This window comes from Bombina bombina, chromosome 1 (genome assembly GCF_027579735.1).
Source record: "Bombina bombina isolate aBomBom1 chromosome 1, aBomBom1.pri, whole genome shotgun sequence".
Taxonomy (NCBI): Eukaryota; Metazoa; Chordata; class Amphibia; order Anura; family Bombinatoridae; genus Bombina; species Bombina bombina.
In genome coordinates this window covers 701247511-701319599 of record NC_069499.1, presented here as the reverse complement: position 1 = coordinate 701319599, position 72089 = coordinate 701247511, and positions in this window count along the sequence as shown.

Genomic DNA, 72089 nt, shown 5'->3' with positions numbered 1-72089 from the left:
CCTTGCAATGCACAGGCCCTTAAAGGGACATGACACCCACATTTTTTCTTTCATGATTTAGAAAGAGAATGCAGTTTTTAACATCTTTCTAATTTACTTATATTATCTAATTTGTTTTATGCTCCTGATATTCTTTGCTGAAAAGCATGTCTAGATATGCTCAGCAGCTGCTGATTGGTTGCTGCACATAGAAGCCTCGTGTCATTGGCTCACCATGTGCATTGCTTTTTCTTCAACTAAGGATATCTAAAAAATGAAGCAAAATAAATAATAGAAGTAAATTGTAATGTTGTTTACATTTCTATTCTCTCTTTGAATCATGAAAGAAAGATTTTGGGTTTAGAAGCCCTTTAACTCTAATTGTATATAAAGATAGATGGCATGTTGTGAAAGACTGTACAGAATGATTTTATGTGCAACAATTTATTGGGGTTTTTATTATTATTTTTTAATCAACACTGAGGGGGTTTGGGCTGGGCAAGGAGTTTGTATTAATTACTCTTCAGCAAAGGATAACAAGTGAACAAAGCAAATATGACAAATAAGTAAATTGGAATCATACACTTTACTGACCCTTTAAAAGGTCAACTCTTGTTTTCATTTTTTCAATGTTTTGTTTTTTTCTTGGTAGATACATAGCTTGTTTATTTCATTTCCTTCTTTCTGTTTTTAATGCATATTATCAGCTAATCATTTCCTTTATTGTTATTTTTCTGTTTCTGTATATCTAATAATAGACATAATGGCCTATAAGTTCTAAACTGATTGCACTATAATTTTGAAAAACTATAATAACGATTTTAAAGTATATTAATGGAGTCATAATATTTCTTAAAATGGTGTTTGAAGTCATCTTGCACAAACATTTGAAGAATATGTAATATTATAATCACTTGATAGTTACGTCTTTCCATTATGTTTGTGCAATTTTAATTTCCTATTTTTAAAATCTAAAACAGGTAGCTTTATTTACTTACAATTACACATTTATATCTGGTATCAATGCTGCATAAAAATTAAATTTATTATTACTGAATAAGGGCTAGATTAGGAGTGTAGTGCTATCAGGGCCGTTTCTATAGAATCTGGCTCCCAGGGCAAAATTCCAAAATGCGCCCCCTCACATATTCTAAAGCCCCCCTCCTAGACCTTGCATGTCACTCTGTCATTTAGAGGTCAGCTCTAAAGCAGCAGTGCACTACTGGGATTTAGCTGTACACTTCTGGTGAGCAAATGACAAGAGACAAATGTGTATTGTGGCCAACCACCAGCTAGCTCCTAGTAGTGCATTGCTGCTGCTAAGGATATGTACATATGCTTTTCAACAACGGACAACAAGAGAACAAAAATAATAGAATTGTCTTAAAATTATATGGTGTATCCTGAATCACTGGGTGTATTTGTAACATTTTTAGGGGTCTTTTACAATTATTTAGATGTTATAATTTTTTTTTTACAAAATTCACTATTAAAGTCTATGGGATTTTTGCACATAAATAATTTGATAAAGAACTGCTATAGCTGTTTATGTTTCAAATATACTATATACATAGGCATTAATAGACAGTGACATGCACTCACAGACAGTAATAGACAGAGACATTCACACACAGGCAGTAATAGACAGAGACGTGCACATACAGGCAGTAATAGACAGAGACATGTCCTCACAGACAGTAATAGACAGAGACATTAAAACACAGGCAGTAATAGACAGAGACGTGCACACACAGGCAGAAACAGACAGAAACATGCACTCACAGGCAGTAATAGACAGAGACATGAACTCACAGGCAGTACCAGACAGAGACATGAACTCACAGGCAATAATAGGCAGATAAATGCACACACAGGTAGTAATAGACAGAGACATGCACTCACAGGCAATAATAGGCAAATACATGCACACACAGGTAGTAATAGACAGATACATGCACTCACAGGCAGTAATAGACAGAGACATTCACACACAGGCAGTAATAGGCAGATACATGGACACACAGGCAGGGATAGATAGGCATACACACACACAGGCAGTAATAGGCAGATACATGCACACACAGGCAGTAATAGGCAGATACATGCACACACAGGCAGGGATAGATAGGCATACACACACACACACACACACACACACACACACACACAGGCAGTAATAGGCAGATACATGCACACACAAGCAGTAATAGGCAGATACATGCACACACAGGCAGGGGTTGATAGGCATACACACACAGGCAGTAATAGGCAGATACATGCACACTAGGGATGGGCGAATGTGCAAATTTTCGAATTTCGAATGTAGAACAAATGTTATTACCGAAATTCGAATTCTAAATTCGAATGTCGATAAGAACGAATATTCTTAAAAATTCGAAAATCGAATAGTATTTACAGTTTTCGAATGTCACTTTCGAATTCGAATGTTTATAATTATATCGAATGTCTACATTCGAAATTCGAATTTTTCGAATTCGAATATAAATTTGAATTTTTCGAATTCGAATATAAATTTGAATTTTTCGAATTCGAATTTAAATTCAAATTTTTCGAATTCGATATTGCATAATTCGAATATTACATTTAAAAGCATTAGAAATACTATTACAATCTAAATTCGAATTTTTCGAATTCGAATACACGTATTGCATAATTCGAATATTACATTTAAAGAAAAAGCATTAGAAATACTATTACAATCTAAATTCGAATTTTTCGAATTCGAATATTGCATAATTCGAATATTACATTTAAAGAAAAAGCATTAGAAATACTATTACAATCTAAATTCGAATTTTTCGAATTCGAATACACGTATTGCATAATTCGAATATTACATTTAAAGAAAAAGCATTAGAAATACTATTACAATCTAAATTCGAATTTTTCGAATTCGAATATTGCATAATTCGAATATTACATTTAAAGAAAAAGCATTAGAAATACTATTACAATCTAAATTCGAATTTTTCGAATTCGAATACACGTATTGCATAATTCGAATATTACATTTAAAGAAAAAGCATTAGAAATACTATTACAATCTAAATTCGAATTTTTTTAATTCGAATATTGCATAATTCGAATATTACATTTAAAGAAAAAGCATTAGAAATACTATTACAATCTAAATTCGAATTTGAATATTGCATAATTTGAATATTACATTTAAAGAAAAAGCATTAGAAATACTATTACAATCTAAATTCGAATTTTTCGAATTCGAATATTGCATAATTCGAATATTACATTTAAAAGCATTAGAAATACTATTACAATCTAAATTCAAATTTTTCGAATTCGAATACACGTATTGCATAATTCGAATATTACATTTAAAGAAAAAGCATTAGAAATACTATTACAATCTAAATTCGAATTTTTCGAATTCGAATACACGTATTGCATAATTCGAATATTACATTTAAAGAAAAAGCATTAGAAATACTATTACAATCTAAATTCGAATTTTTCGAATTCGAATATTGCATAATTCGAATATTACATTTAAAGAAAAAGCATTAGAAATACTATTACAATCTAAATTCGAATTTTTCGAATTCGAATACACGTATTGCATAATTCGAATATTACATTTAAAGAAAAAGCATTAGAAATACTATTACAATCTAAATTCGAATTTTTCGAATTCGAATATTGCATTATTCGAATATTACATTTAAAGAAAAAGCATTAGAAATACTATTACAATCTAAATTCGAATTTTTCGAATTCGAATACACGTATTGCATAATTCGAATATTACATTTAAAGAAAAAGCATTAGAAATACTATTACAATCTAAATTCGAATTTTTCGAATTCGAATATTGCATAATTCGAATATTACATTTAAAGAAAAAGCATTAGAAATACTATTACAATCTAAATTCGAATTTGAATATTGCATAATTTGAATATTACATTTAAAGAAAAAGCATTAGAAATACTATTACAATCTAAATTCGAATTTTTCGAATTCGAATATTGCATAATTCGAATATTACATTTAAAAGCATTAGAAATACTATTACAATCTAAATTCAAATTTTTCGAATTCGAATACATATTGCATAATTCGAATATTACATTTAAAGAAAAAGCATTAGAAATACTATTACAATCTAAATTCGAATTTTTCGAATTCGAATACACGTATTGCATAATTCGAATATTACATTTAAAGAAAAAGCATTAGAAATACTATTACAATCTAAATTCGAATTTTTCGAATTCGAATATTGCATAATTCGAATATTACATTTAAAGAAAAAGCATTAGAAATACTATTACAATCTAAATTCGAATTTTTCGAATTCGAATATTTTCGAATGTAATCGTAAAATTCGAAACCGAATATTCGAAAATCGAATGTTAGAATGTTATGTAAATATTCGAAATTCCATTCGAATGAACGAATGTGTTAAAATTCGTGCCGTTTTTCGAATGTTGCGAAACATTCGCCCATCCCTAATGCACACACAGGCAGGGATAGATATGCATACTCACACAGAGGCAGTAATAGGCAGATACATGCACACACAGGCAGTAATAGGCAGATACATGCACATACAGGCAGGGATAGATAGGCATACACACACAGGCAGTAATAGGCAGATACATGCACACACAGGCAGTAATAGGCAGATACATGCACACACAGGCAGTAATAGGCAGATGCATGCACAAACAGTCAGTAATAGGCAGATACAGGCACACACAGGCAGTAATAGTCAGATACATGCACACAGGCAGTAATAGGCAGATACAGGCACACACAGGCAGTAATAGGCAGATACATGCACACACAGGCAGTAATAGGCAGATACGGGCACACACAGGCAGTAATAGGCAGATACATGCACACACATACAAGGATAGATAGGTATACACACACACAGGTAGTAATAGGAAGATACATGCACACACAGGCAGTAATAGGCAGATACAGGCACACACAGGCAGTAATAGGCAGATACATGCACACACAGGCAGTAATAGGCAGATACAGGCACACACAGGCAGTAATAGGCAGATACAGGCACACACAGGCAGTAATAGGAAGATACATGCACACACAGGCAGTAATAGGCAGATACAGGCACACACAGGCAGTAATAGGCAGATACATGCACACACAGGCAGTAATAGGCAGATACATGCACACACATACAAGGATAGATAGGTATACACACACACAGGTAGTAATAGGAAGATACATGCACACAGGCAGTAATAGGCAGATGCATGCACAAACAGTCAGTAATAGGCAGATACAGGCACACACAGGCAGTAATAGGCAGATACATGCACACACAGGCAGTAATAGGCAGATACAGGCACACACAGGCAGTAATAGGCAGATACAGGCACACACAGGCAGTAATAGGCAGATACAGGCACACACAGGCAGTAATAGGCAGATACATGCACACACAGGCAGTAATAGGCAGATACATGCACACACATACAAGGATAGATAGGTATACACACACACAGGTAGTAATAGGAAGATACAGGCACACACATACAAGGATAGATAGGCATACACACACACAGGTAGTAATAGGAAGATACATGCACACACATACAAGGATAGATAGGCATACACACACACAGGCAGTAATAGAAAGATACATGCACACACATACAAGGATAGATAGGCATACACACACACAGGTAGTAATAGGAAGATACATGCACACACATACAAGGATAGATAGGCATACACACACACAGGTAGTAATAGGAAGATACATGCACACACATACAAGGATAGATAGGCATACACACACACAGGTAGTAATAGGAAGATACATGCACACACATACAAGGATAGATAGGCATACACACACACAGGTAGTAATAGGAAGATACATGCACACACATACAAGGATAGATAGGTATACACACACACAGGTAGTAATAGGAAGATACATGCACACACATACAAGGATAGATAGGCATACACACACACAGGCAGTAATAGGCAGATACATGCACACACAGGCAGTAATAGGCAGATACATGCACACACATACAAGGATAGATAGGTATACACACACACAGGCAGTAATAGGAAGATACATGCACAAGCAGGCAGTAATTGGCAGATATATGCACACACACGGCTAGATTACAAGTTGTGCGTTAGGGTAAAAAAGCAGCGTTAAGAGGTCCTAACGCTGCTTTTTTACGCCCGCTACTATTACGAGTGTTGCAGGTTTAGGGTCACAGCATACTTCTTTGGCCTTACCGCAAAACGACTTACGTAAACTTCATAAAGTCTTTTTTCTATGAGACTTCCATAGCGCTGGTATTACGAGTCTGTCCTGGGAGGCCAAAAAGTGAGCGGTACACCCTACACCGTCAAGAGTCCTACCGCATTTAAAAGTCATTAGTTAAGAGTTTTACACTACAACGCCGTAACATAAAACTCATAACTAAAGTGCTACAAAGTACACTAACACCCATAAACTACCTATTAACCCCTAAACAGAAGCCATCCTGCATCGCAAACTCTATAATAAAATTATTAACCCCTAATCTGCTGCTCTGGACACTGCCGACACCTACATTATATTTATTAACCCCTAATCTGCCTCCCCCAATGTTGCCGCAACCTACCTACACTTATTAACCCCTAATATGCTGCCCCCAACGTCGCCGCCACTATAATAAAAAATATTAACCCCTAAACCGCCGCAATCCCGCCTCGCAAACATTAGTTAAATATTATTAACTCCTAATCTGCCGTCCCTAACATCGCCGCCACCTACCTACACTTATTAACCCCTAATCTGCCTCCCCCAATGTTGCCGCAACCTACCTACACTTATTAACCCCTAATATGCTGCCCCAACGTTGCCACCACTATAATAAAAACTATTAACCCCTAAACCGCCGCAATCCCGCCTCGCAAACATTAGTTAAATATTATTAACTCCTAATCTGCCGTCCCTAACATCGCCGCCATCTACCTACACTTATTAACCCCTAATATGCTGCCCCCAACGTCGCCGCCACTATAATATAAAATATTAACCCCTAAACCGCCGCAATCCCGCCTCGCAAACATTAGTTAAATATTATTAACTCCTAATCTGCCGTCCCTAACGTTGCCGCCACCTACCTACACTTATTAACCCCTAATCTGCCGCCCCCAACGTCACCGCCACAATACTAAATTTATTAACCCCTAAACCTAAGTCTAACCCTAACCCTAACACCCCCTAACAAATATAATTACAATAAATCTAAATAAGTTTGTATTTATTTTAACTAGGTACAATAGTTATTAAATAGTTATTAACTATTTAATAACTACCTAGCTAAAATAAATACAAAAGTACCTGTAAATAAAAACCTAACCTAAGTTACAACACCTAACACTACACTATAATTAAATAAATGAACTACATTAAATACAGTTAAATAAATTAAATTAAATTAGCTAAAGTACAAAACCCCCCCACTAAATTACAGAAAATAATAAACAAATTACAGATATTTAAACTAATTACACCTAATCTAATAACCCTATCAAAATAAAAAAGCCCCCCCAAAATAAAAAAAACCCTAGCCTAAACTACCTAAACTAGTCCTTAAAAGTGCCTTTTGTGGAGCATTGTCCCAAAGTAATCAGCTCTTTTTCCTGTAAAAAAATAAAATACATAAAAAAACCTAAGCTCCTCAATGCCCTGAAAAGGTCATTTGGATGGGCTTTGCCCTTAAAAGGGCAGTTAGCTCTTTTGCAGGCCCAAATCCTAACCTAAAATAAAACCCACCCAATACACCCTTAAAAAAACCTAACACTAGCCCCCTGAAGATCGAATTACTGTTCTGAAGACCGGACATCCATCCTCAAGGAAGCGGCAGAAGTCTTCATCCAACCGGGCCGAAGTCCTCAACGAAGCCGGGAGAAGTCTTCATCCAAGCCGGGCGAAGTAGTCATCCAGACAGGCAGAAGTCTTCATCCAGACGGCATCTTCTATCTTCATCCATCTGACGCAGAGCGGCTCCATCTTCAAGACACCCGACGCGGAGCATCCTCTGCATCCGACGACTACCCGACGGATGAAGGTTCCTTTAAATTACGTCATCCAAGATGATCTCCCTTAGATTCTGATTGATTGATAGAATTTTATCAGCCAATCAGAATTAAGGTAGAAAAAATCCTATTGGCTGATGCAATCAGCCAATAGGATTGAAGTTCAACCCTATTGGCTGATCCAATCAGCCAATAGGATTGAGCTCGCATTCTATTGGCTGTTCCAATCAGCCAATAAAATGCAAGCTCAATAGTGATGTCGTGAAAAGTTCGCCGGTGAATAGTTCCCGGCGAACATAGCATGTTCGCGTTCACCGTGACGGGCGAACATATGCAATGTTCGATCCGCCCCCTATTCGTCATCATTGAGTAAACTTTGACCCTGTACCTCACAGTCAGCAGACACATTCCAGCCAATCAGCAGCAGACCCTCCCTCCCAGACCCTCCTACCTACCTCCTGGACAGCATCCATTTTAGATTCATTCTGAAGCTGCATTCTTAGCGAGAGGAGGGACAGTGTAGCTGCTGCTGATTTAATAGGGAAATCGATAGCTAGGCTAGTGTATTCAGTGTCCACTACAGTCCTGAAGGACTCATCTGATCTCTGCTGTAAGGACAGCACCCCAAAAAGCCCTTTTTAGGGCTAGAACATCAGTCTGCTTTTTTTTTTTCCTGTGTAATCTAATTGCAGTTGCCTGCCAGCCTGCCAGCGTGTGTGTCAGGCTCACAGCGTATACTGTGCCCACTTGCCCAGTGCCACCACTCATATCTGGTGTAACAGTAGTGTACATTTAAAAAAAACAACACTTTTTTGACTGTGTTAAATAATAGCAGTCAGTTTCCTTCACACGTGTGCGTTTCAGTGCCTGCCTGCCAGGGCACAGTGTCACCCCAGTGCAACTCATATCTGGTGTAACAGAAGTGTAGATAAAAAAAACAAAACTTTTTTGACTGTGTTAAATAATAGCAGTCAGTTTCCTTCACACGTGTGCGTCTCAGTGCCTGCCTGCCAGGGCACAGTGTCACCCCAGTGCAACTCATATCTGGTGTAACAGTAGTGTAGATTTAAAAAAAAAACAACACTTTTTTGATTGTGTTAAATAATAGCAGTCAGTTTCCTTCACACGTGTGCGTTTCAGTGCCTGCCTGCCTGCCTGCCTGCCAGGGCACAGTGTCACCCCAGTGCAACTCATATCTGGTGTAACAGTAGTGTACATTTAAAAAAAACAACATTTTTTGACTGTGTTAAATAATAGCAGTCAGTTTCCTTCACACATGTGCGTTTCAGTGCCTGCCTGCCAGGGCACAGTGTCAACCCAGTGCAACTCATATCTGGTGTAACAGTAGTGTACATTTAAAAAAAACAAAACACTTTTTTGACTGTGAAATAATAGCAGTCAGTTTCCTTCACATGTGTGCGTTTCAGTGCCTGCCTGCCAGGGCACAGTGTCACCCCAGTGCAACTCAAATCTGGTGTAAAAGTAGTGTAGATTTAAAAAAAAAAAACACTTTTTTGACTGTGTTAAATAATAGCAGTCAGTTTCCTTCACACGTGTGCGTTTCAGTGCCTGCCTGCCAAGGCACAGTGTCACCCCAGTGCAACTCATATCTGGTGTAACAGTAGTGTAGATTTAAAAAAAAACAAACACTTTTTTGATTGTGTTAAATAATAGCAGTCAGTTTCCTTCACACGTGTGTGTTTCAGTGCCTGCCTGCCAGGGCACAGTGTCACCCCAGTGCAACTCATATCTGGTGTAACAGTAGTGTACATTTAAAAAAAAAAAACACTTTTTTGACTGTGTTAAATAATAGCAGTCAGTTTCCTTCACACATGTGCGTTTCAGTGCCTGCCTGCCAGGGCACAGTGTCACCCCAGTGCAACTCATATCTGGTGTAACAGTAGTGTACATTTAAAAAAAAAAACACTTTTTTGACTGTAAAATAATAGCAGTCAGTTTCCTTCACACGTGTGCGTTTCAGTGCCTGCCTGCCAGGGCACAGTGTCACCCCAGTGCAACTCATATCTGGTGTAACAGTAGTGTACATTTAAAAAAACAACACTTTTTTGACTGTGTTAAATAATAGCAGTCAGTTTCCTTCACACGTGTGCGTTTCAGTGCCTGCCTGCCAGGGCACAGTGTCACCCCAATGCAACTCATATCTGGTGTAACAGTAGTGTACATTTAAAAAACAACAACACTTTTTTGACTGTGAAATAATAGCAGTCAGTTTCCTTCACACGTGTGCGTTTCAGTGCCTGCCTGCCAGGGCACAGTGTCACCCCAGTGCAACTCATATCTTGTGTAACAGTAGTGTACATTTAAAAAAAAAACAACACTTTTTTGACTGTGAAATAATAGCAGTCAGTTTCCTTAACACGTGTGCGTTTCAGTGCCTGCCTGCCAGGGCACAGTGTCACCCCAGTGCAACTCATATCTGGTGTAACAGTAGTGTACATTTAAAAAAACAACACTTTTTTGACTGTGTTAAATAATAGCAGTCAGTTTCCTTCACACGTGTGCGTTTCAGTGCCTGCCTGCAAGGGCACAGTGTCACCCCAGTGCAACTCAAATCTGGTGTAAAAGTAGTGTAGATTTAAAAAAAAAAAACACTTTTTTGACTGTGTTAAATAATAGCAGTCAGTTTCCTTCACACGTGTGTGTTTCAGTGCCTGCCTGCCAGGGCACAGTGTCACCCCAGTGCAACTCATATCTGGTGTAACAGTAGTGTACATTTAAAAAAAAAAAAACACTTTTTTGACTGTGTTAAATAATAGCAGTCAGTTTCCTTCACACATGTGCGTTTCAGTGCCTGCTTGCCAGGGCACAGTGTCACCCCAGTGCAACTCATATCTGGTGTAACAGTAGTGTACATTTAAAAAAAAAAACACTTTTTTGACTGTAAAATAATAGCAGTCAGTTTCCTTCACACGTGTGCGTTTCAGTGCCTGCCTGCCAGGGCACAGTGTCACCCCAGTGCAACTCATATCTGGTGTAACAGTAGTGTACATTTAAAAAAACAACACTTTTTTGACTGTGTTAAATAATAGCAGTCAGTTTCCTTCACACGTGTGCGTTTCAGTGCCTGCCTGCCAGGGCACAGTGTCACCCCAATGCAACTCATATCTGGTGTAACAGTAGTGTACATTTAAAAAACAACAACACTTTTTTGACTGTGAAATAATAGCAGTCAGTTTCCTTCACACGTGTGCGTTTCAGTGCCTGCCTGCCAGGGCACAGTGTCACCCCAGTGCAACTCATATCTTGTGTAACAGTAGTGTACATTTAAAAAAAAAACAACACTTTTTTGACTGTGAAATAATAGCAGTCAGTTTCCTTAACACGTGTGCGTTTCAGTGCCTGCCTGCCAGGGCACAGTGTCACCCCAGTGCAACTCATATCTGGTGTAACAGTAGTGTACATTTAAAAAAAACAACACTTTTTTGACTGTGAAATAATAGCAGTCAGTTTCCTTCACACGTGTGCGTTTCAGTGCCTGCCTGCCAGGGCACAGTGTCACCCCAGTGCAACTCATATCTGGTGTAACAGTAGTGTACATTTAAAAAAAACAACACTTTTTTGACTGTGAAATAATAGCAGTCAGTTTCCTTCACACGTGTGCGTTTCAGTGCCTGCCTGCCAGGGGATAGTGTCACCCCAGTGCAACTCATATCAGGTGTAACAGTAGTGTACATTTAAAAAAACAACACTTTTTTGACTGTGAAATAATAGCAGTCAGTTTCCTTCACACGTGTGCGTTTCAGTGCCTGCCTGCCAGGGCACAGTGTCACCCTAGTGCAACTCATATCAGGTGTAACAGTAGTGTACATTTAAAAAAAAACAACACTTTTTTGACTGTGAAATAATAGCAGTCAGTTTCCATCACAGGTGTGCGTTTCAGTGCCTGCCTGCCAGGGCTCAGTGTCACCCCAGTGCAACTCATATCTGGTGTAACAGTAGTGTAGATTTAAAAAAAACAACACTTTTTTGACTGTGAAATAATAGCAGTCAGTTTCCTTCATACGTGTGCGTTTCAGTGCCTGCCTGCCAGGGCACAGTGTCACCCCAGTGCAACTCATATCTGGTGTAACAGTAGTGTACATTTAAAAAAAAATACAATTTTGACTGTAATAGATTGAATAGCAGTTAGTTGTCTGCAAGCGTGTGTGTCAGGCCTACAGCGTCTACTCTGCCAAGTTCTGCCAGTGCACAGTACCACTCATATCTGTACCTGATAGGGGACGTAACAGGGATTAAACTGATAAGAATAGTACTACTTAACACACCACTCCTATCTGGTGGCACATTAGATTGCACGCGCAGTGCCCCAAATTTGAAGTAGGAGGACCGACCAAGCATCTTTTTCCATCTCCCGTTTCCTAAAATCGATGCCATATGCATGTCCCCTGATAGGGAACGTAACAGGGATTAAACTGATAAGAATAGTACTACTTAACACACCACTCCTATCTGGTGGCACATTAGATTGCACGCGCAGTGCCCCAAATTTGAAGTAGGAGGACCGACCAAGCATCTTTTTCCATCTCCCGGTTCCTAAAATCGATGCCATATACACGTCCCCTGATAGTGGACGTAACAGGGAGTAAACTGATAGGAATAGTACTACTTAACACACCACTCCTATCTGGTGGCACATTAGATTGCATGCACAGTGCCCCAAATTTGAAGTAGGAGGACCGACCAAACATCTTTTTCCATCTCCCGGTTCCTAAAATTGATGCCATATACACGTCCCCTGATAGGGGACGTAACAGGGATTAAACTGATAGGAATAGTACTACTTAACACACCACTCCTATCTGGTGGCACATTAGATTGCACGCGCAGTGCCCCAAATTTGAAGTAGGAGGACCGACCAAGCATATTTATCCATCTCCCGGTTCCTAAAATCGATGCCATATACACGTCCCCTGATAGGGGACGTAACAGGGATTAAACTGATAGGAATAGTACTACTTAACACACCTTATAATAACGCAGAGAGAGGCAATGCAGAGAGAGGAGTCTGAAGAAGAGGAGTCAGAGGAGGAAGGTGGCTTTGAGGAGGTGGAAGACCAAACCAGCAGGCGTCCCAGGGGGCTTGTTGTCACCTTTCGGGGACCCTTGGTGTTGTACGTGGCTGGGTGGAGGAAGAGACCTTCAATGACATCAGTGAGGACAAGGAATGGGACATGGCTAGCTTGGTATCCAACCTTGTGCAAATGGGGAGTTTGCGGTTGTGCAAATGGACTGTTTGCGGTTGTTTGCGGTGCATTAAACTGGGAGTTTGGTCTGTCATTGGGAAGCGGGCGTAACCCTTACACTACCTGATCGATACAACATCATACCTGATGTTTTAAAGCACGTTATTCCAAACAATTTAGGAATGTTAGGTGATTTATGCCCTTTATGGATTAAAACCAGACTCTGCATCAACTATGTAATTTTCCATGGGAGTTTTGCCATGGATCCCCCTCCGGCATGCCACAGTCCAGGTGTTAGTCCCCTTGAAACAACTTTTCCATTACTATTGTGGCCAGAAAGAGTCCCTTTGGGTTTTAAAATTGCCTGCCTATTGAAGTCTATGGCGGTTCGCCCGGTTCGCCCGTTCGCGAACTTTTGCGGAAGTTCGCGTTCGCTGTTCGCGAACCCAAATTTTTATGTTTGCGACATCAATTAGCTCAATCCTATTTATTTAATTATAGTGTAGTGTTAGGTGTTATTGTAACTTAGGTTAGTTTTAATTTACAGGTACTTTTGTATTTATTTTAGCTAGGTAGTTATTAAAAAATTAGTAACTATTTAATAACTATAGTACCTAGTTAAAATAAATACAAAGTTGCCTGTAAAATAAAAATAAACCCTAAGCTAGATACAATGTAACTATTAGTTATATTGTAGCTAGCTTAGGGTTTATTTTATAAGTATTTAGTTTTAAATAGGAATAATGTAGTTAATTATAGTAATTTAAGAGATTAAATGCTCTGCATCTCCTGAGTGTCTGCACGTAACCTAAATAAGTGATAACTTAACACTTAACAGTTGACCTTTAATAACTTGTCAATAAAACTCGACACATTAGGTGGATGAAAGACCCGTGGGTCATATCTATTAATACCAGCAATGGGAACTGGCAACGACAGGTAATAACAACACGGGTGGCGGCAATCGGGGCCTACATAACTAACTATATATAACCCCTTCTAGAAAATGGCCAAGGGACACTGCTGCAGACCACAAGGTGGAGATACTCAACACAGCTTTGAAATGTAGGGGGTTCTCGGCCTGTTAATAATCAGCCAGAGCACGCCCACGCATACCGAGCCTGTGGCGTCACCCTGACTGCAATGGCCATCATTCAAACCTTCTTCCAGCCTGCAGCCGTGATCCTGACCACCCGCCAGAGTAGGGTGCCAATGTTAGAAACTCCAAACCAGTAGGTCCAGCCTTGACTTGATGAACAGCATGTCAATAACTGGGGAGCTCAAGCTACCATCCTTGGACTTAAGGAAGTAGTTCGAGTAACCCTCTTTCAGCCTCAGACACCTAGTCTCATATAGAGACACTAACAGAAAACGATTGCTGCCTTTTTAACAATAACATTTGCAAATCATAACAATGCATAACAGGGATGGGAGGGTGGGGAAAGATCGTCCAGGGATCCACAGGAACAAAAAGGAAGTGGACTCCCTGCACATCCCATATATAAGGTTGGTAAACCCCTCCCAACACAATGCAACATTGTAAAAAATACACACACAGCAGCAGCACTCACTCAACCAGGCCTTAACCCTTAGCTAAGCTCCAGGCTAATCACCCTGCACTTTCTTAAGGGATTAAATGCCCTACATCTCCTGAGTGTCTGCTCGTAACCTAAATAAGTGTTAACTTAACACTTAACTTAACAGTTGACCTTTAATAACTTGTCAATAAAACTCGACACATTAGGTGGGTGAAAGATCCGTGGGTTGTATGTATTAATACCAGCAATGGGAACTGGCAATGACAGGTAATAACAACACGGGTGGCAGCAATCGAGGCCTACATAACTAACTATATATAACCCCTTCTAGAAAATGGCCAAGGGACACTGCTTCAGATCACAAGGCGGAGATACTCAACGCAGCTTTGAAATGTAGGGGGTTCTCGGCCCGTTAATAATCACCCAGAGCATGCCCATGCATACCGAGCCTGTGGCGTCACCCTGACTGCAATGGCCATCATTCAAACCTCCTTCCAGCCTGCAGCTGTGATCCTGACCACCCGCCACAAGAGACAGACCTGCAAATTAAATGGTCCAGACTGTTGCTGCCACCACTACACCCTTAGGAGTAAAGCCTGCCTGATGTTCTGAAGGAACATATCTACTCCTGCCGGTTCTAAATGAACCCCATCCTGCCTATATAAACCCTTATGTGCTGCTGAGATGTTCCCATGCTCGATAACAAAACCCTCGGGGTCCCCTACTTGCTTCCTCAGGTCCCTATTTGTCTTTTTTCTGACTTGGAAAGCCGCTTTATGGCACACCTTGTGCTTCCACCTCAATCCAGGGATCACATTCGACCAGATGATTCGCACACCTGGAAACCAGAGTCGGAACTGCCACAGATCCACCTGCATTGCCCGGATTAAATCTAATGTAGGGATGGCCCCCACGTCATTGCCGCCAGCATGTAAAATTAAAATGTGGGGTTTTTCCCACCTCCTTGCGGCATCCTGTAACAATGCAGGCAGATCTGCCCAGGACAAACCACTGCGCCCTAGCCAATGCAACACAGCCTTGGACAATGGAAATCCCAGCTGCTGTCCTCCTGGCGTGGTCACAGCTCAAATTAGCTTGCACACTTACTGAACCTGAATGCGATCCGAGGACCAACCCAGCTCTGCCGCCGTCGTCACTGCCCCCACTCTGAATGAATGGGAGGCAATACATAACCCATCAAGACCCGCCCGCTGCGCTACAAGACCTAACACCTTCCTGAACTGGTATCTGGTCAGTGGGTCTCCATTCATATGTCTAAGGAACCTGGAGAAGTCTCCTGGCCACACCTCCAGGTATGAAGAAACCAGTCGTAATGGGCAACAGGTGACCCCTGGCTGCCCCGGCAGGGAAACTCAGGCTCCCCATCCCTCCTGGTTGGGACCTGGGGATAAACAGAAGCACTGAATCATCCACCACCCTAACGTGATTGTGCATAACTCCCCCCGATACCGCTGTCTTGGTGTGTGGGACTAGCTCCCCCACTCTCAGTGCCCCATGAAACGCCAGCCAAAAGGCCTCCCTGAAGTGCTGCGCTCTCAAAAGGTGAAGAACAGATTTTTGGCAGCACCGCCAGCAACTTAACCAGCCGTTCCGCTGTAATGGGTTCCCTAGTATCACACCTTGGAACCTCCATTCAGCTCCACCCCTGAATTAACTGTTTCACCAGGAAGGAGCGCAGCGCATCTTGAAATGCGCACAACCTGCGAAAGAAGGCTACGGCTGAAAGCCTAGATACCACTGCCCCCTTTTTCATTTGCTTACCTTTTAGGTCAGCCAACCATTGTAGAAGGAATCTCTGCTCACCTTCGCAAGAAGGAAACTCGCGGAGGTCGCATAAACGTACCCACTCTCTCCAATACCTCACGTAGGCTGCCCAGGTGTTGGGTGCCAAGGAAGCCCGCAGTAGGGGGATCAGCCACTGCAGTCCTTCGCCATCTGCCACATAAAAGGAGGGCAAGAAAGACCATTAGGAGCTGCAGTTAGCGCTGCCCCCCTGAACGCCTCCATCTGGAAGCGAGACAATGCGTCCGCCACTATGTTCTGCACCCCGGGAACGTGACGAGAACTGAAATCAATGTTCAACTACAAACATCTCAACACTAGGTGTTGCAGGTAATGCACCACCACAGACGATGAAGCTGATAGCCTGTTGATGGCAAAGACCATGCTGAGATTATCCGTCCAGAAGATCACAGCCCTGTTGCTGAAAAGGTGCCCCCAAAGCTCAACTGCCACTACGATGGGAAACAGTTCCAAGATGCAAAGGTTGCGTGTAAGCACTAGGCCCGCCCACTCAGCCGGCCAAGGCTCCGCACTCCATGCCCGATTAAAGTATGCACCGTATCTGGATGCCCCAGCCACATCTGTGAACAGATGCAGGGACTGATTGGATACTGGGTCACCCCTCCACATGCAAACGCCATTAAACTCCTGTAGGAACCATTCCCAGACCTTTAGATCTGCCACGAGATCTGCTCTGATGCGGATGCATGACAATGCTGTCTTGCCGCCTCCTAATCTCCGTTCTAGCCTTTTGCTAAAAATCCTGCCCCACAGGATGACTCTGCCAGCAAAGTTTAGGAGATCCAGGAAGACTGCAACTCCCTCAGGGAACAAGATCATGCTGTAGCCATGGCGCGAACTGCCAGCAAGATTCTAGCCACCTTCTCTTTAGGCAGCCTGCATTCCATAGCCATGGAATCTATCTCTATGCCCAGGAATATCAGGCATGTGCAAGGTCCCTCTGTTTTATCCTCGGCGAGAGGAACCCCGAACCTAGCCATCATGAACCTCATGACGCACACCAATGAGGCACAGTCTCCTGAATTGCCAGACCCTTCTAAAAGGAAATCATCCAAATAGTGTGCGAAATAGGCACAAGATATAGAACAGCCCATGGGCAGGCAACGGTTTACATAAAACCCATCTTCAAACCAGCACCCCATCAGTCTGAAGGATGCCGGGTGTATTGGGAGAAGCCAGAACGCAGACTCTATGTCCAATTTCGCCATCAAGGCTCCGTGGCCCCTTTTCCTCACAATAGCCAGTGCGTTGTCAAACAACTGGTAGTGGACCGAGCTCAAAACCTCTGGAATGGCGTCGTTCACCGACTGCCCCTTCGGGTAGGATAAATGTTGTATGAGCCAAAACTTACCCGTCTCCTTTTTGGGGACCACTCCTAGAGGAGAAATTACCAAATCCTGAATTGGCCGGTCCTCAAAAGGGCCTATGACCCTGCCTAGGGCTACTTCCTTACCCAGCTTTTCCCTGACCGCCTCTGGGAACTGAGAGGCCGACTTCAAGTTCCTCTTAACCTTAGACCCTAATACCTGGCCCACTACCGGAATAGTGAAACCAAAGCGCAGACCGGCGTCCAGCAGGCTAGCCGCCGCCCTGTTTGGGTACCTGGCCAACCACTTACCGATAATAGGGACTCTATGAGGCAAATCCGGCCTTTCCTGTAGTGCTTCCTTTAGCCCCAAACTGTTCAGTTTGGGAGTCCCGCTTCTTGGAGCAATTGGCCCCTGGGTGTGAACCACTGCAGAATTTGCAGGTGTGCTTAAACATGCAGGACGTGCCCCTCACACAGGACTTATCCTGGTAACGCCAGTACACTCTCCCTTGCCACCATCGGAAACGCAGGGGCTGCCTGGGCCCCTGAGTAACTACTCCTGGGCCCGCTTGCTCCCCCCGTTCCGCATCAAGATGCGCCCAGAGGTGGAGATCCATGGTCCCAAAGTCCAGCAATGGGTTACCCACCTTCTTTTTACGGTAGATCATGTCATACTCCTTCTAGGCTCCATCAGCAAATTTCTTACGTATTGCATCTATTGTGTCAACGTATTTAAACAATGCGTTACCTTGATCTGGGAACCTCTCCAGATAGCATGTGGCGTATACCCTGAAACATCGATGCCATTCCTCAAATGTGTCAGGCTGTTTTAATTTTTTAGAGCCAGTCCCGTCTTCCGCCATTTCTTTTAATTTAAACGCTTCCGCGGATAATTCAAATATATTGACGTGCTTACCGTCCTGGATATGCTTCACAATCTTTGACTTCAGGTGGGCGTGCAAGCTATGTACCTGACATGAGTATGTGTCCCCATGCACGGCTGCTTTTCTATTCATGGCCTGTGGTGCGCCCACCTGTACCCCCAGGGATTGAGATGTCTGGGTCAAACCAATAACAGGATCCTTCCCGAGTTTACCCCTACTCATTTTCCTCAACATCCTATACATCCTCCTATGGCCTTTAGTGTGTAACCCCAGGGCCCCCATCCAACTCAGACCCTGACCCAGACCCACTGGAACTAGAGGAATCACACCTTCCCCGAGAAAAACCAAAATGGGACTCACTGGATGAAGAGGCTTCGGGACCTGGACCCGCTCCGGATGTGCTGGTGTCGCCCACACGTGTCGCCACCAGGGCTCTGGCATCCTGGGTAGCCACATCTCTGCCGGACGAAGACGCCATGGGGACCTTAAACACAGAAGACAAGAGGGGAGTACCACGAGAAGAGCCAGCCGACTGCCCTAGCGGTCTCCCCTCCTTTATTGCTAGCTGTTGTCGAAGCCCTTGTGCGCACACCTTGCTGTGTGGCACCTGCCGAGCCCCCCAGTTGCACGTGGTGCCCCGGCTCCTGAGTCACATTTTCCTCTAGTCTCAAGCCTGCCGCAACACCCCCTGACCTAGAAGGAGCCCCCCCAGCCTTCTGATGGCTAACAGGCATGCTCCCCCGAGCGGGTGTCGTCCCCCCCAGTGGTACTCCCTTCTTACCACTTGAGCCTGAGAGGGACGATCCGCTCTGCCCGACGGAAACAGATTGAGTGCCGCGGGTGGAAGTGACATCACTGGAAGTGACGTCGGGCCACACAACATCACCGGAAGTCGACGAGGTGGCCATCTTGGATGGGGCTGAAGATGAGGACCGTACGGATGTCTGCATGCCACGCGGACCACCTGGGCCTGCACCCCTGCCACACCCGACGATGACCCACCCGCGAGGACCGACGCCAGGGACTGCAGGAGTGCCACCGCTGTCGCTACGGATTCCCCGGACAGGACCACCGACGCAGGTAAGGCCGCACTGCTCCCACTGCTAACACCACTGATTACCGGGCCTAACGAGAACTCCCCTGTGTAGAACCCTGAACTCTCTAGGGACCCCTGCCTAAGAGACAAAATTTGGGACCCCTGCCTAACACCCGCCTCCTGTACCTCTGGCCCAGCACCCGCTACATAAGGGCCTAGCCCCACCGGCTGATAAGCCTGAGCAGGCCTAACCTCACCATCCCGCTCCCCCCGTGCAGGGGAAGGGAACAAATTGGGGCTACCATCCCCCACTGAAGGGGAAGTTGACATAGACAACCCTGAAACATGGCCCTGACACACCGTGATAGTCCCTGATGGGGATGGTGCGACCCACTCGATGTCCTCAAGATCCATCTCTTCCCATTCCACAGGTCCGCCTTCCATTAGAAAAACTGCTGCAAGCTGTGCTGTAGAAAGATCTTCCAGGGATCCACAGGAACAAAGAGGAAGTGGACTCCCTGCACATCCTATATATAAGGTTGGTAAACCCCTCCCAACACAATGCAACATTTTAACAAATACACACACAGCAGCAGCACTCACTCAACCAGGCCTTAACCCTTAGCTACGCTCTGGGCTAATCACCCTGCACTTTCTTTATTTAGATTTATTGTAATTATATTTAAGTTAGGGGGTGTGAGGGTTAGACTTAGGTTTAGGGGTTAATACATTTAGTATAGTGGCGGCGACATTGGGGGCAGCAGATTAGGGGTTAACAAATGTAGGTAGAAGGTGGCAATGTTAGGGATGGCAGGTTAGGGGTTAATAATATGTAACTAATGTTTGCGAGGCGGGAGTTTTGGCGGTTTAGGGGTTAATATGTTTATTATAGTGGTGGCGATGTTGGGGACGGCATATTAGGGGTTAATAAGTGTAGGTAGATTGCGGCGACATTGGGGGCGGCAGATTAGGGGTTATTAAATATAATGTAGGTGGCGGCGATGTTGGGGGCAGCAGAATATGGGTTCAAAAGTATAATGTAGGTGGTGGCGGTATCCGGAGTGGCAAATTAGGGGTTAATAAATATAATGCAGGTGTCAGCGATGTCAGGGGCGGCAGATTAGGGGTTAATAAATGTAAGATTAGGGGTGTTTAAACTCGGGGTTCATGTTAGGGTGTTAGGTGTAAACATAAATTGTATTTCCCCATAGGAATCAATGGGGCTGCATTAGTGAGTTTTACGCTGCTTTTTTGCAGGTGTTAGACTTTTTTCAGCCGGCTCTCCCTGTTGATTCCTATGGGGAAATCGTGCACGAGCACATACGGCCAGATCACCGCTGACTTAAGCAGCGCTGGTATTGGAATGCGGTAATGAGCAAAATTTTGCTCAACGCTCACTTCTTGTCTTTTAGCGACGGGTTTGTAAAAACTCGTAATACCAGCGCTGCAGGTAAGTGAGCGGTGAGACAAAACTGCTCGTTAGCACCGCATAGCCTCTAACGCAAAACTTGTAATCTAGCCGACAGGCATCAATAGACAGATACATGCACAAACAGGCAGTAATAGGCAGATACAGGCACACACATGTAAGGATAGATAGGCATACACACACAAAGGCAGTAATAAGCAGATACAGGCACACAGAGGTAGGGATCAATAGGCATACACACACACACACACACAGTAATAGGCAGATACATGCACACAGAGGTAGGGATAGATAGGCAGATACATGCACACAGGCAGGGATAGATAGGCAGATACATGCGCACACAGGCAGTAATAGGCATACACACACACAGGCAGGGATAGATAGACATACACACACACACGGGCAGTAATAGGTAGATACATGTGCACAAAGGCAGTAATATGCATATACATGCACACTCATGCAGGGATAGATAGGCATAAACACACAGGCAGTAATTGGCAGATACATGCACACACAGGCAGGGATAGATAGGCACACACACACAAACACACACACAGGCAGTAAAAGGCAGATGCATGCACACACAGGCAGGGATAGATAGGCAGATACATGCACACACAGTTAATCCAAGATTGGGAAAATAAATGAGCGCTCCAAGCCCAGAAATATATAAAAAGTCAATTTTATTCCATACTTATTAAAACCATACAAAATAGAATAAAAAGTGGTAAGCACTATTGTGCAAAAAACAAGTTGAGGAACAGGTGCAAAAACAGCAAACGTTTTGTGCTCCACGCACTTCGTCACTGCTGATTGATACACCTGTTCAGTGCTCCTTTTATTACCTGGAATCCTTAAAGTGAAATCACAAATTTTATTAACCTGTATTTTGCCATTCTGTGGGGGAGCCTATGACAAGAAACATTTTTTTATTTTCAATACACAAAATATTATATATAGATAAGCAAATTGATTCATGTTAAGAATTTAATTATTATGCCCAAGGAAAATATATCCTAAGTCAAATTTGATTATGTTTTACATTTTTTATCTCCTATAATTGGAAAATGTATACATATCATTCTATGAAACATTATTTCAAAACCTGTATATAATCAAGGTCAATTCTCATATTCAGTTTAAACTAATAAATTATAGCATACACCTTGAACAGGTTGGTACTGTGATTTGCAGAGAATGAACCTATGACAAGACACTGTAATTTACATAAATTTCTTTTAGATAGATACATAGTAATTTTGTGTTAGCCTTATGTGGGAAACTAAAATTAAGATAGATGGGGAGATATTTTTATATCAAATACTGTTTTTTACTGTGAAGATGACACAAGCATTACAACTATGAATAATAGCACATGACAAGAGCAATACCCTAAAATTAGAGATTATTGTTATTTAGTGAATAGATCTAAATCCCTTCTCATATTAAGCCCCTCAGGATGTGTAGTCTGTAAATTGAACATCCACATAACTTCCCTTTTATCAAGGGTTTTCTCTCTGTCACCTCCTCTTCTCCATTGTGGGACAAAATCTATCCCTTGTAAGATGAGAGCAGATGTATCTGCGTTATGTAATGCCTTAAAATGCCTTGATACTGGTGTGTCTGAGTCCTTATCCTCTATGGAGCACAAATGCTCCAAGAACCTTTCTTTTAACGGTCTTTTACTTTTGCCTGTGTATTGTTTATGACAAATTTTACACGTTAAAAGATAAACCACATGAGTAGTTGAGCAATTGATATAATGATATATCTTATACACTTTATTGGTAGTGGTTGAACTAAATTCAACCCCTTCCTTGACAAAATCACAGGTAGTACATATTGGACGCCTACACTTATAAAAACCCTTTCTCTGTTTTAGCCAGCAAGTTGTTTTATTAGTTCTTACATCTGATGGAGAAATGGAATTTGCAATCGTTTTACCTCTTCTAGATACAAAATCACAGCCTTCTTTAAGGATCTCTTTAAGGATAGGGTCTGAGTACAAAATAGGTATAGAATCTTTAATAATACTGCATACCTTAGTGTATTCCATACTGTAGGTTGTAATGAATTTAATCTTACTACTTTCTGATGTTCTTTTCTGTTTTGTTCTGTATTTGAGCAATTCTTGTCTTGGAGTTAAATCTACACTGGTTTTTGCCTCTTTTAACAACTTCTCACTATAACCCCTATCCAAGAACCTTTTTGTTGCTTCTTGTGACTTCACCTGATATTCTGCCTCACTGGTGCAGTTTCTTTTAATTCTGGTGTATTCCCCCTTAGGGATACCCTTCACAACATGTCTTGGATGGCACGAATTATACTTCAGAATGGTGTTCCCAGCCGTAGACTTCCTATATATAGTGGTCTCAACAGTATGTTTGTCAGTGCTCATTAATGTAATATCAAGAAAATGTATTTCCTTTTCACTATGCTCACTAGTGAATTTTAAGTTGTAGTTGTTATCGTTAAGATATTTACAAAAATCTTCTGCCTCTTGCTGATCCCCCTCAAATACAAACAACAGATCATCAATATACCTGTAAAACTGGATAATCCTATCCTTAAATGGATTTTTATCTCCAAAGACGTGGGACAGCTCCCACCACCCCATAAAGAGGTTGGCATAGGAGGGGGCAAATTTCGCCCCCATAGCTGTCCCACGTCTCTGGAGATAAAAGCTGTTCTGAAACAGAAAAAAATTATGACTCAAAAGGTATTCAATTGCCCTTATTATGAAAATTTTGGTTGGAGATGTAAAATTAGTGTTTTGTTCCAAAAAATGTTCTATTGCTTCAATTCCCTTATCATGTTGTATAGTTGTGTATAGTGAAGAGACATCAGCTGTAATGAATCTATATGTTGGTTTCCATTTTAGATTTTGAATTTTATTTAGAAGAGCCGTGGTGTCCTGTATATAGCTGGGCAAATCCTTAACCAGGGGTTGTAAAAATGAATCAATTAATTCTGACATGGGTTCATTCAAAGAGTCAATGCCCGCTATAATGGGCCTGCCCTGTGGACTCAAAAGATTTTTATGTGTTTTAGGAAGGTAATGAAAAACAGGAATGACTGGTAATTGCGGGATAATCCTTTACTGAACTGATTTATTTATGATGTTATTATATCTTGCATACAAAACAAGATTGGTCAGTTCATTCCTGTACTTCACTGTAGGATTATCTTTTAATTTAGCATACACTTCCTTATCATTTAGTTGTCTCAAGGACTCTGCAACGTAGTCATCCTTATTAAGGACGACCACATTGCCTCCCTTGTCAGATTGCCTTATGACAAGTGAATCATCAGATGCCAACCTTTTCATTGTTTCCCTCTCCTTTAGAGTAAAATTGGATTGAGGTTTGTTCCTCTTTTGAGTAGATTGTAATCCCCTCAATTTTTCCTCCACTGTTTTCTGAAATATATCCAGAATTTTAGGTCTAGTATGTATAGGATAAAAGTGACTTTTATTCCTTACATGTCTCAATGATATATCTGTCTCACATATTAGACCCTCAGTATGACTGTCACCTTCTTGTTGCAATTGTTCTAAGTCTAAGAGAGTACATATATCTGAAAAATCACTTAAACCCTGAGGTTCACTCTTATCAATTTGGCTAACCTTATTTTCATTTTGTTCCTGATCTTCATTGAAGCCAAACTAATGTTTGCAAAAGGTGAGTTTGCGTACAAACCTGTTAATGTCAAGAATGGTTTCAAAAATATTAAAATGATTATCAGGAACAAAATTCAAACCTTTTGACAAAACCTGTATTTCAACATCATTAAGAATTTTACTAGACAAATTTATAACATCATTGTTTAGGCATATTTTTTCTGAACAATCTGAGAGCGTGTGGGATAGATCTTGTGTGTCTTTTTCTTTTCTTCTCCTTTGTTGATTGACTTGATTTCTCTTGCTCCCTTTCCCCCTTCTGCCCTGGTGGGTTGTTTTTTTCTTACATGCACACACAGGCAGGGATAGATAGGTAGATGCATGCACACACAGGCAGTAATAGGCATACACACACAGGCAGGGATATATAGGCACACACACACACACAGGTAATATTAGGCAGATACCTGCACACACAGGCAGGGATAGATAGGCATACACACACATGCAGTAATAGGCAGATACATGCACACACAGGCAGGGATAGATAGGCATACACACACATGCAGTAATAGGCAGATACATGCACACATTGGCAGTAATAGGCAGATACATGCACACAGGCAGGGATAGATAGGAAAACACACACATGCAGTGATAGGCAGATACACACACAGGCAGTAATAACCAGATACATGCACACACAGGGAGTAATAGGCAGATACAGACACACAGGCAGTAATTGGCAGATACATGCACACACAGGCAGGGATAGATAGGCATACACACACATGCAGTAATAGGCAAATACATGCACACATTGGCAGTAATAGGTAGATACATGCAGACACAGGCAGGGATAGATAGGCATACACACACATGCAGTAATAGGCAGATACACACACACAGGCAGTAATAGGCAGATACATGCACACACAGGGAGTAGTAGGCCGATACAGACACACAGGGAGTAATAGGCAGATACAGACACACAGGCAGTAATAGGCAGATACATGCACACACAGGCAGGGATAGATAGGCATACACACACAGGCAGTAATAGGAAGATACATGCACACACAGGCAGTAATAGATAGGCATACACACACAAAGGCAGTAATAAGCAGATACATGCACACAGAGGTAGGGATCGATAGGCATACACACACACAGTAATAGGCAGATACATGCACACAGAGGTAGGGATAGATAGGCAGATACATGCACACACAGACAGGGATAGATATGCAGATACATGCACACACATGCATTAATAGGCATACACACACACAGGCAGGGATAGATAGACATACACACACACGGGCAGTAATAGGCAGATACATGTGCACAAAGGCAGTAATTGGCAGATACATGCACACACAGGCAGGGATAGATAAGCTACACACACAGGCAATAATAGGCAGATGCATGCACACACAGGCAGGGATAGATAGGCAGATACATGCACACACAGGCAGGGATAGATAGGCAGATACATGCACACATAGGCAGTAATAGGCATACACACACAGGCAGGGATATATAGGCAGACACACACAGGTAATATTAGGCAGATACCTGCACACACAGGCAGGGATAGATAGGCATACACACACATGCAGTAATAGGCAGATACATGCACACACAGGCAGGGATAGATAGGCATACACACACATGCAGTAATAGGCAGATACACACACACAGGCAGTAATAGGCAGATACATGCACACACAGGGAGTAATAGGCAGATACAGACACACAGGCAGTAATAGGCAGATACATGCACAGTTGCACACACCGGCAGTAATAGGCAGATACATACACACACAAGGAGTAATAGGCAGATACAGACTCACAGGGAGTAATAGGCAGATACAGACACAGGCAGTAATAGGCAGATAAATGCACACACAGGCAGTAATAGGCAGATACATGCACACACAGGGAGTAATAGGCAGATACAGACACACAGGAAGTAATAGGCAGATAAATGCACACACAGGCAGTAATAGGCAGATACATGCACACACAGGGAGTAATAGGCAGATACAGACACACAGGCAGTAATAGGCAGATACATGCACACACAGGCAGGGATAGGTTGGCATACACACACACAGGCAGTAATAGGCATACAGACACAGGCAGGAATATATAGACACACACACACAGGTAATATTAGGCAGATACCTGCACACACAAGCAGGGATAGATAGGCATACACACACATGCAGTAATAGGCAGATCCATGCACACACAGGCAGGGATAGATAGGCATATACACACATGCAGTAATAGGCAGATACAGACTCACAGGGAGTAATAGGCAGATACAGACACAGGCAGTAATAGGCAGATAAATGCACACACAGGCAGTAATAACCAAATACATGCACACACAGGGAGTAATAGGCAGATACAGACACACAGGCAGTAATAGGCAGATCCATGCACACACAGGCAGGGATAGATAGGCATACACACACATGCAGTAATAGGCAGATACATGCACACATTGGCAGTAATAGGCAGATACATGCACACACAGGCAGGGATAGATAGGCAAACACACACATGCAGTAATAGGCAGATACACACACAGGCAGTAATAACCAGATACATGCACACACAGGGAGTAATAGGCAGATACAGACACACAGGCAGTAATAGGCAGATCCATGCACACACAGGCAGGGATAGATAGGCATACACACACATGCAGTAATAGGCAGATACATGCACACATTGGCAGTAATAGGCAGATGCATGCACACACAGGCAGGGATAGATAGGCATACACATGCATGCAGTAATAGGCAGATACACACACACAGGCAGTAATAGGCAGATACATGCACACACAGGGAGTAATAGGCAGATACAGACACACAGGGAGTAATAGGCAGATACAGACACACAGGTAGTAATAGGCAGATACATGCACACACAGGCAGTAATAGGCAGATACATGCACACACAGGGAGTAATAGGCAGATACAGACACACAGGCAGTAATAGGCAGATACATGCACACACAGGCAGGGATAGGTTGGCATACACACACAGGCAGTAATAGGCAGATACATGCACACACAGGCAGTAATAGGCAGATACATGCACACACAGGCAGGGATAGGTTGGCATACACACACACAGGCAGTAATAGGCAGATACATGCACACACAGGCAGGGATAGGTTGGCATACACACACACACACAGTAATAGGCAGATACATGCACACACAGGCAGTAATAGGCAGATACATGCACACAGAGGCAGATACATGCAGGCAGGGATAGATAAGCATACACATACACACACAGGCAGTAATAGGCAGATACATGCACACACAGGCAGATACATGCACACACAGGCAGTAATAGGCATACACACACAGGCAGGGATATATAGGCACACATACACACACACACACACACACACACACAGGTAGTAATAGGCAGATACATGCACACACAGGCAGGGATAGATAGGTATACACACACACACAGGCAATAATAGGCAGATACATGCGCACAAAGGCAGTAATAGGCAGATACATGCACACACATGTAGGGATAGATAGGCATAAACACACAGGCAGTAATTGGCAGATACATGCACACACAGGCAGGGATAGATAGGCATACACACACACAGGCGTTAATAGGCAGATACATGCACACACAGGCAGGGATAGATAGGCAGATACATGCACACACAGGCAGTAATAGGCAGATACATGCACACACAGGCAGGGATAGATAGGCATACACACACATGCAGTAACAGGCAGATACATGCACACACAGGCAGTAATAGGCAGGCACATGCACACACAGGAAGTAATAGGCAGACACATGCACACACAGGCAGGGATAGGTAGACATACACACACACAGGTAGTAATAGGCAGATACATGCACCCACAGGTAGGGATAAATAGGCATATACACACACAGGCAGTAATAGGCAGATACATGCGCACACAGGCAGGGATAAATAGGCATACACACACACAGACAGGGATAGATAGGCATACACACACAGGCAGTAAAATGCTGATACATGCACACACAGGTAGGGATAGATATGCATACACACAGGCAGTAATAGGCAGATACAAGCACACACAGGTAGGGATAGATAGGCATATACACACACAGGCAGTAATAGGCATACACACAGGTAGGGATAGATAGGCTTATACAGACACAGGCAGTAATAGGCAGATAAATGCACACACAGGCAGTAATAGGCAGATACATTAACACACATGCAGGGATAGATAGGCATGCACACACAGGCATGGATAGATAGGCATACACATACACAGGCAGCAATAGGCACGCACACACACACACACACACACACTCAGGCAGTAATAGCAGACACAAGCACTCACAGGTAAGTTTGTGAAAACTTGCCATTTTTATTATGTAGTAAATGACACATACACACACCCATCACTATTAAGCATTTGTAAACAGCAAGTAAATACATAATACAAAAAAGCAAGATTTTTTTTTTTAATTTAACAGTCCTTAACAGAAAACCTTTTCCTTAGTATGTGGAAACCCAATTTTTATAAAGCACCTTTTTTAATTAGCTCAGTAAAAAGAAAAAAATATGTACATATCATTCTGTAAAGACCATGAATAATTTGTCATATGCATTAAATATCACCTCTTTAGTGACACTGATCAGTGAGATAGGAGACTGCTTTCCTTAGGGTGATTTCTCTCCTTTTTACTTTCAGTTTCAGCTCTAAGTAGTTATCCGGTCTTAACATGCCCCCTTTGTGATCTTGTTGCTCCATTAGAATGATTGACATCCAATGCAGCCATTTAACAGCTTCCTTTTAAATATAAATATATATATATATATATATATATATATATATATATTGTATATGCTTGTGATCTGTGTATTTTAACCTTTGCTATATCAGTTTATCAAGCAAGCAAGTACTGCCACTTTAACACTATCAATTATTATTTTTTAAGTGCTCCCCACTGCTCCCTATTGCGCCCCGGGGCACTGCCCAGTCTGCCTGCCCCTAGAAACTGCCCTGGGTGCTAGTTATGGCTCTCACTCACATTAAATTTTCTAGCATATCGCTTGTGCGCAACAGTTAGCATTACACTCTTAATCTAGCCCTAAATGTTTAAATTACAATTAGTGCTTTAAAATTAACTTTGGAAATATGATTCAGGCTAAAATTATGTAACTAGAATAATTTTTGAATCTTTTTTTATATAAGCCCAAATATTAATATGCAAAGTCTCAGCTACACATTGCTTTCTTATTGTTTATTCTTCATACATTCTTACATTTTTATTTTTATTTGATTTTCATCTCTCCTTTTCCACTATTAACTTCAATGATTATGTGTAATCCCAATTCTTTTTCTCTACTTGAAAGGGACAGTCAAGTCAAAATTAAACTTTCATGATTCTGATTGGCGCATGTGATTTTCAACAACTTTCCATTTTACTTTTATCATCAAATTTGCTTTGTTTTCTTTGTTAAAAGCTAAACCTTGGTAGGTTTATAAACAAATTTCAAAGCCCTTGGAGGCTGCATCTTATCTCAATGCATTTTGACAGTTTTTAACATTTAGGCAGCGCAAGTTTATGTGCGCTATATAGTTAACATTGTGCTCAATCATGTGGAGTAACTTATAAGTCAGCACTTATTGGCTAAAATGCAAGTCTGTCAAAAGAACTGAAATAAGGGGGCAGTCTGCAGAGGCTTAGATACAAGAAATGACAAAAGGTAAAAAGTGTATTAATATAAGAGTGTTGGTTATGCAAAACTTGGAAATGGGTAATAAAGGGATTATCCATTTTATCAAACAATAAAACATTTCAAAGTACCTTGTCCCTTTAAACCTGGGGTGGGCAGAATTTTGTAAGGCAAGGGCTACCTGTAATTTTATTCCAAGAGACATGGTCACCTAAATAAAATAAAAAACAGTCGCTAGCTGAAAATTTTATTTTTGCCACAAATACAGCTTTAAAAATCAGCTGCGATTGTTAATAATAAATACAGTCGCGCTCTTTACTTACTGCGAGAGTTCTCTCTTTACGTCATGCTGTAAGCAACCTTATCTGTGTAGCACACAATCAAGACGGCTCAAGTCTAGGGCTAGCGGAGTAGTCAAGCCTATAACACATGGGAAACCCACAGCTCAGGTACAATGATGACAACAAACTATTCTCAGTCAATCATAGCCAATGGATAGGATGAAGACTTCAGGAGCCTCTTCTGGACGGATCGGTGATACCCGACGTGGTGAAGATAAGGTAGGGAGATCTTCAGGGGCTTAGTGTTAGGATTTTTAAGGGGGGTTTGGGTTAGATTAGGGGTATGTGGGTGGTGGGTTGTAATGTTGGGGGGGTGTATTGTATGTTTTTTTACAGGCACAAGAGCTGTTTTCTTTGGGGCATGCCCCACAAAGGGCCCTTTTAAGGGCTGGTAAGGTAAAAGAGCTGTAAACTTTTTATTTTAGAATAGGGTAGGGCATTTTTTTTATTTTGGGGGGCTTTGTTATTTTTTAGGGGGCTTAGAGTAGGTGTAATTAGCTTAAAATTCTTGTAATCTTTTTTTATTTTTTGTAATTTAGTGGGTTTTTTTTTTTGTAATTTAGTGTTTGTTTGTTTTTGTAATTTAGTGTTTGTTTGTTTTTGTAATTTAGTTTAGTTGATTTAATTGTAGATAATTGTAGGTAGTTTATTTAATTAATTTATTGATAGTGTAGTGTTAGGTTTAATTGTAACTTAGGTTAGGATTTTTTTTACTATTAATTTGGTAATTATTTTAACTAGGTAGCTATTATATAGTTATTAACTATTTAATAGCTATTGTACCTGGTTAAAATAAATACAAAGTTGCCTGTAAAATAAATATTAATCATAAAATAGCTACAATGTAATTATTATTTATATTGTAGCTATATTAGGGTTTATTTTACAGGTAAGTATTTAGCTTTAAATAGGAATAATTTATTTAATAAGATTTATTTTATTTTGTTAGATTTAAATTATATTTAACTTAGGGGGGTGTTAGGGTTAGGGTTAGACTTAGTTTTAGGGGTTAATACATTTATTATAGTAGCGGTGAGGTCCGGTCGGCAGATTAGGGGTTAATACTTGAAGTTAGGTGTCAGCGATGTTAGGGAGGGCAGATTAGGGGTTAATACTATTTATTATAGGGTTTTTGAGGCGGGAGTGAGACGGTTAAGCGGTTAATACATTTATTATAGTGGCGCCAGGTCCGGTCGGCAGATTAGGGGTTAATAAGTGTAGGTAGGTAGCGGCAACGTTAGGGGGGGGCAGATTAGTGGTTAATAAATATTATGTAGGTGTCGGCGATGTTAGGGGCAGCAGATTAGGGGTACATAGGGATAATGTAGGTTGCGGCGGTGTACGGTCGGCAGATTAGGGGTTAAAATGTTTTATTAGAGTGGCGGCAATGTGGGGGGACCTCGGTTTAGGGGTACATAGGTACTTTATGGGTGTTAGTGTACTTTAGGACACAGTAGTTAAGAGCTTTATGAACCAGCGTTAGCCCATAAAGCTCTTAACTCCTGACTTTTTTCTGCGGCTGGAGTTTTGTCGTTAGAGTTCTAACGCTCACTTCAGCCAAGACTCTAAATACCAGCATTAGAAAGATCCCATTGAAAAGATAGGATATGCAATTGACATAAGGGGATCTGCGGTATGGAAAAATCCCGGCTGGAAAGTGAGCGTTAGACCCTTTCCTGACTGACTCTAAATACCAGCGGGCGGCCAAAATCAGTGTTAGGACCCCCTAACGCTGGTTTGGATGGCTAACGCAGAATTCTAAATCTAGGCGTTAACATTACTAAAAATAAAAAAACCTAAGATTACTAAAAATGTATTTAAATAAGCCAATAGGAATGAAAGCTGCTTAATTCCTATTGGTTGCTCAAATCAGCCAATAGGATTTATGCAGCTCTCATTCCTTTTGTGAAATAAAAATAAAACCTAAGCTTAAACTAATAAAAGCTAACATTACTAAAAAAATAAAAAACTTAACATTACAAAAAATAAAAAAAAACTAAGATTACTAAAAATTGATTTTAATCAGCCAATAGCAATGCAAGCTGCTTAAATCCTATTGGTTGTTAAAATCAGCCAATAGGATTTTTTTTTTCCCACTTGCTAAGCATTTTATTGAGAAGCATGTGCGAAAAACTTAATCCTTCAAATGGACAGTTGTAGAAAATATGAATCTGACATTAAGAGGAAGTGATCTAGACAAATACCTCTGTAAGAGAGAGGTATATTGGAAATTTACCTAATATAATATATATATATATATATATATATGTATATATATATATATATATATATATATATATATATATATATATATATGCATATATATATATATATATATATATATATATATACATACATATATATATATATATATTTATATATATATATATTTTTAATATCTTTATTGAGGTTCTTTTCAAAACAAACAATGGGTAATTGTCATTACAAATTATAAGATGAAATACATTTTTAGAGAATATGTTACCAAGCACATCAGATAAAAACACAATATGGGTAAATGACAAATGACATTCTCAAAACAAGTAATAAATGTAGCTCAAACAGTATATCCACAATATGATTAGAACGGCCACTCGTGGACCATACAGTTGCAGTAAACATAGTATAAAGTAGGTAGACGTTAATGTGGAGGGGCCACTCATGGGCCCTAAATGAAGAACCTCTTTTACATTTAATGCAATATTTACGATAGGATACTTAAAACCTTAAATTCGAAGTATATGGAATGTTGAATAATCTTGTTAAGCTTAAACAGAGAACAAAAGGTGAACAATATAGTGTGCTGCATAAATTAAAAGGATTTAGGGTGCAGTATAGACTAGAAAAACCGCGTTTTTAATTCACCTAAACTAGGTGATATATTATTATGTGGGGGGGGGTGGTCAGATAAACTATGGTTTCACAGCTTGAGGTTGGCAAGTTGCAATATGACAGGACAGCATAGCTATATAAAAAATCTCCTGTGCTTAATGGGCCCAAATGAATTCTCAGAAATGAGTCAATTCTTGCTAGGTTAATGTTATATTTAGCATATTAGAGTCTAGGAAGCTGCTAAACTTGGCATATATTATGAGGAGAAACTATACCCAAAGGTTGCAGTGCAGGTCCAGTCTGCGCTAAAAAAACATATCTAATAGATACAGCAACATCAGGAAAGCTATAATGGGGTTAACTGTCCTAGACACCAAAAGCTTTCCAACCAACGAGTAAAAACAAAATAAGACGCGTTTCTACAAGGAATCAGTGAGTCATTGTTTGCTTTGAAGTGTAGAATGGTAGCTGCTCTGTCTCAATAGTAGATGGTATTATAGCTATGTTTCTATAGTCATGAGCAGCTCAGAGCTTATAGCAGGAACCCAGGTATAAAAGTCTTGAGATAGTGTAAGGTATATTTTTAGGCTAAATAAACCAAGAAGAAGTTTGTGAGTAATCAAGAAAATGAAGTGCAAAGGATGCAAGCAGTATTGGATTCAACAAGGGAACACAACTTAGTTGCTAGATAAACAGTTCCAGTTAGCATATAACAATAGAACAATACAGTGTATAATGAATAAAACAGAATGCAATACAGATTAACCTATCTAGAGAGCACAAGACTAGGCGAGAGAAGCCGCATAGTTAACCCTCCTAGACTAGGAGGTTTATTACATGGGGGGGGGGGTATGTGGATATAACAGGTGGATTGCATGTTTGGCTAATACTGTACTTAGTCTTAACAACTAAACTCAGGAATTTGTCTTTATCTATATAGCTTAATAATACTGATTTGGGTATGGAAGCCCCAAACAGCGGCAGTATATAAAAAGGAAGCTTAATACCTGAGCCCTGCCTGTTCCTCTTCTATTATTTAAAAAACATCTATTATAACATATCAAGCTTTGGCAATACACAAATATTTGGAGCTATTTTGCAAAGGCATAGACACATATGAAACATTAAATATCAGTATTCCCCTAATAACTCTGTAATCTTCAGACTATATGTAGCCTACATATTGTAGCTGTAAGTAAGTATGCAGGTGAACTCAGACATCTCGGCCACAGACATCCAAGCCCCCAAACGCGCTCAAAACCAACAGCATTATAGGGGTAGATATTATATTAAATATTAACTCATCCCTATCTTATAATAAATTAAAACTTACCTTTAGAATGAAATTAAACTATATTAAACTAATAATAATTAATCTACCCTGTTATACTAAAATTACATTAAATTATATTAAACTAATAATTAACCTACCCTAAGGGGCCTATTTATTAAAGGTCTTGCGGACCTGATCCGACTAATTAACCTACCCTAACTATTAGACTAAAATTACATTAAACTATATTAAACTAATAATTAACCTACCCTAAGGGGCCTATTTATTAAAGGTCTTGCGGACCTGATCCGACTAATTAACCTACCCTAACTATTAGACTAAAATTACATTAAACTATATTAAATTAATAATTAACCTACCCTAAGGGGCCTATTTATTAAAGGTCTTGCGGACCTGATCCAACAGTGCGGATCAGGTCCGCAAGACAAGGCTGAATGCAGAGAGCAATACTCTCTACGCATTTAACCTCACAAGAGCTGCTGGTGCAACGCTGCCATCTTTAGACTGCTGCTTCATAACTTGTGTTTCTGCCGAGTCTGAAGACTCGCCAGAAACAAGCGCCCACAAGCTCCGTACGGAGCTTGATAAATTAGCCCCTAACTGTTATACTTAAATTACATTAAAATATATTAAATTAATAATTAATATACTCTTACTGTTATACTAAAATTACATTAAACTACACATTAAATTAATTAAATTACATATTTAAAGACCTAACCCTACACAAATAATTTAAATCTACTATTAAAAATTACAAAGTTAAGAAAAGCTAACAACTAAGTTTTTTTTTTTTAAATTCTTTATTTATATATCCAGCACTGAATAAGGCAACAAATGATGTGTACAACAAAATTTGCAAGATATGATGACAATAATTGCTACCAAAGACAGTACTGTATTTTTTCTATAATCTATTAACATAGCTACTCCAGACATTACTTGTCTTCTCTCTCTCCTCATCTAACTTCTTATATCTAGTTACCCTATCTGGTAAGACAACAGATAACAGTATAGCTTGCATAACATATTAGATCCGATCAAAAGATCTCCAAGAGTCTCTCGTGTTTTATAGTTCTTTGCAATCAGCAAGTCATTGCAGCTCTATTATGAGTGAGTCCTTCATTCGATGTTGGGTTTCATATATCAACAGATTAATTTCCCCTCCTCCCCATCCATCTCTGCTTCCTACTTTCTCCTGACTTGACCTAGGGCGCCCCCCCAGGGTTCCATTCCTGTCTCTCATCTTTTAGTCTCTTCATTGGTTCGGTATCTTGTTAATTGGAAAGTCTAGAAAATGTTCCATTTGCCCCGTAACTGGGCTTCCAGAACGACCTCTGAGTTTTTGAGTGGGTACAGAATTTGTCTCTGATGTGTTAAGTCTAAGGTGTGAATCAGGGGTTCCCACTTGTTGAGGAAATGTTTGGTACGTTTTATGATGTCACCCTGTGTGTCTACTTGTTCCCGAATCATTTGCTGTTGTAATTCTAGTTTGAGATGTGTTAGTGTTGGCGGATCAGGCTCCATCCACTTCTTGAGGATGAGCTTTCTGGCAAGCAGTATAACATTATGAACAAATGCCATGTGTTTGTGTCCGACTGTGTGTGGAGGAATATCACCACGTGAATGTTTAGGTCTATACTCCCTCCCGTAACTCTCATTGCCCATTTGTGTGCCATGTTCCAGAATCTCGTGAGTTTTGGGCATTGCCAAATCATGTGGAGAATGTTGGGGTTTGTGTGCGCGCATTTTGGGCAGAGTCCCGAAGTCTCAGGGCACCATTTGTGGAACATCTTTGGTGTTATGTATGCATTATGTAGTAGTTTTGTATGTGATTCCCGGATGTCATTTGATAGTGAAGCCTTCCTCACATTTAAAACACTTTGTTCAATGATTTGGTCTGTAACTGGATTTGGAGTCCAAGTGCTCCATTTATGTTGAATTTGATCTCTCGCAGCCTTATTAGTCAGCGTTTGGAGTGCTTTGTATGTATGTGAGATTGAAGTCAGTCCTCCCTTTGTCAGAGTCAGTAGCTTGTATATTTCACAGTTGGTGTCCGGCATGTCTCCCATCCCCAGAATGCTTTGAACGTAGTGTCTTGTCTGTAGGAATGCGAAGTGGTGTTTGTGAGGTAGATTAAATTCTAATTGCAATTCGGCAAACGATTTGACTGATTTTTGGTCTGGCATCAGGACTTGTCTGATAGTAGTCAGTCCCCTTGTTTCCCATTGTCTGAAAGGTAATGTGGTGAAACCCGCCTGGAAATCTGGATTACCTCGTAGGGGTAAGTATACTGTATTTTTGCATGTTATTTTCAAGGTCCTGCAGATTTTCCACCATGCTCTTACAGGTTGGAGGAAAATAGTATTGTGCCCTACTATTCCTTCTAGTTGTGTGTGAGTCATGTGTGGGAGCATTTTTAGTGACCACGGAGCAATCAGTTCTGACTCTAGTGTACCATTGGTGAAGACATTTCTGTCCAAAAGCCAGTCCATTACATATTCAGCTAAAGCTGCCCAGTTGTAGTACTCTATATTTGGGAGTGCTAGTCCCCCCATCTCTGGTGTGCATGTCATTTTTTTATGTCCTATTCTATGTCTTTTCCCTTTCCATAAAAAGTGTAGTATGTCTCTGTTCAGTGTCTGTAGGTCTTGTTTGTGTATGAGTTCGGGTAGCATTTGTAATGCATACAGCAGTTTGGGAAACAGGATCATCTTAATTAGCCCTACTCTTCCCGACAGTGTCAGTGGTAGTGGTGTCCAATTTAGGAGTGTGCGTCTTAGTTCCTTGAATAGTGGTCGGAAGTTAAGTCCATACCACTCTCTGGGGTCTCTAGAGAGAATAATACCTAGATACTTAAACGAGTTAGTAACAATCTTAAAGTTATCTTGTAGTGGTTCTGTTAGCGACTCATTCTTTAACCACAGCAGTTCTGATTTATCTTTATTTATGCAGTATCCTGAAATTTGACCGAACTCGGTGATGATGTGCATTAAAATAGGGATATTTCGCCTGGGGTCGCTTGCATATAGGATCATATCATCTGCGAAAAGGGATATGTGGAGAGTTTCTTTGCCTATAGTTAATCCTTTCATGTTTTTCCTAATTTTGGTAGCTAATGGTTCAAGGGCCAGGTCAAAAAGGAGCGGAGAAAGTGGGCATCCCTGTCTTGTGCCTCTCATTAGCGGGAAAGGGTGTGATGGTTCGCCATTAACTAGAATTGCTGCTCGGGGTTCATTGTACAGTGCGTAAGTGGCTGTCATAAAGTCGCCCTGGATCCCAAAGATAACAACTAAGTTACAAAAAATAACAAACACTAAGTTACAAAAAAATAAACACTAAGTTACATAAAATAAAAAATAAATGATCAAATATTTAAACTAAATACACCTAATCTAAGAATCCTATGAAAATAAAAAGCCCCTCCCAAAATAAAAAACACACTAGCCTACAATAAACTACCAATGGCCCTTAAAAGGGCCTTTTGCGGGGCATTGCCCCAAAGAAATCAGCTCTTTTATCTGTAAATAAAAAATACAAACACCCCCCCAACAGTAAAACCCACCCCCCACACAACCAAACCCCCAAAAATAAAAACCTAATCTAAAAAACCTAAGCTCCCTATTGCCCTGAAAAGGGCATTTGTATGGGCATTGCCCTTAACAGGGCATTTAGCTCTTTTCAAAAGCCCAAACCCTAATCTAAAATGAAAACCCACCCAATAAACCCTTAAAAAAGCCTAACACAGTTTCTGAAGAGCCGACATCCATCCTCAACGAAGCAGCAGAAGTCCTCATCGAAGCTGGCAGAAGTCTTCATCCAAGCGTGCTGATGTTTTCATCCAACCGGGCAGAAGTCTTTATCCAGACGGTATCTTCTATCTTCATCCATCCGGCGCGGAGCGGCTCCATATTCAAGACATCCGATACGGAGCATCCTCTTCTTTCAACGTCTTCTTCCGAATGAAGGTTCCTTTAAATGACGTCATCCAAGATGGCATCCCTTAGATTGCGATCGGCTGATAGAATTCTATCAGCTTATCAGAATTAAGGTTGAAAAAATCCTATTAGCTGTTGCAATCAGCAAATAGGATTGAGCTTCCATCCTATTGGCTGATCCAATCAGCCAATATGATTGAGATTGCATTCTATTGGCTGATTGGAATAGCCAATAGAATACAAGATCAATACTATTGGCTGATTGGATCCCAGCTTCTCAAATGAGGGCAATAAGTGATTTTTAACAACTAGTTAAGTTGAAGGAAGGGGGAAGAAAAAAAAAGGGGGGAGAAGGAGGGAAGAACGAAGAGGTTAAAAAAGAGAAAGATCGAGAGGATGTAGTGTGCAGAGACATTTAGGGGCAGGCTGGAGTGGGACTAGGATGGTCTGAAACAGATATAATATCCTCAGGAGGACATTCATTTTAACTACATGTTTTTTCCCAAGCCAGGAGATTGTTTTATATCTCCAACTAGAAACATCCCCTTCTATCACTTTTTTAAGATGTACATAGTTGGCCTCATAGATTTCCTGCATAGAAGCTGAGAGGTTAATTACTAGGTATTTTTTAATATTTAGGATAAGTATGAAAGAACTGTGGTCTCTCAACCATTGCATAGTAGTATGTGACATAGAGATGCTCAATAGTTCAGATTTAGTCGTGTTTAGAGGAAAGTCGGACACTTCCCCATATTTCTTAAATTCTGAAAGTATGGCCAGGATGGACATCTCCAAGTTAGTTATTGTGAATAACAGGCCATCCACATACATTACCAACTTGTGCTCTTTTGTTTCAATCTGTAGTCGCTTAATTTGTTTGTTAGCTCTGATATTACTGGCTAGGGCTTCAATAGATATAGCGAATAACAAGGGAGATAGTGGGCATCCCTTCCTGGTCCCATTTGTAATATAGAAAGTGTCAGAGAGGATATTATTGTCTTTAATTTTTGCATTGGGGGATGAATAAAGGGCGAAAATTATTTTTAGAAATGTATCCCCAAAACCCATCTTTTCTATGGTGCATTTAAGGAATTCCCAGTTTACCCTATAAAAAGTCTTTTTGGCATCTGTTGATAATAGGGCAAAAGGTACAGATTTCGATTTTGCAAAGGAGATTAGTTGGATAACTTTAAGGGTATTATCCCTTGCCTCCCTACCCGGTATGAAGCCCACCTGATCTTTTGAAATTAATAGGGCTAAGTATCTATTAACTCGGTTGGCGATAGTTTTTGCTAAGATCTTTATGTCCATGTTATGCAGGGATATAGGCCTGTAGCTTTCCGGTCTATCCACTGATTTATCCAGTTTTGGAAGCAGAGTAACATATGCAGTCATCACTGTATGCAGTAATGATCCCAACTCAGGTAGTTCATTAAATAAATGTTGTAAGTGGGGCAGCAGGACAGGCATAAATGTTTTATAATATTTAGCTCCAAGACTATCTGGTCCTAGGCTTTTCCCATTAGGGAGATTATGGAAAGCTAATTGGATTTCCTCTAATGATAATGGCGATTCAAGATAGTCAATTGCCTCTTGTGCCAAGGTCGGCAATTGTGTATATTCCCGCGCTCTGCTAAACAAGGAGGGGCCCTCAGGTGTCAAGGTGTTGGTTGTCGATTTTAGATTATATAGCTTATTATAGTAGGAGCAAAATGTTTCTGCTATGCTGTGTGCTGTCTTTGAGGGATTTCCCCTTTTTTATTCCAAGTTCTTTTTTATTGAAATAGTTTGGCAAACAAATAACAAGGATTAGTCAAGATATAAGGAATATGACAATCTTATATGTAACATAATGACCAGTTCCAGTTAACAACATTAATCAGTAAGAGAAAAAAATTTCTTTTAAAACAAAACAGGGAGTGGCCTTGACGGCCAGAGAGAGGGAAGGGGGAGACATAGAGGAAATGAAAATGAAAGAATTCAGGTAAAATAGAATACAATATATTTGAGTTAAACTGGGTTGAATTGAGAAGTACCAGCTAGAGTAGTCAGAGGGGGTAGGTGTTCTCCTATAAGGATGTCAGTTATGAGAATTCATGTACTCACAAGGAAATAGTTACGTCAGTAGGGGTAATTCACTGACTGATGTTACTGTTTTCGTATATTGTGTCCACATATCTTGGGCAATAAGAAATATGTCTCTGGAGTCTAGCCTGAAAGATCTATACTCTTCCAATTCTATAAGGTCAGTGACTTTGAGTCTCCAAAGTGTTACATTTGGTGGATCAGGAGATTTCCAGGATTTAGCAATGAGGGATTTGGCACTATTTGTGAGAATGCGTAAAAGGATGCTGTGGGCTTTAGAGGGTAGCTTAATATGTTTATTTAAGAGAAATATTAGCGGATCTAATGGTAATGTAAGCTGAAAGATTTTTTCTATTTCTCCTATGAGGGTTCTCCAGTATGAGTTTATGCTGTTGCACCACCACCACATGTGGTCCATGCCACTGCCAACGTGGCCACAGCGCCAACAACGATTACTAGTTGTAGGGTACAATTTATGCAAACGTCTGGGGGTGAGGTACCAGTTATGGAGGATTTTATAGTTCATCTCCAGCATAGCTGCCGAGGATGAAGAAGATTTGGTGTTAATAAAAATAGAGGATGCTGTATGAGGTAGGATGATGACTCCTAGTTCCCTTTCCCAGGACTCAATAGTTCCCGGTAGGTTGCCAGGAAGGGGGTGGGATAGTATAGAGTATATCTTATATAGGGTGTGATTTAAGGAGATAGGGGAAGATAATAGAGTCTCAAGCTTAGTCTTAGGTCTGAGCATATTGTGTGAATATTTATGTGACGTGATATAATGGTGAAGTCTCCTGTAATGGAACCAGTTATGGGCCCAGTCAAAGTTTAATTCTTGTAGTTTTGCCTGAGAGTGCAGGTGATCGTTATCAGAGAGGTGATGAATCGCCACATCAGGGGAAGGGGTAATATGCAAGGAATGGGTTTTTAGCTCTGTCAGAGAGAACTCAGGGTTGTGTACTAACGAGGTAAGTGGGGAGGGTCTGGATGAAAGGTAAGGATTGGTCACGTTTGCCCTCTCCCATTGAATTAGGGTTTCCTTAGTGATAGGGTTATCTAAGTTCTTAGCTGTGGGTGTGGATCGAGGAGTCCAGCACATGGAATGTAAGTGTAAATCTTTATGTAAGTGTTCCTCAAGCGAGATCCACCTCTTCTGAGTCTTATGGACCCTCCAGTCGAGTATTCGCTGGATGAAAATAGCAGATCTATAAAGCTCTAAGTTAGGGACCCCGAGGCCGCCATGTATACGAGGGGTTAACATTATTCACTTATTAATCCTTGAGTGACCACCTCTCCATATAAATGAACTAAATAGTTGTTGTAAATTCTTAAGGTAATGGGGAGGAAGTGGGACAGGGAGGGTTTGTAGCAGGTATAGAAGTCTAGGGAAGGCTGTCATTTTTATGGCATTAATTCTGCCAATCCATGATAGGCGTCTTGAGTGCCACGACGAGAGCTCCCTTTCTAGGGATAGCTTTAGGGGGGCATAGTTTAGATTAAAGATAGTCTCTAAATCCTCGGTGAGGTGGATACCTAGGTATCGTAAGGAGGTTCTACACCTGTGGAAGGGGCAAAGTAGTTCAATTTGTTGAGCAAGAGTATGTGGTAATGAGACACCAATGTATTCTGATTTGGCCTGATTAATGAGGAAATTGGTTAGTTTATTAAAAAGCGAAAGTTCCTCTAGAAGGATAGGGATCGATGTGTCGGGAGAAGTAAGGGAGAACAGCACATCGTCTGCAAAAAGGGATAATTTATAGGTCTCACCACCTATTGTTATGCCTTTGATATCTGGGTTAAGTCTGATCTTAGTGGCAAATGTCTCTAAAAGGCACACAAACAAAAGTGGGGATAAGGGGCATCACTGCCTAGTACCATTCGAAATCGGGAATGGCGAGGAAAGGATACCATTTAAGGAGATTCGAGCACTAGGGTTCTGGTATAGGGCAAAAATTCTATGAATCATGAGCTCTCCCAATCCCATGGTCTGTAAGGTAGATTTGAGGAAGGACCATCGGACCCGGTCAAAGGCCTTCTCCGCGTCGGTGGATAACCAGATCGCGGGAAGGCCTTGTTTTTTAGAATGCCATAAGAGGTGGAGATTGCGGACCGTATTATCTTTAGCCTCCCTGAAGGGGATGAATCCCACCTGATCTTGATGAATTAAGGATGGGAGGTGTTGGTTCAATCTAGTTGCTATCATTTTGGCGTAAATTTTTACATCTGCATTTAGCAGGGAGATCGGTCTGTAGTTGGGAATGGAATCGGGGGATTTATTAGGTTTAGGAATTACAGAGATATGAGCTAGAAGGGATTGGGAAGAGAAAAATGTATTATTGTCGATATCGGTGAAATGAGCCAACAGGTAGGGGGCAAGGGTATCTCTAAATTTGGAATAATATGAGTGGCCAAAGCCATCAGGGCCTGGGGCCTTGCCCGGGGGGAAGGAGAGGATGGCGTTCTGTAGTTCTTTTAACGTGAAAGGTGATTCTAGGTCAGATTTTTGTTCTGTCGTCAGGGAGGGGAGATGTAGGGAGGTCAAGTAGTCAGTAATTTCTTCTGGGGAAGGGGGGGGTGCCAGTGTTATCTAAGTTATAAAGGTCTTTGTAATATGAACGAAATTGGTTCGCAATATCAGAAGAGGTGGACCAAACCTTGCCTGTTTTGTCTTTTATGGACATAATGTAACCCCTCGAGGCTTTGTTGCGTAGTAGGCGAGCTAATAGTTTACCTTGTTTATTCCCCCCTTCGTAAAACCGTCTTCTGAGGAAAAGAGCTCTACGTTTGGCCTCCAAACCCAAAAGGAGGGTTAGCTGACCTTGTTTGTGTTTAATATGTTCGAGTAGGGAGGGGCTATTGGGGAATCTTTTGTGGGAGTCTTGTAGTTTTTCTAATTCTTCTAAAAGGTGTCTAAGTGCAAGGGTGTTTTGTTTATTTCTTTCAGCTTTGATCGCTATGAGCTCTCCTCTAAGTACACATTTGTGGGCTTCCCAAACATTGAGGGGAGAAACGTCTGGGGTGGTGTTAGAAATGAAATAGGATTCCAGAGACTTAGTAATTTGTATTTTAACTATAGGGTCAGATAGGAGTGATTCATCAAGCCTCCACAAACGTTCTTGTCTTTGAGAGGTGGGCCAATTGAGGGAACAGGAGATCATGGCATGGTCTGACCACGTGATGGGCATAATATTAGTGGATTGGACCAGGGCTAGGCTAGTAACATCGATCATCAGGTAATCAATGCGGGAGTAGGATTGGTGGGGATATGAATAAAACGTATAATCTTTGACCATGGGATGATGTATTCTCCAAGCATCATGGACGTTTAGCTTGGAGATGTGAGACTTGATCGCTTTTAGAACCTTCTGGGGGATCGCGGACGATCCCGAAGAACAGTCCAGGTTGGGGTCAAACGCTAAGTTGAAATCCCCTCCCAAAATTAAACTGCCCCTAGATAGTTCAGAGATGGTGTTACAAGATTGAAGGAAAAATTGGGTGTGGCAGGAATTAGGAGCATATATATTGGCGATAGTGACAACTTTATTGAAAAGTTTGCCAGTGATAACAATCAGTCTACCCTCTCTATCCTTGAAGATGTTAGTGATATGGAAGGGGATCTGTTTGCGGATTAGTATTCCCACGCCATTGTGTTTAGAAGTATTTGAGGATAAGAACACTTGGCCGAATTTCCTAAGGGACTGTAAGGGTTCTCTGCCTTTCTTAAAATGAGTCTCCTGTATTAGGATGATATCACTTTTTTGTCTATGGTAGTCTCTCAAGGCTTGGGATCTTTTTTGAGGGGTGTTCAGTCCCTTAACATTATGGGACATTATTTTAATAGATCTAAGGTGTGTGGCCATAGGAAATATTTGTGAGGTCATTCATATTTCTAAAGGTGTGGGATTGAGAGGAGGCAAAATACTTAGTCAGAAGGTGGGAGTATCTGCTAGTAATGTGGATTTGGGGTAAAAGGGCCTTGTGTTTATAATGAGTGGGGGACACATCATTGTGGGTTGAATGTGGAGTTTTATGGTAGCTATAGTGTGAGTAAGTTTGAGGAGAAGCATGATGATAAGTGGTTGACCAATGTTTGAGGTAGTTGGGGTGGCTGGATAGGCTGGTACAGTAAGCATTAGAACATTCAATAACTTGCAATTTAACTATAAAGAACATGAATTCAACAAGTAGAATATGCAAAACAAACAAACATACAAAAGAATGAAAATTCTTCCAACAATAGGTGGTGTGTATTAAGGTTTGTGAGTACACCATTCGGGGGGGAGGAATGATGTCGGATAACCCTAAATGGCATTCAAACATTAAATGACGAAAAATAAGGCATTGTTAGCAACTATAGAAATTAAACTAGAATGGACATATTGGAGTAGCAAAGTGATTAAGAACAAAAACAAACAAGAATAGAAGTCGTTCATACAATACCCCTGGAACAACCTATCATAGAGTCCTTCAGAAAGAAATGTTCCAGTAGAGAAAATGTCCAGAGACAAACCCACGCTTGTGCGCAATAAGTGTGGATGGTAAGTAGAGGGCCTCAGGTTTCTGCAGCTGAAGATGTAGGGCCAGTCTTGCGTCGTTTAGGTTCTACCCTTGACCAACTCGGTCTTTGTTCTCTGGAAGATCCATCCCTTGAGCAGTCCGGCTCAGGAGTTGGGACAATAATTTTCTCTGAGGGGGGGTCAAAAGATATGTTGAGTTTCCTGGATATATCCTCCAAGTCAGAGAAGTTTTTGTAAATGATCTGTCCTCCATTGAATGAGATAATTAAGCTAAAAGGGAAGCCCCATCGATATTTAATACTTTTTTCCTGAAGAACTTTGGTGATGAAGCGAACCTCTCTTCTGCGCTGAATTGTCTGGGGACATAGGTCTTGATAGATCTGTAAATTGTGGTTATGGAAAAGGATTGTCCTCCTAGTTCTAGCGGCTTGCCAGATCTCCTCCTTGGTGGTAAACTTTAAAAATCTGATAATAACATCCCTGGGAGGTGCCGGGGGTCTTGCAGGAGGCCTGAGGGCCCTATGGATTCTCTCGATGTCATCATGTTGTATGGGAGGAGCTTGAGGAAGTAGGACATGAAAGAGCTCAGTGACATAGGCCCTAAGTTGCTCTTGAGAAACATCCTCAGGTATTCCCCTAAGTCGCAAATTGTTCCTCCGCCCTCGATTTTCGAGGTCCTCAATTTTATCATTCAGATTTTGCAGCATAGAGTCTTGAATAGATATTTGTTGGGAATTCAAGCTAACCATGTTATTAAGGTGATCATGTCCCTCTTCTAAGAATTCAATCCTAGAACCAAGGTCATTAAGATCCTTCTTTAGGTCTTTGATTTCGTTTTTAATAAAATTCTTCAAGTCGGCAATATCCGATTTAGATGGGAGACCAGCAATCTGGGACTGAATAGACTGCAAGGGGTCTTGTGTGTTATTGGCAGCGGGGTTAACAGGAGTGGAATCTGTGGCCTGCATAATGGTCATGCCAGTAGTATCTTGTGGCTGGAAAAAGGATGATACTGAAGGGCCAAGCTGGTTTAATTTGCCTTGTTTTTCAGGTTTATTACCCTTCCTGCCTGCCATATTGGGAGTAAAGATGGCATGGATAGGAAGGGGAGCAAGAATGCCTGGCTTAGATTATGAGATTGATAGTGGTTAGGGGAGACTAGGTGGCAGTAATTGTAACGGCCTTGAGGAGCACGTGGCAGATTGGAAGGCAGTGGAGGCAGGCCGCGGGGCCTATGAGTAAGATTGTATCACTAGGCCTCAGTATCCCCGGGGGGAAATGCTCTGTTCTAGCCGGTTCTGTAAGATGTGAAATAGTCCGGTCTACCCCTGTGCCTCCCCGCTAGTCTTTTTCGGGTTCAATGAGAGTAATTATAGTGTTATGCTTGCCTGAGCCTGTGACCGCAGTCTGCTGTGTCGTTGCGCTCACCCGATGCAGCCGTGATTTCTGATGCAGCTCCCTGTCACAGCTTTTCATCTGTTGCGTGTCAGTGATAGCGAGACTCCGAACACTTTAGACAGGGTGGATGAGGTGTTGGTATATCGCGGGGATCCCACGAATCAGTCTGAGTCGATTGGGGTTTGAGGGGTCAGGGTATTACATCTGGCGGCAAGATGGCGGTAAGATGGCGGCCGCAGTCGTATAGCAAACAGCCTCAGGTTCCGCCAAAAATGACTTCGGCAAATTAATTATAGTCCATAAGTAGGGCCAGTTGATGCTAGGTTTTTGGTAAGAGTAGGAAAGTCCATATTTAGTATGAAATGCCCATTTAGATGCCAAATAGGGACCAACAGCTCCGGAGCTCAGTCACACAGCGTCCATGCTCCAGCACGGTGAAGCTCCGCCCCCGGGATTTCCCCTTTTTTAAGTGAATATATGTGTTTTAAGCTGTTTTCTTTTAAGTGCTTGTGCTAAAAATTTCCCAGCTTTTTCTCCTCCTTCATAAAATTTCTGTTTAAGCTGAAAAGCTTTGATTTGATTATCTTCCTACAATATTTGCTTAAAGTCCAACCGTTAGTGAAGCTTCTAAATTGGGGTCAGAGGGCTTTTTTGTGTTTTTCTTCTCATGTGTGAATTGTCTGGAGAAATTGGTTGTACTTTTCTCTGCTTTGTTTTTTCAATTTGGATTTGTGCTTGATAAGGTGTCCCCAAATCATGCATTTGTGCGCCTCCCATACAGTGGGCAGTAGAAGGCCATCAGTTGTGTTAATGGAGAAGTATTCAGTTAATTTGGAAGTTAACTCCATCTTGATTAGCAAGTCATCCAGTAATGTGTCATCTAATCTCCACAGGAAAGGGGAGACAGGTGTATCTGGCCACATAATTTTGCATGAAACTGGGGCATGGTCAGACCATGTGATGGGAGTTATGTTGCTTTGTGTGATGTATGCTATTCCCTTAGAATCTGTGAAGATATAGTCAATGCAGTAGTACTTCCTGTTGGGGTTGGAGTAGAAAGTAAAGTCTGTCTCTGTCGGGTGTAGGGAGTGCCAAACGTCAAGAAACAGATGATCCCTAAGAAAAGTGGTCAACTTTTTCAGCACATGTAATGAAACATTGTAAATTCTATTTGAGGTCTTGGGTTTAGAGGTGTGTTGAAGTTACTCCCTACAAATATCACCCCCTTAGCTAGTTCAAGGAGCTTAAAGGGTCTTAAAGAAGGTATGTTGGGCGATGTTTGGGGAGTAGATATTAACTAACATTATTGGTCTTCCGTATAGTAACCCTACTAGAATGAGGTATCTACCATATTTTTACCTTTTTCAACCTGCAGTGATTGGAAGGGGAGCCTGTGATAAAGTAGGATGCCCACCCAGTTTCGTTAACTAGGGACAGATGCAAAATGTGCAGTAGGATATCTATGGTTGTGCCATTTAGGTTCTTTGCTTTTAATAAAATGTGATTCTTGTATAAAGAATATGTCACTCTGCATTTTGTGAAATTCACGTGAAACTATATATCTTTTGCCTGGATTGCTTAATCCCTTAATATTAATTGTTATAAGTATCAATGGAAGGATTTTTGTTTTAACTACAGCGGATGACATTTTATTTTTTTAACTAGCAGGAGAGGCAGAGGAAGGAAAAAAAGGAGGAGGGGGGAGTTATACCAGAGAAAGGGGGATAAGATAGGAAGGTTCAAACTTGCTTCAGAGATGAAGACACCAGAACAAGTGAGATATACTAGGTTATACTGTACAAGTACAATGTAGTGTCAACAACCTGCTTAAGGAAAACTACAAAAATTATGTGGATGTATCTCTACTAGTAAAGATGTGTACAAGGCTATCTAGGTATAAGGGTAAGTGCCTTACTGAGGCCCATAGGGAATATAATGAACAAGGTTACATATAATAGATTATTTTTGTATTGACCTGTATAAATGAAACATATCAATAGAAATATTTAAACAGGAACAACAAGGTTATGACTGTCTAAAGAGGGAGGGTACAAAGCAGTACATCAAAAGACATCCCCTAAAAATTATTATAAACATTATTTTATTAGAAACTTAACAAGATATTATTTAACAGAGAATTGCAAACCTGTAGATGACATAGTGGGCTAGCCACCTTAAAGTTATGGAATTGTGATCCTTCTATGACTCATTCTGTTATTAGACTGAGTGTTTTAATTGTTGTAGGTGCTTCAGGAGTCTTGAGGCTTGTCTGTATGCACTTCTTCTTGAGGTGGAGGAATGTCTGGTGATGGAGGAGTGATTTCCAACGTAGTACAGAAAGGTTCTAGATCTTCCATGCTTCTGCAGATTGTAGTCTTGTCTCCTCTGGTTGCCACAATGCTAGCAGGAAAGCCCCATTGATATGGAATTTTATTGTCCTGTAGTGTGGTGGTGAGGAACTTCAGGTCCCTGCGCTTTTGTAAAGTGGCCGGGCTGAGATCTGAAAAGACTTGTAAGGAGGTCCCTGGATGTTTGATAGGGTGCTTGTTTCTGCACTGCCTCAAGATCTCCTCTTTATAAATGCATAAAAGAGCAGGAGCGCTGCAGCTAAAGGTGGATAAAACTATACAATAAAAAGTGATAAACCATATGAGTGAGCAGAACTAGAATTAATAATGTGAATCAGTGTGTAAGTTAATACATATAGATATAAAAAAGTCCAATCGCAAAGATAGTTAATTGTGGATATGCCAGGATTTAAAAAAGGTGTATTAGGAACAATATAAGCAGTAAAAACTATCACTAATGTTAGCTAACATTGGCTAAAAACGGACGTCTCTTTATAAAATAAGGGAAAAAGGTTGCCACCACATTAAATGGAATAAAAACAGTCATAAAATGTCTTAAACTTCAGAGAGTGCACATAGCAAATCCGGATAAGTTGTAAAATTACTCCTTAAGTTCAAATAACCGGCTTACCCTCGGGCAATGCGTGGCTCAGAAGCCTCGTTGAAAAACTTACAGCTGTAGCCGGATGACATCACCTTTATGGGCGCTGTCCTAAATGAGCAATCTGATTGGTCTTCTTGCTATCCACTTGAAAGTGTAGCTGCCATACTCCAAAAAGCAACGTATTCGCTCATCAGTGCCTAAAAGCATGCAGGGTACTTGTTGGAGATAGTGTGTGGAAAGTGCAAATGGCAAACTTGATTCACAGTGATTCCACTGTAGATTAGGTCAGTGACCTAGCTGTAAACTGAGTCAGCTGTTCTCAGTGCATAAATGAGTTCCAATATGATGATATGTGGTGCTGGCTTGTTAGATAGTTATTCCAATCTTTCCAACCAGGTTTCACAAGCGCCACAGTTCCAATACAGTGGTGTAGATAATGTAGCTCAAACTACAAAATAGGTGTACAACGTCTGTAGGTTGCAACTTCACATCAACGCGTTTCTCCCTATACAGGGCTTTCTCAAGAAAGAGATCTCCTCTTTATCCTTAAAGTTCAGCAGCTTGAGGATAACATCCCTAGGGGGTGCTTTCGCTGAAGGTTTCTGCCTCAGGGCCTTATGTGCCCTTTCTATGGTTACTTCTGGTAACTTTAGATTATCCTTGACAGTCCTGAAAAAATCCAGCAGATATCCATGTAGCGCAAAGGGGTTAATTGTTTCTGGAATGCCCCGATACAGAGATTATTCCACCTGCTATGGTTATCTAGGTCTTCTATGCAGTCAAATAAAGTTTGCACCATGTTGGTATTGTATTGTGCCTGGGCTGAGGATTCTTTATACTTTTCTTGAATAGTATCTTGCGATTTCTCAATAGTGGTAACTCTATGTGACAGGTCTGTGACATCCTTGCGCCATTCACTGAAAAGATTCTTCACCTCTGCATCATGACAGAGGCAGATGCCTGAATGGTCTCTACCTTCATATTCTCTAGTGGTGTAAATGTCCCTTCAAGGGGTGTATTATCAGGCCCTTTGAGATAGTGGCTCATATTTCTCTTTTTGGTACCTTTGTCTATTGTGTTAGGATTTTTTTTTGAGCCATAGTTTTGTGTAGATCTATGTGAAAGCCTCCAACTCTCTGTTGTTACAAGTATAAAGTGGCACTGATTCTTTATATAGTGGAGATCTGTATTGTAACTGCTACTCAGGTTCAATATTAACTGGGCCTCACAGGTCTAAACTCTTACACTGCAGGTAGCCAGATGATTCCTACTGTATGGGGTATTTTTATAGTGATTCATGTCCCAAATTCAGGTGTATAGATAGAGCTGCTTATCACTCAGTCACTGATTAACTTTACTCCACCTGGCATTATTAAGGCGCTATGCGGTCACCACTCCTATATTTAATGTGTGGATTACAGGTAAATATGTGACCGGGTGTTGATTAGTCGTTAAAATTGGCTCACTTGTGGCTATTAATATTCTACTGGCCTCAATGCCCTTTATACAGGCTGTGCTGCACTCACCCTTCTTTTAGTGGTGGTTAAAGGGACTGTATACACTCATTTTCATATAACTGCATGTAATAGACACTACTATAAAGAATAAGATGCACAGATACTGATATAAAAATCCAGTATAAAACTGTTTAAAAACTTACTTAGAAGCTCTCAGTTTAGCTCTGTTGAAAATGTAGCTGGAAAGCCCACTACAAGTGGCATATAATACACTCCCCCCCCCCTTCTTTTGCTTATGAAAAGACCCTTTACACAAACAGAAGAAAGCTGGAGTAGGTAGGTGATGGTATTCTCATAAAACTTGGTTTGGAGTCTGAAAATCAGAGCGATGTTATTTAAAAATAAGCAAAACTATACATTTTTAAAAAAAACACTTTATGGGCTTTATAAATAGATCATCTACAAAACATTTATGCAAAGAAAAAATGAGTGTATAATGTTCCTTTAAGTGGTCTTCCATCAGGCCGCAGTGGAGCGTATGCTGCAGGCTCCTTTATTTGGCGACTGAACTGTTGTGGATGAGTGTCTCAAATAAACAGCGACGTACGTTGGTGGATAGCAGCCATCTTCTGACAAGGTGCAGAGCTGAGTCAGCTTTGTCTGTGCGGTCAGGTGTTTGCCATGCAATGTGGGAGGAAACCGGCTTTGCAGGCCTTACTTGCTCTTCAGGCGTGATGCTGTAATTACCGCTGCCAACTGGTTAGGATGCTCTCTGATTCAGTTAGGATAGCGGTTGTAATGAATATATCATAATGGTTTGTTCCAGTTGTTGCTGTTTATATTTGTTGCAGCTCATATATTCTAACACTAGGGAAAAGCATGAGGTATAACAGTGAAATGGGTGTGTTATCTTCAGTTAATAAAAAGTTCTTGAAGTTGAACAATGGTGCATTTATAAGTTCTGTGCATTCTATAACAGGAGATCTTCACATGGTGTCAGAAGTAAACAGATTTATTTAAGTTTGATTGTCATGGCTGCAAGCAGACAGCAAGTGCCTCCTATGGACTTTGATAAAGGCAATGTATGTGAGCACTGGACAAGATGGAGAAAGCTCATTGAATTATTATTTGCTGGCCCTGATGCTGACAAGTGGACACAGGAGCAGAAGGCTGCACAGTTTGCATTGGAGAGAAATGCAGAGATATTTGCAGATCATGGAGTGCAAGTGGAGCTATATCTGCTGAAGGTAAAAATTATTGCAATGTGTTATTTGAGAAATTTGAGGCATACTGTAATCCTAAGAAAAACATAACTGTACAGAGAAAAGTGTTTTATGAAAGACATCAGGGTAAAACAGAATCTATAGATGAGTGGGTCACACAGCTACATCTCATAGCTAAAGACTGTGTCTTTCAGGACTGTGATGATATGATAAAAGATAGAATTGTGATGGGATCAAATTCTAGAGAAGTACAGGAAAAATGACTGCTAGAAGAGGATCTATCCATAAACTCTGCAGTAAAAATAGCTAGAGCATATGAAACATCCAGAGCTCACATGCAGTTAATTCATAGTGACACAGAAGTCTTACACATGGTGCAAAGGAAAAGTGAAAGTAATCTGATTCATAGCAGAAAAGCAAATAACCTGCAGGATTGTGCAGAGCAAACTCTTTATAGAAGCTGTACTAAATGTGGTACAAAACACACTAAGAATACACAGTGTCCGGCACAAGGAAAAATATGCTACAAATGTCAGAAAAACAACCATTTTACCAGGGTGTGCAGAAACAACACTATAAAGTATAGGAAGTCAGTGAATCAAGTGGAGCAAGATGAAAATGAAACTGATAGTGACATTGATCAAAGTACAATATTTCTAGCTATGGTGGATAAAACAAATGTAGAACAAGATGAAGTATATGTTGAGATTCTTGTGAGCACACAAAACATACCAATTAAATTCAAGATTGATACAGGTGCACAAGTAAATTGCATTCCTACTAGCACATATTATGGCAAACGGGCAAACATATGTGAGCTTGAAAAGTCTGGTCTGTCAAAACTTGTTGGTTATGGAGGACACCGGCTACATGTACTGGGAAAGTGCTCATATAATGCATGTTACAAAACAAAAAACTTAATTTGGAATTTTATGTTATAAACACCCCAGCAAAGCCTTTTTTAGGGTTAAGCACCTGCAAACAGCTAAATCTTATAAAAATAGTCATTACTGTTGAACAGTATAACAAGGGTTTATCTAAGCAACAAGTTGAGGAACTATTTTCAGATGTGTTTCAAGGGCTAGGTTGTTTGCCTGGTGAATGCTGCATTAAACTAAAACCAGATGCACATCCAGTAATTCATTCACCATGAAGGATTCCAATTGCCATAAAAGACAAACTCAAAGAGGAACTGGATCGCATGGTAAATTTAGGAGTGCTGGAAAAAGTAGATGAGCCCACTGAGTGGGTGAGTTCAATGGTTGCAGGAGAAAAGAAAAACTCAGGTGCTTTAAGAATATGCATTGATCCAAGAGATTAAAACAGAGAAATCGTGCGAGAACGCTACAGTTAACCAACTCTAGATGAAATCACCCACAAGTTAGCACATGCAAAATTCTTCAGTGTATTAGATGCTCAGTCAGGATATTGGCAGCTCAAATTAGATGAACAGAGCAGCAGGCTCACCACTTTTAATTCACCATTTGGAAGATGGCGCTTTACTAGAGTTTCCTTTGGTATTGCCTCAGCACAAGAAATATTTCAGAAAAAAGCACATGAAACCATTGAAGGCCTTCATGGTATAGATGTAATCATAGATGATCTTCTGGTATATGGATCTACACGGAAAGAACATGATCAAAATCTGTGTGCACTATTGGAACGGTGTCGAGAGAGAAACATGAAGTTAAACCCAGGTAAAATGCAAATCGGTGTTACCCAAGTTAAATATGTTGGTCATATTCTGTCACAAGATGGGCTAAAAGCAGACCCAGAGAAAATAGCAGCAATACAACATCTGGATCCTCCTACCTCTAAGAAGGAAACCTAAGAATACAAAAATATGATATGCATGTAGTATATGTACCTGGCAATAGAATTCCAGTAGCTGATATGCTTTCAAGGACATTTAAGCCTGGACAAGACGAAAGAGAGGAAAGGGACTTGGAAGAGCATGTGCACTCTGTATTTTCACAATTACCTGCTACTGATGAGAAACTTAAAGAAATACAGCTAGCAACAGAAAGGGATGCTACTATGGCCAATTTAATTACAATAATAAGGCAAGGATGGCCAAACTCAAAAGCCAAAGTGAATGTTGACTTAAAACCTTACTGGAATGTAAGAAAATAACTGTCAATAATTGATGGGATTGTTTTTAAAGGGGAGAGAATTGTGGTTCTCCCGGAGCTCAAAAAAGAAATAATAAGAAAACTGCATATAGGGCATTTTGGAATAGCCTTGTGTAAAAGACATGCTAGGGATCTCTTATATTGGCCTGGAATTAATTCACAGATTTAAGACACGGTCAATAATTGTGCAACATGTCAAGAAAATCAAAGAGCAAACCAAAAGGAGCCAATGGTAACAAGAGTACAGCCAGAGAGAGCTTGGCAAAGAATTGCATCAGACCTATTTACATGGAACCATAAACTATCTTATAATGGTAAACAACTACATTCATTACTTTGAAATAGTTCAACTAAGAGACACTAAGTGCAGTGATAAATGTCATTAAATCTGTCTTGGCAAGACATGGCATATGTGATGAGTTAATATCAGATAAATGTCCTCAGTACTCCTCAATGGAATTCGCAAACTTTGCAAAAGAATGGGGTTTCAAACACACATTGTCCAGCCCACATTACCCACAGTCAAATGGCTTAGCTGAAAAATATGTACAAATCTTAAAGAACATTTTGGAAAAAGCAGCCCAAACTAATCAAGATCAATACCTGTGTATTCTAAACTACCGTAACACCCCAATAGATGGAATTGCATCACCTTCACAATTACTAATGAGTAGACATTTGAAATCAGTTTTGCCTTCAACACCTACACAACTTGTCTCCAAAGTACAGAATCCTGCAATGATTACACAGCGACTAGAATTATTAAAAAACAGGCAGAAACAGTACTATGATCGTGGGTCTAAATTTCTAAAACCTTGTGAGCTTGGCGATAGGGTAAGGATGCAAAATTTAGAAGGAAGGTGGAAACCTGCAGTGGTAACGAAAGTAACAAGTGCACCACGCTCCTACATTGTCCGCACCGAGAATGGCAGAGTACATCTGCGTGATAACAGAGGTACAAATACAGGAGTTACAAATATTTCCACCAAGGATGTCACATAGTGATATAAATGAGACTCTAATCTCAACTGATGCTTCACATGTGGACATACAGGAGGGACAATTACTGAGTACAACACCAACCGCACAACTCTCTGATCACAGCTCCTATGTTATTCTTCCTAGCACAACAGAAACAGCACAAGTTGAGCCACTCAGTAGATTCTCAAGATATGGATGGAGAATCAAGCCAAAGTATTGGGAAGATTATGACACTACATAACTGTGTGCTTTGTTTGTTTGTTTTTTGTGTTTGTTTGTTTTTTTAAATGCATATTCCTTTATATCTAATATATATTGTTTTATTTTTTATTTATTTTTTTAAGAAGGTAGATGTAATGAATATATCATAATGGTTTGTTCCAGTTGTTGCTGTTTATATTTGTTGCAGTTCATATATTCTAACACTAGGGACAAGCATGAGGTATAACAGTGAAATGGGTGTGTTATCTTCAGTTTATAAAAAGTTCTTGAAGTTGAACAATGGTGCATTCATGAGTTCTGTGCATTCTATAACAGGAGATCTTTACAGCGGTCCCCTCGGTATAGGGATTTAGGTCATGTTTGACATTAGCCTCTGTGATTACTTTAAAGGGTAAGGGCCTGTGTTTGGCTCGGGAACTCTACTCAGATGCGGCCATTCTCCTGCACGGCCAAGCTCCGCCCCCTGTGGTTTAAAGTTTTTAGTAAACTTAGGTTTTTTATTTTTAGCAGGTACAATATTATGCTGGATGTTTAGAGGGGACACACATGTTCTTTGTTATTTACTATACATATAATGGGTTTTATATATATACATATCAGGTCTATGTATTTAGTTTACCGTCTGTAAAACCTGGAATGAGTTTGTCAAAACAGTAATTGAATTATCATAAATGTTCGCCATTATTAGCAGGAGATAATTTACGATGGACTAATGTGGAAACATTAGTGGTTTTACTTCTGTGATTTCCCATATGTGTTACAGCTATACACTTGTAATGTTATTCTCGTTTCTCCCTTGTATGTAATATGATCATACCAGCTTATTTATGTCACTATCTATTTAAACTTATTGGTAGTCCTAATCCAATGTTTTTACTCCAATCAAATTGAGGTTCACCTTTTAAATTTTGTGTACAGGTGCAACTGTTTGTGTCTATGATTACGGTCCATTGACCGAAACCGGTCAGACAAACTTTTGGGCTTGGGATTGCTTATGCTATTCTGTTTTATTTTTAATCAGTTGGAATAAAGTTTATATTTTTTTTAAAGCTCCAGCTTTGGAAACTCCTCTTTTTTGCTATAAGTTTATTTAGTGTTTCAGTTAGTGTTGGCGATGTCAGTGAACTGCAGTTTAGGGGTTTATAGGTTTAGTTAGTGTTGGCGATCTTTGGGAACGACGGTTTAGGGGTTAATAGGTTTAGTTAGTGTTGGCGATGATTGGGAACTGCAATGTTGTGTTGGCGATGTAGGGGGACGGTAGTTTAGGGGTAAATAGCTTTATTTAGTGTTGCCGATGTGGGTGGCGGCGGTTTTAGATAATTTTGTTTCGGCAATCGCTGGCATATTAGTTATGTTAAGTTAACTCATTTTTTTGGATCCGTTAGTTTTTTTAAGATCCATTCTTTATTCATATGCATTATTCTTTTCTAAACTTCAGAATAGAATAATGCATATGAATAAAGAATGGATCCGAAAAAACAAACAGATCCGAAAAAACTATTTAACGTAACAAACTAATTAGCCGAAACATTTTTTTTTTAACTTAACTAAACTAATTTGCCAAAGCTAAATAATTTATTTAACTAATAAAAATGAAATGAAACCAAACAAATTTTTTAGCTATTAGTCCAGTTAATTCTTTATTTTAGTGTTGATCGAAGCGGGTGGCAGCGGTTTAGGGGTTAATAGGTTTATTTAGTGTCTGCGATGTTGGGGAGGTGGATTAGGGTTTAATAGTTTTATTTAGTGTCGGCGATATCGGGGGACGGCAGATTAGGGGTGTTTAGACTAGGGGTTTATGTTAGGGTGTTAGGTTTTTACATAACTTTCTTTTCCCCATAGACATAAATGGGGATTGCATTACGGCGATCGCCATTCCAGGATCGTAGGTGGTTAGTTTTTTCTAACACTTTCTCTCCATTGATGTCTATGGGGGAAAGCGTGCACAAGCACGTCAAGTCAGGCCTTGGGTTTTGTGCGGTATGGAGCTTAATGCACCACACCACACTACAAAAGAAGGTTTTTCAGTATCTTGTAATGGCAGCAATATGGAGAGTGCAATACCGCTCATTTTTTTGCGTTATTACGCACCCGGTTTAGCGCACAACTTGTAATATTGGTGAATGTAAATATAAAATAGAAATCTATACCTATATATCCATGTATACATATACACATTTTAATGTGTGTATTTATACAATTTAATCCTTTACAGTCAAATATCTTGTCATATATCTTTGAACCCGTATAACATTTTTTATATTTATGTGACTAATTTTGTATCAGACAGTGCAACTGTCATTTTAATTGTATTTATGTTGTGTTCTGTGCAACTTTTAATGCACTTTCACTCTTGCGACTGCATTTACTTTAAACTTGTAATACGAGCAATATTTCTAAAGTGCGCAAAAAGCCCAAAAAACGATATCACTTGCGTGCAACAGCTAGCACAACACTTGTAATCTAGCCCAATGTCAGCAGAAAGGTTCCGGGCTGGAAACCTACCTTGCCCTCCAATAGTATGATACACAGTGCCAATTTAACTTGCTTGGTGTAATACTGGAGTCACATTTGATAATCAAATATGTTCAAGTAGGTACAATCCTGGCTCTTTAATTGTCACTAGAGATCATGACTTATAATAAAATGAAGGGTATATTGATTGATTTTGAAGTGTTATCACTTTGTAAATTATTAACACCTGAGAATACAAGGTTATTTATATGTCACCAGTATTTCAGTCATTTGACTCACCTATACCCAAGTATGGAAATGCTTTAGATCTAGTCTGTGATGCATGAAAATGAAGTTGAGAAATACTAGCCTATATATATATATATATATATCTTAGAAAATATATTTTGTATAACATTATGGTAAAATAAATTTAATTCAAAGAGAAAGGATGGTAATATGCCATTCCATAGGTTTTGAACAACATGCCGCTGCTGAACTGTAATATAAATCCATGAAAACCTAGCAACTTTTTTTTCTGTTACATAATTTAAGCATCAAATAATTAATATATTTTGTTAAAAGATCTTAGTAATACTCTATTATGCCCCATTATCCCACAATGGGCAGTGAAAATAATCTATTTTTGCTCACAGTTTGGCTCAATAATATTTATGTTTTATTATAGTAAAAGAGTCCAAACTTTGTTTCTGCAGATTGTAATAAAATTACAGTATGCATAAATTAACATCTGGTGTCACTGTCAGGAAAATAGTAATATGCTGTCTTGACAATGTTGCCTGCATAAATCAACTCCATAGTGCCTTGAACAAAAATATCTGTTACCTGGAATAATTATCCATAACAGTCCCATTGAGTATTGCAGCAACTGTCAAATGAAACACTCACATTTTTAAAAAGAGTTTCAATTTTAAAATAAATGTTTACTAAGTTTCTCATTTTTATTAAGAAAAAAATATGTATTTTTTTTACTTCACATTATATTTGGTTAAATATACAAAACTGCATATACTGCACATATGGGGCAAGATTACATATGTGGCGTTGCCCGCAATAGCCGCCGCTGCTGGTTTTTACGTGACTTTGGTATCACATATACAGCGCCGCATATGAATGCGGCACATATGTTTCACCCGTAGGCCACTATTTTTATTTCCAGAAACTAACATAGAACCGCTTTGCAAATCGGTATCACATATTCAGTGCAAGGACTTACGCGGCAGAAATTGAGAAATTTTACTCCATTTTCACCTCACCACACATAGGCAGGCGCAGCAAGACTTGTGCTGAGTATGTGTGCACCGTAACTCCCGTAACTGTCTGAAAATATTAACTAACACCTAACGCGTGCACAATATCTATCTACCTGTCAACCGCAATCCCCCCACGCAATAACTAATAAAGTATATTAACCCCTAATCCGCCATTAACCCACATTGGAACTAATAATAAAAGTATTAACCCCTAAGCCGACAACCCCCCACAACGCAATATGCTTAATTAAACTATTAACCCCTAATCTGCCATTCACACACATCGCAAACTACCTAATAAAAGTATTAACCCCTAAATCCGACCAACCCCAATATCGCAAATTACCTAATAAAACTATTAACCCCTAATCCGCTATCAACCCATAACGCAATAAACCTAATAAAACTATTAACCCCTAATCCACCAAACCCTACAACGCAAATAAATAAACACTAAGACCCCTAACCTAACACCTCCTAAATTAACCCCATTACATAAATTAAAATAATACTATATTACATTTAAAATAAAAATCCTAACATTACTTGAAAAATAAAAAAAACTAAGTATAAATTAAGATAAATTTACAGAAAATAAAAAAGTCTAACATTACATAAAATAATAAACAAAATTATCAAAATTAAAAAAATTATACCAATCCCAATGAAAATAAAAAAGCCCCCCCAAAATAAAAACACCCCCTAATCTAATACTGAACTACCAATAGCCCTTTAAAGGGCCTTTTGTAGGGCATTGCCCTAAGTTAAACAGCTATTTTCCTAAGTCCCCCCTCTAACAGCAAAACCCCCCACCCACCAAACCGCCCAAAATAAAAAAATTAATACTAAAAAATCCTAAACTACCCATTGCCCCTAAAGGGGCATTTGTATGGGCATTCAGCTCTTAAAAGGGAATCTATAACCCCCGGATAGGTACTTACGGTTCCTGAAGCCATGGAGCATGGAGGATTCTCTTTGTATGATCGCCGCCATACAATGACTTTTAAATGCAAAGTACGCAATTAAAAATGGTGTCCCTTGCATTCCTATTGGCTGATTTCATTCTTCAAATTTAAATCAGCCAATAGGATGAGAGCTACTTAAATTCTATCGGCTGTGTAAAAAAGCATTCAATAGTCAGTGTACGGTGTCGATCATATGAAGAGGATCCTCCATGCTCCATGGATCCGTGGTTGTCGGTCCTGGTCCGTAGTCATCTCAGCTCCACGCCGGCTTGGTCCTAGATAAAAAAAGAAGATGTCCCTGTTTGGAAGACGATGTTGGCCGCTTGGAAGAAGACTTCACTGCCTGGAACAGGACCTTCTCCGCCGGACTTCAGGAACCGTTAGTACCTATCTGGGGGTCTGGGGGTTAGAGTTAGGCTTTTTTTTTTTTATTAGTGATTTTGGGCAATTGAAAAAGAGCTGAATGCCCATTTAAGGGCAGTAAAAGAGCTGAATGCCCCTTTAAAGGCAATGCCCATACAAATGCCCCTTTTGGGGCAATGAGTAGTTTAGGATTTTTTAGTGTTAGGTTTTTTTTATTTTGGGGGCTTTGGTGGGTAGGGGGTTTTACTGTTAGAGGGGGACTTAGTATTTTTTTTTAAGGAAAAGAGCTGTTAACTTAGGGCAATGCCCTACAAAAGGCCCTTTTAAGATAATTATCGGCTAGATTGAGAGTTTTGCGTTATGAGTAAAAAAGCAGCGTTAAGGCTCATAATGCTGCTTTTTCACTACCACTGCAATTACGAGTCTTGTAGGTACAGCTGTCCCGCACATCCATCCGGCGAGGAGCGGGTCCATCTTCAAAACATCCGACGCGGAGCATCCTCTTCTTCCGATGACTCCCGATGATTACCAAGATGGCGTCCCTGTTCCAATCAGCCAATAGAATGCGAGCTCAATTCTATTGGCTGATTGGATCAGCCAATAGGATTGAAGCCCAATCCTATTGGCTGAGTCTTCGGAAGAAGAGGATGCTCCACACCGGATGTCTTGAAGATGGACCCGCTCTTCGCCAGATGGATGAAGTTAGAAGATGCCGTCTGAATGAAGACTTCTATCGGCTTCGCTGAGGACTTCTTGTCGCTTCATTGAGGACTTCTCCCGGCTTCATTGACGATGGATGTTGGTTCTTCAAAACTGTAAGTGGATTTTCGGGGTTAGTGTTAGGATTTTTTAAAGGTTTATTGGGTGGGTTTTAGTTTTAGATTAGGGTTTGGGCAGCAATAGAGCTAAATGCCCTTTTAAGGACAATGCCCATCCAAATGCCCTTTTCAGGGCAATGGGGAGTTTAGGTTTTTTTAGCTAGGGTTTTATTTGGGGGGTTGGTTGTGTGGGTGGTGGGTTTTACTGTTAGGGGGTTGTTTGTATTTTTTTTACAGGTAAAAGAGCTGATTTCTTTGGGGCAATGCCCCGCAAAAAGCCCTTCTAAGGGCTATTGGTAGTTTAGTTTAGGCTAGGTTTTTTTTTTTTTTTGGGGGGGCTTTTTTATTTTGATAGGGCTATTAGATTAGGTGTAATTAGTTTAAATATCTTGTAATTTGTTTTTTATTTTGTGTAATTTAGTTGTTTTATTTTGTAATTTAGGTATTTGTATTTAATTTAGTTAATTGTATTTAATTTAGGTAAATTATTTAACTGTAGTGTAAGGTTAGGTGTTAGTGTAACACATGTTAGGTTTTATTTTACAGGTAAATTTGTATTTATTTTAGCTAGGTAGTTAGTAAATAGTTATTAACTATTTAGTAACTATTCTTCCTAGTTAAAATAAATACAAACTTGCCTGTAAAATAAAAATAAACCCTAAGCCAGCTACAATGTAACTATTAGTTATATTGTAGCTCGCTTAGGGTTTATTTTACAGTGTTTAGTTTTAAATAGGAATTATTTAGTTATTAATAGTAGGTTTTATTTAGATTTATTTGAATTACATTTAAGTTAAGGGGTGTTAGGGTTAGGATTAGACTTAGGTTTAGGGGTTAATAAATTTAGTTATAGTGGCGGCGACGTTGGGGCTGCAGATTAGGGGTTAATAAATGTAGGTAGGTTGCAGCGATGTTAGGGGCGGCAGATTAGGGGTTTATAATATTTAATTAGTGTTTGTGATGTGGGAGTGCCGTGGTTTAGGGGTTAATATGTTTATTATAGTGCGGCAACGTTGGGGGCGGCAGATTAGGGGTTAATAAGTTTAAGTAGGTTGTGGCGACATTGGGACGGTAGATTAGGGGTTAATAAATATAATGTAGGTGTCAGTGATGTTGGGGGCAGCAGATTAGGGGTTAATATGTATAATGTAGGTGGCGGCAATGTCTGAAGCGGCAGATTTGGGGTTAATAAGTATAATGTAGGTGTCGGCGATGTCGGGGGCAGCAGATTAGGGGTTAATAAGTGTAAGATTAGGGGTGTTTAGACTCGGGTTTATGTTAGGGTGTTAGGTGTAAACATAAATTTAGTTTCCCCATAGGAATCAATGGGGCTGCGTTAAGGAGCTTTACGCTGCTTTATTGCAGGTGTTAGGCTTTTTTTCAACCGGCTCTCCCCATTGATGTCTATTGGGAAATTTTGCACGAGCACATACAACCAGCTCACCACTGACTTAAGCAGCGCTGGTATTGGAGTGCGGTATGGAGCCAATTTTGCTCTACGCTCACTTCTTGCCTTTTAACGTCAGGTTTATGAAAACCTGTTATACCAGCGCTGTAGGAAAGTGAGCGGTGACAATAACGTGCAAGTTAGCACCGCACGCCTCTTACCGCAAAACTCATAATCTAGCCCTTTGTTTATTATTTTATGTAATGTTAGACTTTTTTATTTTCTGTAATTTTAGCTTTATTTAAACTTAGTTTTTTTATTTTTAAAGTAATGTTAAGTTTTTAATTTTAATTGAAATTTAGTATTATTTTAATTTATGTAATGGGGTTAATTTAGGTGGTGTTAGGTTATGGGGCTTAGTGATTAGTTATTTGCGTTGTAGGGTTTAGCAGATTAGGGGTTAATAGTTTTATTAGGTTTATTGCGTTGTGGGTTAATGGCGGATTGGGGGTTAACTGTTTTATTAGGTTTATTGCGTTATGGGTTAATGGCGGATTAGGGGTTAATAGTTTTATTAGATAGTTTGGGTTGGCGAATTTAGGGGTTAATACTTGTATTAGGTAGATCGCAATGTGGGTGATTTGCGGATTAGGGGTTAATAGTTTAATTAGGCATAGTGCGTTGTGGGGGGTTGTCGGTTTAGGGGTTAATACATTTATTATTAGTTGTGATGTGGGTTTGATGGAGGATATAGCAGTTTTTACGTGTCAGGTTTATTTTTGGGAGGCGGGTTAGACTTTTAAGGGAGATTTTTACATTTTTTTTATTTTCTTAGGTGCCGGCAGTTTCGAAAGTGCCATAATTCGCTGGCAACTCCAGAAATTTGTATTTACGGTCATTTCTGGACATTGCTAGTTTATCCAACTTATGGCACTTTATGAACTGCCGGCGGGATTTATTGGATGCCCCGATGTGTGAGGTGAAATTATGGGTGGCACAGTTTCAGCGCTTGCGCTGAAGACTGTGCCGTATATGTAATTTCACCCATGCTGAATATCTTAGGGAATAATTTTTCTTGCATGTTTAGTAAGGACTAGCTAAAATGTCAGTCATCAGCCAGTGTCACAAAATTTTTTCTTCTAAATTCTATTTAATTTCTAATTTGATGCAGTAATTCCATGCATTACAGATGGAGTGTGAGATATTAGCACATATCTATGCTCTGCAGTCATTATAAGAGACACGAGGAGAGCACGGTCTGCATTATTCATAATTAGAGAGATTATACATTATTTAATTAAAAAAATTATAAGATTACCAAGGCATAAGTAGAACTCGCTGGACTCCTTCCATAAATATATAAATAAAGGCACACACAATCAAATACACACAAACATGCACGCATACACAAAAATAGATTTACATGCATACACATATACACACACAAACACATGCACACATGAAAACAAAAATATACACACAAACAGGTGCACATACACACACACACTTACACAAGATGGAGTTGATGCACAGCCTAGCAAAAAGCCCTAACAAATACTACAACTTAGAACAACTTACCACAGCAAATTGCTTGCTTTCTGTGCAGAGATCCATTTTCTCCCCGTTGTTTTTCAGTCACCACACATTTAGCATCCTTTAGTAGTGATTAGGAAAACTACAGCCCTGTAAAGAAGCTGCTCTGACTTCTGCTTGAGCATCTGTGGCTGGGACCCTTTAAAGAATGTACCAGGTACCCTCAAACCCCTGTAGTTATGCCCCTGTATGATAATATTTACAAATCATTATATATGTTTTAATATATGCATTTTTTCTTGTTTAATGAATTATAGAAGTTAGATCCAGCAGTTTTTAGGATCCACAATAATGATTTAAGCTGATGAGTGAATAAGGGCCCAATTATCCAACATTTTCCAGTTCAGATATGAAAAAACCTTGTAGACACTTGTACGGGCTGCCCTTAAGGAATTATCTAAAAACAGGATTGTCCTTTGCTTAGAAATTTCAACTCTTGTGAGCTGCTGGTGCTATGCTGAATACGGCGAGCGTATTGCTCGCCGTATTCAGCGATGTCTGTCGGACCTGATCCGCTCTGTCGGATCAGGTCTGACAGACATTGATAACTATAGGCCATTGTCTTTACATCCTTTCTAAGGGTACAAACACCTTTAAAGAATTACAACAAAGGCTTTATAACACTGGCAAGCTTTTTTAAAGTCTTCTTCTAAATAATACAGATGCAATGCCACTTGTACATAAAAAAGTTCCACATAACATATTAAAGCCATAAGCGAGCCTGCAGCCGATAGTTAAGAAGCAGTGGTCATTAGACCAATGCTTCCTAACCTGCATGCCAGCTCTGAGTTGGTGGACCAAAATCATCCCGGACAAGTCTGGCCAGGGTGATTTAAAGTGCTAGCAAGGGGCAGCATTACACCATTACACCATTACACCAGCAGCAATAATGTTGTTGCAATAATGGGCAGACAGGTTTACTGGAGTGAGCCTTGTCCACTTGGTGATTCTTAAATGTCGGCCATAAACTGATAAAGGGCCTTGTTTTATAAAAAAGTGGAAAAAAGAACACAGTCCACATCTTCCCACCAACCAACTCTAGAGATCCAATTACTTCACAAAATTCACAGCTATAAGGGTCCATTTAACAAATGCACCTCTGCCCATAGAATGAAAGAGATCACAAAAGAAAACAAAAAAAACCTTCTATATTTTAGAATCACCTTGATAGTTATCAAACATACTCCAAATCGTAAAATATAGAGCCACATAATTTTTGCAATCAAACACCTTCCCTTTCCATTGTTCTGATGTACTTCACAACCCCCAGAACCTGTCCAAACACTGGCATAGAGACTCCTCCCCTACACACAATTACCAATTTAATCGCTAAACATAGATATACATTTAGATACCTAGCAATTAAGGGACAATGTGTCAGACCTTGGTGAAAGAGGCCAACCACTGGGCAGGATGTATTACATTATTTTTATAGAATGAGCAATCAGTATGATCTGAAAAAATCTTCTTCAGTGATAATGCAATTTAGTCAATAGAATATTGAAGTGCATATTGATTAATGTGCACTCGAAATTATAAGATATTTTTTAACATTACAAAATGCCTAATTTTTCATTTTGGTTAAATAAGTATTTCTAATTCCAATTGAATAGTGGCTTTTATCATTTAAAGTATCATTCCCTTATCATTTATACTCAAGTGAAAGAATTAAAGTAAAACATTATGTAATCAATCAGGTGAGTAATTAAGTTCTGTCCAGAAGGTATTCGCTATTGTGACCAAGAGAAAAAGCACTTGGGAACATTGAACTGACTGTCCATTAGATATATATCACCATTTCAGCTGGAAAATAAGTAGTTAACTTAATTAAACAGTAAATAAATTAATTGAATCCAACATCACTGGAAATTACATTAAATGATCTTTGCCTCAAAGATCCACTTTTATATTTTATACACATTTTTATAATAATAATTTCTTACACTTTCACACACTTTACTGACTGTTGTTCTTTTGTACAGAGCTATACAGAATGGAACAAAGTGCCACACTTCTATCTTCCAATGGTCTTTGTAGGTACAGCAGACCTGGATTGTAGGCAGTGAGCCTCTGACGAAGAAGTACTTTGATTGAGATATACTTTGGAACGCGTAAGGCATTTAGAATGGGCTACCAGGTCCTGGTATTTTGCCAATCCTATGAAGCAGCTGCACTGATCGTGTACGATATAATATACTGCACTGTACCTGTATCATACCTCATTCACTGAGGTTGTTTCCTGTAAGCATATCCACTACAGGTTGTATTATGTGTGTTTGTTGTTTTTAATAAATAACAGTGTGAGTAACGGTGAGAGTGCCCCCACATTCATTGAGCAAACGGATACGGAGATTCATTGCTTTGGGAAGTACCTTGTCCTTTTGGGTGGAGAAAAATATGCTGCAGTTTCTTTCAGGCTCTCTAAGAAATGGATGTTTTCCTCCTTTTACTACTCCCTTACCTCATACGATTGAAGTGAAATCTAGTAAGTACCCAACTGCATAAATATAATTGGAAAGAAAATCTGCACACTTGTTGATTTGGATATAAACATTTTATTGGAACTCTACCATAGTTCTTTTTGGATAGCCTTTTTGAACACCCATCTCTGGATTCCACTCATTTCCAAATAGACTGTTATCAGATACACTTCCAGATATCAGGCAGGCATTGTTATTATTATTATTCTTTATTCCAGGAATTAGATATTATGAATTATACATTTTGTTGATTTTGGTTAGTTGCTATATGTGTTTTTTACCTGTGTTTGCACTTTTAGCTCTTGTTTATTTAGTGAAAATTTACTTTATAGGTAACAGTTTATCATATTCATATTTGAACTCAGGTAGTTATAACTTTATCAAATTATTTTTCTTATAATTTTTATTCTTATTATGGGCAATTAATGGTGATATATAAAAAGGGTTTTGTGCGCTATGATCACAAATTTCTTGCTTTCTAATATATATATATATATATATATATATATATATATATATATATATATATATATACACATATATACACAGTATATATACACACATACAGTTATTGTTTTTTAATTAGTTTGTTCTGTAAGGTTCTGAAGGTTTTTTTGTGATCCACCAAGAGGTAAATGGTTACAATCTAGAAACTGCTTTCTTGATTATAATTCCCATCTAGTAATTCGCAACTCATGGATGTGACTAGGGGTGGGTACAAATTTATTTGAGTGGCGCAATTTTCAAATTGCAATGTTGCAGTGAGTTTTTTATTTTTTTTATTTCCCCAATCTGTTTTATTGAATCCAAATCAAAAGAAGTGCACTCATTTATTAAAAATTTAATTCAGTTTGGGGGGGGCGGAGCCGGCCGCAGCTGAAGATGGCTGCTTAAGCCCTGAGTTCTGTGAAGAGGACCGGAGACAAGGAGACCTGATATGGTCTAATGAAGGATTTCGGGATTATAGACAGGCGGATCAAGCACCGGACACCTCAGGGATACTGACCCCTTAACACTGATCCGTAGCACAAACCCTGAGAGAACAGTACTTAAAAGATTTCAACATCGGCCATGCTGTAAGGCCGTAAGCGCGATCACTGCATCGCAATACAAACTTGGGTGGATCGGTAAGGAGCAACATAAGAGCTTCACAGAGAGGAGGATTATCCATGGCTGGGTAAGTGCAGTGATAAAAGAAGAATAGATCAGCTCCTGGGAGGGATCAGATAGAGGAGTATACACGTAGCAGTGGAAGGGGAGTACTGACAGGCTTATATAATTGGCCTAAGTCTTACAAGGTATCCATTAGGCTGAGCAGAGAAGGGATTAAATTGTATATTAGAAGTGCAGAGTCTGAATAATATGCACATGATGTGACTTGTATACACGCTGTAACAAAAGCTTTCTGCATAACTGAAAACGAAAGTGACTAGAGCCACCATTATACTTCATATTTAAACAAAGTGGACATTTTTCTCTGAACACTATCTCTTCTGTATATCATTGCTTATTGGCTCCTGCCTAAAGACATTAATAATTATACACAACCAAAGATGGCTACTAAAAGGAGCTCTAAACCTGCTAAAACCTCCTGTACCCCTCTAAATAAAAGCCAATCTGTGCCTTTTTTGCATCATCTGAACAAAAGTTACAGAAACGCCATGTAACACGTTACACACCAACCTCGCTAGATGACTCCTTACATGATACAGAAATGGCCAACACTAGTCAGACCTCAATTCCATCACATATCTTATCCTCGCTTGCATCAACGCAGGATATTGCTAAGGTGGTAAGAACCTGCATAAGGGAGGAATTACAGGAACTCAAGCAGGATATGCACACCATAGGCTTTAGGGTTGAAACGTTAGAAGACCAAGGAGACATCATAAGAGAGGATCTAACAAATCTACAAAATACAATAGTTCAGCAAACAGAACTAAAAGCCTCTTTAGAAGACAAGCTAGAGGATCTTGAAAATAGGGGGAGAAGGAATAACATAAGGCTCCGAGGGATTCCTGAATCAGTTCTTCCAAAAGATCTTCCAGTATATCTACCTGCCCTCTTTATACATCTGTTAAGTGATCCTAATGCTGCTAGCATCCAGTGTGTGCAAGCCCACAGAGCCCTGAGGCCGAAACCCCCTGACACTGCTCCTCCAAGGGACATAATAATAAAATTTAAGAACTTTTTAGAAAAAGAAAACATCATGGCTACCTCCAGAAAGAAACAACCAGTTCGGTTTTGTGGGGTTGTTATTCAGTTTTATGCTGATTTGGCAATAAGGACATTGCAGAGAAGAAATAAACTATCACCCTTAACCACAATCTTAAGAAATAAAAGGATCCCCTACAGATGGGGATTTCCTTTCCAACTGTTGGTTTTACAGAACAACAAAATGAGCTCTCACCTGGCAGAAGTGGAACAGTTTTGCAGATTACTTGATATAGAGCCACCGACCCTACTTTTGCCGCAAACAAGCACGGACAAAGAAGAAACAAGACCCCAAAGAAAGCCACAAGAAAAACCATGGGACATTGTCTCGTGTCAAAAGAAAAAAGGGAAAGGTGCACTCAGCACCCCTGGGATAAGGGGAGAACAGAGACTAGCTAAACCAACAAACCAAATAACCCCAGAGGAAGAAGATTCTGCTTCAAACTCAGAGGAACAGTAACTATGAATACTTAATGTCATACTATGTTGTCTTGTTTATAATTCTGATATAGGATGTGTTATAATTCTAAAGTATTGCTGAAATCCTTGAATATATATAATGATTCTATTTCAAAGGTCACCCTGTAATTGACCGCTTAATATTGTTTCTGAAAAACAGAAAATGTTCACACGAAAATTATATATATTTTTTTAAAGTTATATTACATGTTTGTTGTGTTATATATAAGGTTAAATGTAGTACTATGACAACTCAGGTTAAAGAGGAAGTGCAACATTATAATAGCTGCATTTCAGATTATCACAATACTATAGATAAGATGTTAAAATTGGAAGGTTACTGTTATACGAGACATAGAAAATGGTTTGCTTCCCCATATAGGCATAGAGGATTGGGGTTTTTCAAGAGTCCCACAGTTTCCCGTACCACCTGTAATAGATATTATGGTGCATAGTTTAAATATCATATCCCAGAATGTAAAGGGATTTAATTCACCCCAAAAACGCTCAGCAGCCCTAACAGATTTATATAGACGGAGAGCGAATATAATATTTCTGCAGGAAACGCACTATAAGAAGCAGAGAGAACCTAAATATCACGGTCAACATTACACACAGCACTTTCATAACTCATTCACACAAAAAAAGAGAGGGGTTAGTATCCTTTTGGATAAAAATATAGCCTTTCAACATATACAGACTTCTAAGGATAGAGATGGAAGATTTTTGGGAGTCTTTGGTCTCCTATTTGGGAGTCCGGTGACGCTTATTAATATTTATGCACCGAACAATAATCAGCTCCCTTTTTTCAAAAAGATGTTTCAGAAGATTCTAGACTTTTCTAGAGGTATTGTCATACTGGGGGGAGATTTTAACTTTCCACTTCAACCACAAATAGACAGTTCAAATCCCAATTTCAAAGTATCTCTTAAAACAGCTAGATTCCTTTGGAGAATGTTCAGAGAATATAATCTTTTTGACACCTGGCGGTATTTCAATGGTGAAAAGAGGGACTATACTTTTTTTCCAGCCCCTTTCAAGACGTATAGCCGTCTAGACTATTTTTTTATTAACCAAGCAGGCCTGACATACTCCCTAATTCCCTAATATTACATCTAATATAATATCTAATATCTACATTCCCTAATAAAACCAACTGCATGGTCAGATCACTCTGCTATGATGATACAATTACACTGGCCTAACACTAGGGGCTCTGAATTTCAATGGAGATTAGATGATTCCTTGTTGCACTCTGAAGACAGGATAGAAAAACTAAGTAAATCACTTAAAGAGTTTTTTTTAAATAAATAGCACTAAAGATGTAAATAACACCATTCTGTGGGAAACACATAAATGTTATATAAGAGGGGAATTCATAAAATTTAAAGCTCAAAAACAAAAGATAGAAAGACAGCTCTACACCGAACTCACCACACAACTCTCTCATGTAGAATTTCAGCACAAAAAGAAACCCACGGATCCTCACACCACACGCAAGTTGCAAGAATGTAGGCACCAACTTAAAGAGCTACTCGCTCAGGAACAACAGGCCATTGCCCAAAAATATATGTATCTAAGCCTCTGCGGACTATCCCTTATCTAAGTGCTTTTGACAAACATGCAGTGTAGCCAATCAGTGCAGACTCCTAAATAACTCCACAGGAGTGATCACAATGTTATTTATATGACACACATGAACTAGTACCGTCTAACTGTGAAAAAATGTCAAAATACTCTGAGCTAAGAGGCGGTTTTCAGCGGTTTAGAAATTAGTTTGAGCCTACCTACGTTTAGCTTTTTAAAAATACCACCATGGGAACAAAGCAAATTTGATTATAAAAGTCAATAGGAAAGTTGTTTAAAATTCCATGCCCTATCTGAATTATGAAAGTTTAATTTTGACTAGATTGTCCCTTTAAAGGGCAGTGCATTAAAATACAGTTGCAATAAACACAACATAAATATATTGAAAATTACAGTTACACTCATATAAACAAGGTGTTTGACTGCAAAGATGATATATATTTATACACATGTGTCTAAATATCAGGGGTCAAGTTGGC